The 72,089-nt window shown below is 34.9% G+C and overlaps 3 protein-coding genes across 6 annotated transcripts in view; 1 reads left to right on the top strand and 2 right to left on the bottom strand.

The window, feature by feature from the left end:
• LOC136219307 (3'-5' exonuclease) overlaps window positions 1-794 on the bottom strand; it is a 14,150-nt gene extending 13,356 nt beyond the window's left edge. For all 4 annotated transcript variants that reach the window (XR_010684120.1, XM_066006669.1, XM_066006670.1 and 1 more), the window contains exon 1: window positions 381-794. Coding sequence is in view for 3 of the 4 variants with exons in the window: in XM_066006669.1 (XP_065862741.1) it covers window positions 381-675 (295 nt within the window). In the remaining variant the exon portion in view is untranslated. The remainder of the gene's footprint in view (window positions 1-380) is intronic.
• A 24,025-nt stretch (window positions 795-24,819) lies between these two features.
• On the top strand, window positions 24,820-50,964 carry LOC136219306 (DNA repair protein RAD50). Its single transcript, XM_066006668.1, has 28 exons — window positions 24,820-25,080; window positions 25,211-25,297; window positions 25,605-25,772; window positions 26,287-26,462; window positions 27,480-27,594; window positions 28,905-29,133; window positions 29,348-29,526; window positions 29,614-29,784; window positions 29,988-30,092; window positions 30,212-30,316; window positions 30,471-30,682; window positions 30,809-30,901; window positions 31,835-31,962; window positions 32,995-33,109; window positions 33,226-33,355; window positions 33,478-33,687; window positions 36,907-37,115; window positions 37,423-37,624; window positions 47,522-47,691; window positions 47,770-48,094; window positions 48,397-48,522; window positions 48,604-48,656; window positions 48,806-48,956; window positions 49,327-49,389; window positions 49,568-49,701; window positions 49,773-49,901; window positions 50,408-50,461; window positions 50,657-50,964. Exons 1-27 carry the CDS (start codon window positions 24,958-24,960, stop codon window positions 50,445-50,447), a joined length of 3,948 nt encoding a protein of 1,315 aa, XP_065862740.1. The 5' UTR covers window positions 24,820-24,957; the 3' UTR covers window positions 50,448-50,461; window positions 50,657-50,964.
• Window positions 50,965-52,077: 1,113 nt separating this feature from the next.
• Window positions 52,078-54,963, bottom strand: LOC136219305 (serine hydroxymethyltransferase 4). Its single transcript, XM_066006667.1, has 4 exons — window positions 54,214-54,963; window positions 52,974-53,364; window positions 52,788-52,889; window positions 52,078-52,576 (listed from the first exon to the last, which is right to left on the bottom strand). Exons 1-4 carry the CDS (start codon window positions 54,889-54,891, stop codon window positions 52,332-52,334), a joined length of 1,416 nt encoding a protein of 471 aa, XP_065862739.1. The 5' UTR covers window positions 54,892-54,963; the 3' UTR covers window positions 52,078-52,331.
• Window positions 54,964-72,089: the final 17,126 nt, after the last annotated feature.

The raw sequence follows: 72,089 nt of genomic DNA, 5'->3' as shown, positions 1-72,089 counted from the left end.
AAAAAAAAAGATAAGCATGTATTAAGGACAGAATGAATCGAGGTTCATCTCCAATGATGAAAGATGTTCTCCCAATTTACAACTTGATTATGAACTATACAAGACAAATTAAAAAATTCAAAATTTCCATAAACCAGCTCGACATTGTTGTAATATTGCTATAACTAATGATAAAGAACCAGTAATAGCTCAGTTTGGACACCTGTAGTACCTCATTTAAGCATTCAAAATTAATGTATAGATAAAACATATAACAATTCTACTTCCAGCACTGACTTAAAAAAAACTATCATCAAATTCAAAAAATCCATACTAGAAGCAGCGATTCTATGGAAGAAATTCGATCAAGAAAATTGAAAAGAAATACATAATACAAGTACCTTGACAAGGAGACAGCGAAAACGGTGTAGAGAGACCTCCCAGAACAGAACTGGGCAACTGGCGGCGGGTTTTGCAGAGGGGAATGTCGTTTAGGGGAGATGGAAGTCGTTTCATGGTACCTGAAGAAGAGGTAGACGTGGATTGGAGAAATGTAGCTTCAATAGCATCAATTGCTTGTAGGTCTTCGTCAGTGAGAGGTTGGTCCAAGTCTGGAACTGAAATAGATGGAAAAGAAAATGAAGAAGAAGAAGGTGAAGGAGAAGAGACGGTGTTATAGTTCTGTCGGGTGTGCATAGTCAATTCGATTATCGGGAAGCCAATCGGAAAGGCGAGAGAATTTGATGAAGGTTTCAGCTTTATGAAAGAAAATGGAACTTTGTTTCGGCTATTTCGCGCTTACGATTACTGTGAATATCAATTTTCCAGAATATTAATTCATCTTCATAAAGTCGAATTTATTTATTTATTGGTAAAGGCTTAATACACAAATAACCCCCTGAATTTGTTTAAATATTACAACTGTCCTCTCCAACTTTCAATTGTAACAATTTACCCCTTGAACTTGTCTAATTGTAACAATTTACCCCTTAAACTTGTCCAATTATAAAATATAACCCCAAATTGCTAACATGGACGGCAATTGAAGAAACGCGTGAAATGCAAAATCCGCAACGCTCGTGAAGTGTGATAATAAGATCTTTGGCGTGATACGAATCCGACGAAACGCTTTTACTGTTGCTTCAAGTACGGGGTAAAAAAATTCCCAATTTGGGGTTATGTTTTACAATTGAACAAGTTTAAGGGGTAAGTTGTTAGAATTGAAAGTTGAGGGGGGCAGTTGCAACATTTAGACAAGTTCAGGGGGTTATTTGTGTATTAGGCCATTGGTAAATTATACTTATGGTCGTCCAACTTTGACCTTACTTTTTTTTATGACCCTGAATTTTAAAAGGGTTTTCCTATTTACCACCCTAAATTACTTATCACCGTCCTCATTTGGATAATTTTATCCTTTGCATAAAAAAAAATTCAAAAAAAAAGAGAAAATTTCAAAATTTGGCCTAAACGGATGCGGCATCCGCCCGACCCATGGAGGGAACGGATGACGCATCCGCCCCCACCATGGTTGGGGCGGATGCGACATTCGCCCGTCCTATGGTGGGGGCGGATGCTCCATCCGTTTCCGTCATGGGTCGGGCGGATGCCGCATCCGTTTAGGCCAAATTTTGAAATATGCAAAATCGTAAATTTTTTAGTGACGCAAAATACTAAATCGTTCAATTTTTTGTGATGAAAACTGCAAAAACGTCATGAAAAATATGTATTATTTTCATGAGTACTTTGATAAAAAAAATGTAAATTTTAATGTTTCCGACTCGTAATCATCCATTTTCAGGGTTCGGACTGTCACACATCAATTATTTTCATAATTTTAATTATTGTTGTTCGAGTTTATGATTTTGGAGAGAGAATTTTCAGTTTTTGATCAAAATTATAAGAATGGCAAAAAAGTCCAAATGGGAGCGGTGATAAATAATTTGAGGGCGGTATTTAACAGCTCACAATCAGGTATTAAAGCTCTTTAAATTTTGTATTTTAGTAATATAATACCGTCTTTTATCATTGAACAAATCAAAATCGCTGTTGATAATTCAAAATAAATATATATATATCAAAAATTAAATTTATTATGGAATCACTATTTTTAAAAAAAAAATTGTAAACCTTATTTTGGAGTTTCTTCATTTAACCAAACAATACATAAATCACTCCACATTTAAAAAGTTCAAGAATCAAAATTTATTAAGATATTATGTCTATTGCCTATAGATTACATACCTTAAAGAATATTGCAGGGACATACTTTGGACGTGTGGATTAATGTCACACCTTAATCTAGAGGACACAGTGACTGTTCAATCCAATAATAGAATATTTTTCGATGATGTGAATATTTGGAGTGTAAGTTTAGTGGTGATAGGAGTAGGGAGGCAGGAACAATCACCCTAGATGGAAGAGTTGTTCAGGCCTCGGATTGCTTCCAGTATTTAAAGTTTATTATCCAAACAGATGGAGAAGTAGATGAAGTTAAACCTGGTTGGTCGAAGTAGAAGAGTGATACGGGTTTCCTTTGTGACCCCGGCATGCCTAATAGATTGAAGGGAAAATTCTACCGTACGGCAATCATACCAGCATTGTTATATGGTACGGAGTGTTGGGCAGTGAAACCTTGTCACATTCATGAGATGTCGGTGGCGGAGATGTGTATGTTGAGATGTATGTGTGGTCATACGAGAAATGATCGGGTGAGTAATGAAATAATTAGGACAAAAGTAGGGGTTACATCTATTGAGAATAAAATGAGGGAAAACCGACTAAGGTGGTTTGGCCATGTAAGACGAAGAGCGCTTGATGCGCCAGTTAGGAGAACTGAAGAGTGGCAAAGGGATGTAGTGGTGAGGGGTAGGGGAAGACCCCCTCTCTACCGTTCTGTCCACAACCAGCCAAGACTCATCTTCATCCACTGTCAACTATTTACAGCCGCCCCCCTTCGATAACCCCTAAACGAGTGCCGCCCTCCATACGACCTCCTAACCCAGCGGTTCAGCAATTCAACAAGCCATGGACAATCTACCAGATGCAATTCACCGGATAACCCTAGAAGACGAAGCTACAGCAGGTCTGATCCTACAATCCGAAGACACCATGCCCCCTCCCAGACCAACGTCCTGGAGCTTAGTTGGCACTTTTGTGACTTCAAGAGGTATTAAAACCCAGTTTATGAAAAACGTCCTAGCAGATTTGTGGAGTCCGTCAAGAGGAATTTGTGTAATAGAGCTGGGACCAAATTCCTACCAATTTGAATTCTTCCATCCAGTTGAAAGGGATAGGGTTCTAAAGGGAGGCCCTTAGACCTTTGAGCAGCAATTGCTACTATTAGCCCCCCTGGAGCCAGGTCAGGAACCGAAATCTGTTGAGCTGCACAACACTGATTTCTGGATACAGGTACACAAAATCCCAGTTGGTCTAATGTCAGAAAGGGTAGCAGTTCACATTGGGAATTTCTTAGGAAGCTTCGTGGAATCAGACCCAAACAACTTCACGGGAGTAGGCAGAACCTATCTAAGAATAAGAGTATCAGTTAATGTCTTTCAACCTTTGAAGAGAAAGCTAAGAATAAGCAAAGAAGGTGGTGAATTCTCCTGGGTGTGTTTCTGCTATGAACGACTATCGACCTTCTGTTTTTTCTACGGATGCATTGGACATTCAGATAAATTTTGTGAGTTGTTGCTCGATGTCCCGGATCCAGATAAAGCCGAAAGGGCTTACTCAACCTCATTGTGCGCCTTATCCTGGAGAGCTGCACAACAGGTACAATCTAAATACTTACTCTCATGTCCACCAAAGTTGCAGGAAACCACATTCACTACTTCAAAGACAAGGTATGGCAATTTTAGAGCTACTTCAGTCCAAAAGCAGAACAGTACCCCGGGGATAGATACAAGCTCGGGGGAAATCAACATCTCAGACCCTAAGAAAAGACGCCAGGAGGAACCAGAATCCCAAACTACAAACATGGAGGAGGAATCTCTGCTTCTCTCAAACCCGATAAGTGGAAAGTACCAATCAGCTCAGACAAAGAATGATAAAGAGGTGGGTCCTGGTGTCCAGGCCCGCCCGGGGCAATGAGTTCTCTAAGTTGGAACTGTCGGGGGGCGGGCAATCCTCATACAGTTCGTATGCTGAAGGACCTAGTGTCCAAAACAAAGCCCGAGTTTGTGTTCTTAAGCGAAGTTAAGTGTAGTAGAGAGAAAATTGAAACAATAAAGAAGAAGATCGGATACGAGGGGCTTTTTATGGTAGAAGCAGTCAACTATGGAGGAGGTCTAGCTCTCTTCTGGAAACAGAAAAATTCAGTTAATTTACTACGCTACTCGCGGAACTATATTGATGTGGAAATAAATCTTTCAGGCCAAGAACCATGGAGATTGACGGGTTATTATGGCCACCCAGAAAGATCACGTAGGAAAGATTTTTGGGATCTAATTATGCAGCTATCAACTCTCTCTTCTCTTCCATGGGTTATAATTGGGGATTTTAACGACATCAGGTCACAAGATGAAAAATTCGGAGGTGTTCGTCAGAGCCCAACGTTGATAAGAGGTTTTAATTCAGCCATCGAATCAAGTGGATTATCAGACATTAGTCTGGTAGGTTATCCTTTTACATGGGAAAGGGGGCGAGAATCTGGCAGGTTAGTAGAAAAAAGGATAGACAGAGCTCTTGCTTCTTCAAACTGGCGACTCAGGTTTCCTAAAGCTAGATTAATAAATGAAGAAGTCTCTTGCTCAGATCATACAGCCCTATTTTTATCGTTATGGCAGAACAAAATTCAATTGAAGTAAGGGTTCAGATTTGAGAATGCTTGGTTACATGAAAGTGATTGCAGGGACAGAGTCGTAACAAGTTGGCAGCCCGAGGTTGATACTCTTCTCCCTAATAGGCTAAAGGACTGCGGTTCTTCACTGTTCCAATGGGGCAATGAACTGAGGAATCATTTTAAGCTGAAGGTGGAAAAATGTAAATCAGTAATCCGCAGTACAAAAAGAAGAAACGATGCTGAATCAGTCCAGGCTTATAAGGAAGCGAAAGAAGAACTGGACACATTGCTGAACCAGAAAGAGAGTTATTGGGGGCAGCGGGCCAAACAACAATGGCTAAAAGGGGGTGATTTAAACTCAGGCTTCTTCCATAAAGCAGCAACAGTGCGTCGAAAGAAAAACTTACTTCTCAGGCTAAAAGGGAATGACGGAGAATGGAGGGAATGGGGGACTGGACTTGACGATATCATCACCTCCTACTTCAACAATATATGTACATCTGAGCTATGTGATTCGGACCCTATAATAGCTAACATCTCATGCAAAGTAACCGAAGCAGATAACGAAGATCTTCTCAGGCCGTTTACCCCAGAGGAAGTTAAAAGTGCAGTCTTCTCAATGCATCCTAAAAAGAGTCCTGGACCGGATGGTTTCAACCCATGTTTTTACCAAAAGTTTTGGGGAATGGTGGGTGTGAAAGTAATAGAGGCTTGTCTCCAGTGGCTCAATTCGGGTGAATTACCGGAGGAAATTAACGAAACAACGCCGGTTTTGATTCCAAAGAAATCTGTTCCTGAATATTCCTCTGATCTTCGTCCTATTTCCCTTTGTAATGTAATTTACAAGATAATATCAAAAGTTTTGGCAAATAGGCTCAAGACAGTACTCCCTAGCATCATATCAGAACAACAGAGCGCCTTCATACCAGGAAGATTGATTACGGACAATGTAATGTTAGCTTTTAAAGTAAATCACTATCTCAATAGGAAAACCCAAGGGAAGGTGGGGTTTGCATCGCTGAAATTAGACATGGCTAAAGCGTATGATAGGGTGGAATGGAAATTTCTTGAAAAAATGATGCTCAAACTGGGGTTCTCTTCATCATGGGTTCAACTAATAATGCAATGCGTCACCAAAGCAAAATATAGGATCATCAATGGACCACATGTGCTTGGCCCTATCACTCCACAGAGAGGACTAAGACAGTGTGACCCAATCTCACCATATCTATTCCTAATATGTGCAGAGGGCCTGTCCACTGGATTGTCTGCGCTAGAATCAAGAGGAAGAATTCATGGATGTGCGATAGCATCTCAGGCTCCAGCAATAACCCACCTATTTTTTGCTGACGATAGTTATCTGTTTTTCAGGGCATCTATTGAAGAAAGTGAGGCCATACGACAATGTCTTAAACAATATAAAGAAGCTTCTGGGCAGAAAATTAATCTCAATAAATCCACCCTCCACTTCAGCAAGAATGTGCCAGCAGTTGTAAAGATGAGTATTGGAACCAACCTTGATGTGGAAATATTAACAAGTCCGGGAAAATACTTAGGTCTCCCATCACTGATTGGAAGAAATAAAAGGAAGGTTTTTTAGTACATCAAAACAATGATCAGGAAAAGAATAAACAGCTGGAAGAATAAGTTTCTATCAAAAGTAGGGAAGGAAATATTAATCAAATCAGTCCTACAATCACTCCCATCCTATGTCATGAGCATGTTCCTTATCCCTATTACCCTATGCGAAGACCTTGAAAAACTGATAAACTCTTTCTGGTGGGGCTCGGAGGATGGACAAGGAAGAAAGATACATTGGAGATCGTGGGAAAGGCTATGCAAACCGAAACAACATGGAGGTATGGGTTTCAAGAACTTTCACTGTTTTAATATAGCATTTTTGGCAAAACAGGCATGGAGAATGCTGGTTTACCCAACCTCACTAGTGGCAAGAATCTTCAAAGCACGATACTTCCCTCAGACTTCCATCCTTGATGCCGAAATTAAAATGAATCCAAGCTATATATGGAGGAGCATCTTAGCTGGCCTTCCTCTACTAAAATCACAATGTCGTATCCTTGTTGGGTCCGGTTCAGAAGTTAATATTTGGTCGGACCCCTGGCTACCTGATGATATCAACCCTTTTGTAGACAGCATTGCACCCCCTGGCCGTGAAGCAAAAACGGTAGCATCAATTTGGGTAAGTCCGTAAGGAAATTGGGACTTCACGAAGTTACAAGATTTATTTTCCGTTAGGGACAAAATGCTGATTACAAAAATACAATTGAGCCGAAGAGAAATACGAGATAGGTGGTCATGGAAACTGGAAAGGAATGGAGTCTACTCAGTCAGAAGTGGATACCGACATCTCCAATCCAATCCGTCTGATACTGAGGGGGCAGATCTTAGCGAAATTTAGGGTAAAATCTGGAAGATTCATGCTCCGCCAAAGGTTCGTCATCTGGTGTGGAGGGCAACAGCTCATTGCTTACCTACACGAACTGAACTGGCGAAAAAGCGAATTGATACAACTATTATATGTCCGCGCTGCAACTTTGAAGAGGAAACGGTCTTTGACGCACTGGTATCATGTCCAGAAGCCCGTCAGGTATGGTTATTATCCAATATAGGTGATCTGAGCAGGACGGTAAGCGATTTTAATGATTTCTGGAGATATATTAAAAACAATCTCGATAATAAATCTTTAGAATTGGCGGCCACCTTGTGTTGGGCTATTTGGAATGATCGTAACACAGTTCTCTGGGAAGAAAAACGACAGCCCCCAGCAATAACAATGTGCAGTGCCAAGACGTTTTTAGCCAAGTGGAAACTGGCCCAAAAAGCGTCGGACACGAGAGAGACAGTTCCTACGCGTTCAGCTTGGTCCTTTGTAGAATCAGGAAGTTTAAAAATGAATGTTGACGCAACGCTGTTTCCAGGATCAGGGAGGGCGGGTTTCGGCTTCATTCTTCGGGATCATAGGGGCGAGTTCATCGCAGCTAGAAACGGACCACTAGAACAGTGTCAAGATCTGTTGTTAGCTAAAAGCATGGGCTGCCGGGAAGCCTTAAGTTGGCTAAAGAAGGAAAACGTTGTTGGTGTTCATCTGGAAACGGATTCTCAGCTCTTGGCTTTGGCTATTAACGGAACCACTGAGTTAGTTTCCCCTTTTGACATCATAGTTGATGATTGTAAAGCCATGATTAATGGGCTTAATGTGTTATCCTTTTCATTTGTTAGGAGGTCAGCGAATACGATAGCTCACATGTTAGCTAGAGCTTCGGATTCTGAGACTGACATTAGGATATGGAAACATAATCCCCCAGAGTTTATTTGTAACGCTTTAATATCTGATATTGAATAAGAAGTCACCTTTGTTTTCAAAAATTTTTTTTATCATTTTTGATGGGATGATGGGCATGGGCCTTAAATTATCATTTTTATTAAATTCAAAATTAAAACTCTATGATGTTCTTTTTATTTAATTGTTTCTAATGAGATGATGGGCCTAACATTATCATTTTTATTAAATTTAAATTATCATTTTTATTGTATGTAAATATAATTTGTATTATTCACGAGCTTTTATCTAGCTTTTTTACGAGCTTGTTCATGAACTTGTTCACGAACCTCTAATCGAGTTTGCTCGCAAGTTTTCGAGTCGAGCTTTGATCTGCTCAAACTTTGCTCGTTTACAAACCGAGCTTGAAAATCGTGCTCACGAGCGACTCGTTTACAAATCGAGCTTATCGAGCCAAATGTCGAGCTGCTCATGAGTGGTTTGGCTCGTCTACAGCCCTAGCAACATGGCATGATGCATTGTATGAAGACATCACAAACCGAGCACGGTAGAACCAACTGAAGGCATGCGTCCTTTATGGCACATAGAAAGTTGAACAATTGTCTTTTATGAGCAGCTTGTCTACTTATGCTGCTTTTATCTTTTCCTACAAACTGTTTGTCTTATTCTGCAAGTTGTTCTGTTTCTTACAACAGGCTCTTCTCAGGTGTTAACTTTTTAATTGCTTGTTTCATCAGCTTTATTTTATTATTTTTGGTACTATATATATATGTCTCCTTGCTATAAGTAAGGATATGAGATCCATTTCTTTAGCTATCTTAATCACGTAGACTTTTGCATCTGGTGAATTTTAGTTAGATCCTTTTGTGATCTAACATTTTAATCTACTATCATTACATGTTTTCTTCAAATATCTTTTGTGTTTTGAATATGAGCATGAGTGAGTAGTCACTCTACGGGCTAAAACCAGCCTTAGGCTGATGGATGTAAGTGATTTTTCCCCTAATGTAAATGAAAACATCTTTATATGAATGCTAATTGGATATCCGTAATTCATTATAGGTCTAGCTAGCCTATCTGTTAGTCAAATAATTGCGAGGAGACTCGGGTTAGGAGATGGAAACACCATTTAACATACATTGGTTAAGGATGAAGACATGATTACCAATGTGCTAAGGGTTTTTAGCTTATCGTTAAAATGCTTTCTTGCTCTTAATGCTTAGGAGTTGTGTAAACACAAAGGAAACTAGTTTGCATGCTCTTAAAGGATTTTGGGAATATGGGAGACTTTGCCTTAGTGTAAGTATTGAAACATACATTGGGTCTATGTTTGTAACATCGTTCAGTAGGGATGAATTCGCTTGTTCACTAGTTGTTTGGCTGCGCTTCTAGTATGTTCTCTTTTATCTTGAATCGCCCTAACTTTATCTATTCTGGTTATTTATTTACTGTATATCCCGCATTTAATTTTAGTTATTCTCACCACAACCTTAAGTCACCTACTCACTACTCTAAAAACTTGGCTGGTTCTATAAGAATATCTTTGGATTTTGAATGTCTTATCCTTGTGGAGATGATAATATACTTTCACTTTATTACTTGTACCTAATGCACATACTAGAATCGCATCTTTTGAGGATAACAAGTTTGTGGTGTCGTTGCGGGGGATAGGATATTTAAAGTCATTGTTATTTTGTTTATATACTAGTCGGTTCTCACCTGTTTGCTAAAGTGTGCAATTGTTCAGTTCACATGTTTTTTTGTTTATGTGACGAGCTGGAATCCCTCCTTTGCCCATCGACTTAGAAATCGAAGCAACTCTTAAACGAAAGAATGCAACAAGGAGAGCCAAGCAAAGGAACAGACTGGCTGACCAGAATCGTGATCAGCTTGAACAAGTAGATGAACCTGTAGAGCAAGTAGAGGAACAACAAAGGGTTAACATGGAGGAACCAACTCCATCATTGCAGATGAAAGAGTACTCAAAGCCATCAACTAAAGGTCACTCATCTTGCATAGTAATCCCATATGGGGGTGATAATCTCTTTGAAATAAAAGTCTTCATGATTAAAATGCTTCATGCTGGAGTGCAATTTGGAGGCTTGCCCAATGAAGATCCAAACTCACACATCCAAGATTTTGTCACTGTGCGCAATACTTTCCGATCGAGTAGTGCCTGATGATCTCATTCAACTTAAGCTTTTTCCCTTCTTTCTAAGGGATGAGGCCAAAAGTTGGATGAAAGACTTACAACCAGGGTCAATAACCACATGGGATGATATGGCAAATGCTTTTCTAACCAAATACTTCCCACCTAGACATGCCATTGAACTCAGAAATGTCGTATCCCACTTTTCTCAACACCATGATGAATCCCTTTCAGAAGCTTGGGAAAGATATAAAGATTTATTAAGGAGAATGTCAAACCACAAAATCCCCATGTGGATGCAAATCCAAATTTTTTACAGTGGCCTGACAATGTTTACAAAATCCAACTAGAATCTGTGGCCAACAGAGATCCTAAAGAACTAGCACCAAAGGCATTGTGTGAGCTCATTGAAAAGTTAGTAAGTACAAGCTACAAGTGGCATTCATTGAGAGAAAATGGCCAAAGTGAATCTGACTCACCCGTGGCTAAAGAGGTGTCCAAACTAACTATTCATGTTGAACAACTGAGTAAGAAAATTATAAAGATGAATGCACCACTAGTGAATAGTGTACACGTTGTTCAATGTGATTTTTGTGAAGGGAATCATCGCTCACCTAATTGCACAATAGCCAAATGTCGAACCTAATGGTAGAGTGTTGTGACTATACAGGGAACAACCACAGACCAAGGTCGGATCCCTACTCCACTAGTTACAATGACGGTTTGAGGAACCATCCCAACTTTGGGTGTACACAGCAACCCAGTTCCATCACTAACTCTCTTTACCAAAGACCACATAACAACTATCACCAGAAGCAGAACAATCAGCATCAACCATAGAACAACCAGCAAGCTACTCATAAAATAATCAGCCTATAGAGGAGAAAAATCCTAACATGGAGGAAATGATGATGAAAATGATGCAGCAGATGCAACAACAACATAACTCAATTAAAGGGCTACAGACTCAACTGCATCAACTAACCAACATAGTGGTCCCAAAATGACAAAGGGACATTGTCCAGCAAAACATAATCCAACCTAAGGGAAGAGGTACATGCTAGCATGCTAAGGGGAGGCAAGGAACTCCAAGGACCAAAACATCCTGATGTAACTCATGCTCCAATAGAACAAGCAAAACTAGTAGAACAAGCATAATCGTACACAGCAAGCTCATTAGTAGAACAACCTACCTCATAATCCACTAGTGAAAAGCAAGTTGAATCTGGCTATGTGCCAAAAGTCCCTTATCTAGAACGGTTGAAGCAACAACAAATGGATAAACAATTTGAGAAGTTCCTTGAGGTCTTCAAGAAGCTTCATATCAACATCATGTTTACTGAAGCCCTAGCTCAAATGCCCATGTATGTCAAATTTCTCAAGGATCTGCTGCAAAATAAGAAGAAACTAGAGAATGATGCAATAGTTCAGCTCAACCATGATTGTTCTTCCATCTTACAGAATAAGTAGCCATTGCCCAAAAAATTGAAAGATCCAGGAAGTTTCTCAAGCATGTGCTCCATTTAAGCATCCCAAGGATAATCCAACATTGTTCCAAAATACTCATGTATCCGAAGGCATAAAAGCTAAAGGTGTTTCTCGTAGGGTACTGAACCCTAAAGAGCTCAGGCAATAAATGAATGGGGGCGTATGAGATCCTAGGGAATATTCCATCGAAACATTATAGACATATGGATCAATGTCACCCCTTGATTCAGAGGACACATATTAACTGTTCGATCCAATAAGAGAATATTCCCCAATGATGCAAATGAAACCGTTCGACCATGTAAAAGGATTCCCACCATCCATCCATATAGTCACACGGTCTAAAAGGAGCAACTATTGGATCAAAGAAGACGGTTATGCGAAAGACATGGGACAATGAGCAATACACACCGTCTAAAACACTAGAAGTCCGAAGGTTGTATGTATATGAAATCTAGCTACCTCGTAAAGAATGTACAATATGGCAGGATGCACTACCTAACAATGTCACGTAGGGGTAGAAAAAAATCTGAAAATTTTGAAAAACCAACAAACTAAACAGAAACCGAACTGAAAAACAAGATTAACCAAAACCTATGAACTAGTAACCGCGATTAACCGAAATCAACTGAATGTCACTTAAATATTAGAAAAATACAAAAATACATTTATTTATATTTACAATAATTATATATTATCTAATTATACTAGTTAGTAATTAGTCACCTACTTAGTTGTACTTATCTAATTAAGTAGTTATCTAGATATATACTGATTATCTAAATATATATTGGTTATCTTTTCCAAAATAATATATAAATAATACTATATATATATCTTTTGTATATAAAACAAATTATAAAATCTTACTGCAAAGAATAAAGAATTTTGTTTTTCTTCTCACTAAAAACAAGATTTAGTTTGTGTTAAAATTTATTCATACGAGTTAAAATATAAGTTGAATATCCAATATTGTCTTGATAAATAAAAATAAATACTTTTTATTCATACAATCCATCCACAAATTATTTTTTCATTTTTTTAATTTTCAACCCTATTTTTACTTAATTCATCATGTTCAGTTTATGTTATCCCCTTCTTCATGTCATTCACCCTCTAGTCCATCATCCATACAAACACAATGTACACACATCTCTCTCTTCATTGTTAATCTCTTTAACTTGCCATTGACCCGTCATCCCACTTATAATAAAAATTATAATTCTTTTATTATTTTTATTTTTACTTACTAATAGTTAGAAATCGTATAAAATGTTAACCGACCGAAGTAATTGGTTAGCCGAGTGGTTAATCAAATTTAATGGACTAATGTATGATTAGCGTTTTAAGAAACCGAATAAATGCTTAGCCGACCAAATTAACTTTAATAGGCTGACTAACCAATCACGTGTACCCTTAACGTCACAGACCGAGTACAGTAGAACCAACCGAAAGCTGGCACGTGTCTTGCGACTTATCAGGGTACATCCTTAAAATGGCAAAGAATACACTTGATAACCACTATAAATATGAAAAGTATATGAACTAGACAAGGTATGTGAATTATACAATTAATATCAATATCTGAATATTTTCAACCCTTATATAACTCATGCTAACTTAGGCATCAAAGCGAGTTCGTCGGATGTCGATCCTTCTATAACCGTCTGTTGTTCTTATCTTAAGCGAACGAAAGAAGGATTTAGAATACTACTTGAAAGTAAAATTATCAATTATTATATTAGTAGAGTGTAAGTTAATATACGATTTTAAATTTCAAAGAGCCATAAATAATAATAAAAAAACATAGTTAAAAAGCTACATGTGTGATTTATTAATATTATGATTGTAGTTCCTCAGCTTTCACTATTTATTTTATTATTTTCTTTATGATTTTGAATTTCAATTTTATACCTAAAAGCTTTTAAATTTTACCATTTATTAGTATAAATGATAAAGTTGATGAAAATTATATTAAACTCTTAGTTTTAGAATCATTTATGTATTATATTTGATTAGGATAGAAAAAGTAATTATTTAAATAGAAAAATTCGGTGATATAAAAAAATCGAAAATATAACCTCCTAAAAAATGTAGTTATAAACAATTAATTGTTGCATTTCTTTCTAATTTTGATGTCGCTAATGGTTATTTTAAGGTCTTTTTATTTTTATGGTGGGTTGTATATATCATTTGTCCCTTTGAATTTGTCTAAAAAGTTTGATTGACCATCTCAACTTTTAAAGTGTCTCAATAGCTCTCCGAACTTGCATAAAATGCTCAGTTAGTCCATTGAGCTTGCGTAAAACGTAATAAATTAATCACCTGTTACAAAAAAGTAAGTTAAATATGGAAGATGTGTTGCAAGTGCTTTACAATGTTATTATTACATAATTCACAAAATAGATATAAACATATCAAAAATGAAGTTATTACTTGTTCAACTATAAAAAAAAACATTCTTCTCTAATATTAGAACAACATATCATAACCTTGGTTGTTTTATCTTTTTAAGATGCGTGCAACATATCTTTCGCATTTAACTTACTTTTTCACAATCAAGTGATTAATTGATTACATTTTACGCAAATTCAAGGGGTTAAACAAACATCTTATGTAAGTTCAAGGGAGTATCATAACACTTTGAAAGTTCAGGAGAGCAATTAAACTTTTTGGACAAATTCATGTGACAAATTCACGATGAGTTGTTATAATATTTCTAGTAAACGTAAAAGTTGAGAGAGTTTTATATCTGATTTTGAAAGAAAGCAAGACTAGCATCCATGGACCATATTTATCAATATTTTAAAAATCGGATCGGAAATCGAATCGGATTGACAACTGGATCAGAGGTAAATTAGTTTAACCGGTTGACTTGGATTGGTTGAATCAAATGACCTCATAAATAATATATATTTTTTAATTTAATTTAAATTATAAAATATACTAAGAGTTTTTTTTTTTTTGAAACCTTTTTTTTAAACATCCTAAATTTGATTCTTTAATTCATTCTTAATCGATTTGTTAATCATTTTTTTTCTTATAGAACTCTTCCAACAAGCAATATGCAATTTGTTCTTTTTCGTTACCAAACAAAAAATCCTTTGGAAATGCGATGTTCTCTCCTTCTCCTTCTTCTTCTTCGACCTTAATATTTTTTATGATTAATGGTGGTAATTGTTCTAAATAGTATTTATCCCATGAAAGAATTTGATCGATACTAGTTTGATCAAATTGTAAGGAAGAATTTGGTGTATATGAATCATCATCATTGCTCTCTAATAATTCTAACTTCAAACTTTCACACAAAATTTTGTAGTTGTTCATTAGTAAATCATCAATGTTTGCATTTTTCTCGTCATCCATGCGGTCCAATTTTTCGGAAGTAAAATGAGATGGAAATTGTGCATAGTAACTAGTTAAGTGATTCGTGTAATTTAGGAATCTCTATTATGCATTTTTATATTTCCATTGGGAAGAAAGTTGAACTAGAGTATAAGCTTCGCTTTCTTCTTCCTTCCATTCAGAAAGAAATATCAATGAATGATCATATTCAACTCACGGTGCCCATTCCCCCATACTTAACTGCAAATAGTATATAGTTAATGATTAGTTTATGAAATTATAGTGTAATTAATAATGGAAATATATATTGAAAACATAAATATATAAAATGGCAGAGATTAAAATAAAACAAATAACAGTAACAAATAAGAGCATAAGATGATGAGATTGAAGATGCACATATGTTTATAATAGAAAGTTTCTTGAATTTTTAAATTAAAAGAAAACCAAAACCCAGAAATTAATTAATGAAATTTGGGTCATAACTTAATATTTATTACAGTATTGTATTCTTAAATTTACAAGAAAAATTAACATGTGAATAATATATAGTAACTAAAGATTATGGACACTATTTAGAGAATCTATTAAAAATAAGAGAGAATCTGTGATATACTATGCTATAAATGAGAGATTATGAAAAAACAAAGGATTAAAATCATATTAGCTTTACCTTCAAAAATACTTGTATGTTTCTCTCTTTTTCCTGTGTTACTTTCTCAATCTGAAGTATCTCTCTCTCTCTCTCTCTCTCTCTATATATATATATATATATATATATAGAAAGAGAGAGAGAGAGGTGTAAATGCTATTTGGTTTCCTAATTGAATTAGAATTTTTGTTTTTCCTAATTGTATTCCTACTATACTATGATTATGTTTTTTCTATTCAACGCTTGTTTTATTATATCAATATCTAAAGATAAAAGCATATAAACTAGATCTGTTCACGGGACGGATACCTGTATGTTATGTGTTTAATGGGTCAAGTTTGGACAAAGAAATGACTTTAAACCCAGTTGGTTCAGAGCTACTAAAGCTCGCATATATCTAAAACGCATTTAAGATTTATAAAAAATACCACAAAACCATTAAAAGAATACTGAACCTAACCGAATATCAATGAAAAGTCGATCAATTCAATCGGTTCGGTTTAGTTTTTCAGTTTCAACACATATTTTTAAACAAATTAAAATAAAATTTAGATAAAAGCTTAATGAATTTAATCTAAAACTCTGAAAAAAAATTTATAGAAATAAAATTTATATAAAAGCTTAACAATTATCTTCTGATCACAAGTCTTGATTCACCTGAAAAGGAAGAAAACAGTCAGACAAGAGATCGAAGACCGACAAACCCTCTCCAATGCTTAAGTCATTATAAGGATACGTAAGTTGAGAAGCTATTTAGTGAAAGTATGTAATATGGAATTGTGCACCTGATGTTATTATTTCCATGCTAATTGTTTGTGCCATTGCACACGTGTCAGCTCATCATTGGTTTGGAATCTACATTTTCGCAACGTAGTGATTTGAGCGTGTTTCCTGGAGTCCGAAGCTCCTCTCCTGTGTTAATTTCGGAAAGGCCCCCCTTATTTAGATGGGATGACCGAATATATCAAATAATGGGCCTCAGCTTATTTGCTTAAGCCCATTACATTATTTAATACCATATCACATACTAACATCAATAGTTAATCATAATTTTACATTTCATAACAAAAAACAATAATTTTACCAAACAATAATAATTAATCGGCTAATAACAAATATCTAACAGCAACAACTAACTACTACTACTGCAAAAAAAAAACAACTATTGGCTAGCAGATGAACTAGACAGACCAACAAAGTTCAAAAAAATATTGGTGGTTTACTCAATTTGCAAATAAATGTATGTGGTATGTTTTTTTTACAAAACAAAGTATTTGAAATTACACTGTTAAATTTTAATGACAATCAAAGAGCAATTTTTTTATGGAGCTGTATTTTGTCGATATGTAAGATAAAAATATTATTGGTTATAATCAAAACGTAATAGTGTAATTTGAAATACCTTATTTTGTAAATAAAACATACCACAAAACCTCTATTCACAGACTTTTAAACCATATGTCTTTGTTTACAAACCACATACATTAACTTTTTACTCCCCCCCATACACACACACACACACACATATATATATATTCTCATAAGGGTTAATACATCTCTAACCCCTGTATTTCTCCAAAAAAGTCAACTACCCTATATACTTTTAAAATATCATATTTATTCCTTCAATTTGTTTAAATCAACCTATTAATTCCCTAAAATACACATGATGCGGTAAGGATATATTTTGGAAAAGTTAAAATATGTTAACTTTAAACATGTTTAGGGGAACATAAATCATTTTTAAAAAGTTTAGGAGGGTAATAGATACCTTTGAGAGTCAATAAGTAACTTCAAGCAAGTAAATAGAACTTTTTTTTTTGGAAGAAGTACTGAAAGCTAAATATATATTAAGCTAAATCATAACAACAATTTACATTTCTAAAATACAACAAATAATCGAATTAAATTTTATCTAATTTATCCATAATCTTAATCACAATTCTAGCATGAAAAAAATTATCCAAATTATCTATCAAACTTTTCCACAATTATAATTCATATAATAGGTTCTAAAGAGCTAGCTAGACTAAAACCAAATCATAAGTTGGACTACTAAATAGTCTAATAATATGCAGTCCATATTTTATCATTGGCGAGTTGTGTGTCGTTAGCCTCTTAAATTTGATTAAATTGATATGATAAACTCCACTTCCCCTCCCAAATCCACATGTCAAACCAATAAAACCAATAAAGGATTTGGATAAATTCATATGTATATATTATTATAAGCAAATTCAAGAAGCCAATATGGCAGTGTAACCAAGTTCACAAAAGCGAATAGACCACTTTAAATAAATTCAAATGGTCAATAAATCACTATAGAAAAATTTAGGAGATAATGAATTATTTTGTAAATTAAGACGTTTTTCCAAGTTCGAGAGATCCTAATGTATTAAGCCTTCATCACTCATCAAATTCATTCACCAAGATCAAATTCATTTTTAAGGTTCCGAATCTCATTCTCTTCGTCTTCAAGTTATTCATCTGCAAAGCCCTATTCTTCTTTCTCTCCTCATCTCTATCAACTATCCTAGTTCTTTCTCGAACACTAGAAAATGATGCTTGAGCCTTCTCCTTTAAGTAGAAGTATTTACGATACTTCCTTCAAGTGTAGATAAAAAAGGGTTTCAAACAAGACACTAGGCTCTAGTCATACGAAATGTCAAAAGCCTTTTACATCTGAGGAACGCCTTTAATAACCATGTTAAAAAGTGTTACTTTAATAATTAGCGAAGCTTGCAACACTACAAGAAATTATTGAGTTAATGACCGATTTTAAAGACTCAAATCAAATCAGTCTTTAATTAACTACTGATGTTGGTCATTAACCATTATATTGGTTGTTAACTCCGTGGGAAGCAATTGCCCATGTTGACCCCCACTTTAACCACTAAATCTAGTCTTTTAAAGACCATAATTTAGGTCCTTATTTTTTTTAAATCCTTCAATTATTAATTGTAAAACGTGGTGCTTTTACTTTTTGGCTTCCTATCTGCATAACCCTTCATTCTTTTTTCTTCCTCACTTTAAAACCCTAAATTCGCTTCTCCCATTTTTCTTTCAACTGTAGCCGCCGCCTCATCTTCGTCTGAATCAATAACCGCTGACCTCTGACCCGTCTGCATTCACTGAAAATCCTTATCACCGGCATCTACTCTTTATCTCATTTCTTAGAATCATGGCCGAAACAAAAGAACCACAACAAAGAAGCCAACGCCAGTGAAGGAAATAAGAGTGTCGACTCCTTCAATCACTTCCACCAGATTCATCATAAATCGTGATTTAGGTTTTTCCTTATCTCAATCGACCGCAACTTCCAATCCTGGTTTGCAAAATCCGTCATTATTGCTTAAAGTGAGGACTCTTGTTTCCTAATTTGAGTCGTTTCATATTTAATTAATTTCCCAATTTTTTGATTTTGTACAATATTGGATGGATTGGTTCTTGCATTTCTATGGATTTAAGGTTTATTATATTGTATGAAGTTTGTTGAGGGGATTTTAGGTCATGTCATCTCATATAGTCTGCAGGTGGAAAGTCTTTCTCCTTTTCCATGAGTTTTCCATCAATAGGATGCTGCAATCATAGGCTGGAGATGGGAATACATGCACTTCAACTTTGAAGAATGAAACTGTTAGCAGAAAAGCACTTTCATTGTAAGACAAGGTCCTTTTTGCTATGCGTGTTGTTGACTGGGTAATAGATTGTTTGTACTTCCGTTTAATTATTCTTGCGAATTGCTCTGCCAACAAGACCTTAACTTTAACTAATGATCATTGGGAGTCTAGAAAAGCCTATTTCATTATATAATTTGGTCCTCTGGTGTGCAGTTTACGTTTGTGCTGCTGTGATTAGGAATTTGATGATCATCTAACAAATCCCTGTTTGGAAGAATGCAACTGTTCATAAAATCTCTGGAAGACCTATTTTCATCATTCATGGAGCATGAAACTAGGGAAGCAGTATCTTGGGCATGTGAGATCAAAATCAGATTAATTCAACTATTCTCTCCTTTGCATATCCAAACTCTGTAAGTCCATAAAGTGCTTTTAGTTTCAACTATGAATTTCATTTTTTAATCCAAGTTGCTAGTTGCTTCTTCATGATATAAGTTTTACTTGATTGGATCTAGTAAGTTGTTGATATTTGCTTGATTGCAGTTGATGACAATTTGAGAAGGAATGCTTGAGATTATCAGCGAGAATTCAGGACCTTTGAGATCAAGGTCAGATAAGTTCAATGATGCTTCTCCTCTTCATATCTGAACTCCGTACTTCAACGAAGTGCTTTTAATTTCAATTATGAATTCCATTCAATTCAGGTTGCTAGTTGTTGCTCATAATATAAGTTTTACTTGATTGGATCTAGTAAGCTGTTGATATTTTCTTGACATATGATAACAATTTGAAATTTGAGAAATTCTAGCCTATGTAATGATCTTTCTACGTTATGTTGATATTTAATGTATTGTGTTCGATTATACTTTAGGTACATTTGAGTTGAAAAGTACATATAGAGCTCTAATCTTTGACGTGTTGAATATATGTATTATTTTCTTTGAGATTTACTTCAATCAGCTAGTTAAAACAAGTATTTCATTAGTCATTTTGCCGATGATTTGAATTTAGTTGCAGTAATTTGGTAAAATCATGTATAAGTCGTTAATTAGTATCATGTCCTCTGTTTTTATGTGTTGAAGGTAATTAATAGGACAAATGTACGAATTAGAATCACGGTAGTGGTTGGAGTAGCGTTGGCATGCATTGAAAGGCTTGCTTGTTTTTTTGTCTCATCGATGGAGCACAATTTTCTAAGATGATTTTGGATAGAACTCAAACTAGTTAGATTATGTTGATATGTAAGAGGCTTTTCTAATCGATGAACTCTTGCCTCATTAAATGAACATTGCGAACAAAAATCACAAGTTTTCAAAATTTAGTTGATTATACCCTTGTTGATAAAGCTGCAAGGAACCTAGATTAAGCTTTTCCCTTGAAAGTTGTGTCTAATCAAAAGTTATTGGAATACATGTCCTTAAGGTTTTGGCTATTTGGTAATTGGTCCATATTCTGTCTTTTTATTGTAAATACAAGTGATGATGAAAGATCATTTTGTTAACTATGTCGTTCAGAAAGTACTTCAGACATGTGATGACCAACGATGCGAGTTTATTCTCATTTAAATGCATTGAAGAAGTATACATATGGAAAGCATATTTTTGCACATCTAGAGAATCTGCTTAAACTTGTTTCTAAATGTGCTGCCAGTTATGATCCCCTTACTTGAACAAGTTTTCATTTGGTTCTTACTCGGTGTCCTTCTCTTATGTCATTATGTCCAGAAAACTTCAAATGTTTTACAAGTCCAGCAAGCAAACTTTGCTATTGGTATAGTAGAAATGGGTGGATGTTAGAATGCCTATGGAGGGTGTTTAATCTCAAATGAGTTGAAGCTAAGTGTTGTGTTGAACCTGAGAGTAATCATGAATCAAGTCGGTCTTTATTTTTTCAGTGCAAAATTGTCATCCTGTAGTTTGTTTTGTGTTACTGGTTTTTTTAAAAACATCGAGTTGTTCAGAAAGTTGCAGAGTTGTTTTGTGCTAGAGTTGTTAGATAATGGAAGTTTTATCAAAGCTAACTTGAAATATTCTTATTCCTATATGAAATTGAATTTATGGTGGTTTGAATTGTTTACAGAGAGGAGAAGAAGAATTGCAGCACAATCCATGTATACATCATAGGTGGGAATATGAAAGAATGTTTGTACAACTAATTGAGGCTACTGTGAGCTTCATTTCTTTTTTTTTCTTTCAGTATCTGCATAAATCTTTTAGAGAGGCAAGGGAAGATCTAAAAAACAGGTCAAGGTGTCTCAGTATGAGAATTGTATGACCTTTCATTATTTCATTATTTGTATACATGTTTATACATCTTTTGTGCCATTATGCTGTAGACATTTATGTTTTAGTTACTTATTCAATTGGAAGGAACTCTCTTCAATCCAAATTTAATTTTCTATTTTTGTGCAAATTAATAATTTTCAAAATGAAAAAATACATTCAGCTTAACGACGGAAAGTTCGTCGCAACATATCGTCAATTCCGTCGGTAAGGCTAAGTTTGGATATATTTCCGAAGCAGAGTTAGCGACTATCTTTTATGAGTTTACGACCGAACTTTTGGTCGGTAACTTAACGACAATATTTTACGACAATTTATTTTGGTCGCGAAGTTAGCGACTAAGTAACAAAAATTGTCGTTAACTCATTACCAACCAGCTAGTTACTGACTGAACGTAATTCGTCGTTAAGTCATGAATTTCGGTCAGTAAATGCTTTTAGGGACCGAATTGCGACTGAAATTTCGGTCCCTAACTGCTGATTTTCTTGTAGTGCAAACAAATAAAGAAGAAAAGAAGAAGAAATTGTATTATGCCCTTCATATCAAATTTGAAACTAATAGTTTCATTAATTCAATGGCAGGCCCATTCCAACAAATAGATGATCCAAAATATAATAGAATAACAATTACGAAAATATTCATAACAATTCAAGCATTAAGTAGCAAGATTTTAAGAAATTATCTTGACTTAACTTTAAGCAATTTTGATTCTATCAAGTTTATTTGACGTTGGAAGCATTGGACAAATATTATCAAGCTGACATTTTTCCTTTGCTTCGAAGTTCCTGTAATGTATCACCCGAGCTTCGAAGCAGGGGACAAATCTCAGCTTGATCAACATTATACATAGACCACGAGATAAATGTTTTCAAGTAATAAACCAGGAGGAAAGACCAACATTTTAGATAGATCCGTGAGTAAATAATGCTTTAATCCAAATTAAAATTGGACTTACTGTGCTAGTTTTTGCTATTTCTACACAAATTTAAATTGACATTTAACTTTTTTATCACATGTTGAATTGTATTTTTGTGGCAAAATGGATTCTAAAGTTGACATTCATAATTAAGTTAGCAAAAATACCACATCACTTTCAATCACACAAACTCCGAAGTTTATATCTACAATAGCAAAATATAACTGCAACTACAACAACATAGTTGATATTTTGTTTGTAGTTGACAAAATGATTATAAATAGTTTAGCAGATGTTAACTTCAGAGCAACATAACATTTACCTCTGCTGAATGAAGTATATCTCATAAGGTAAGCAATTCAAAATGAAACTACAGATCCATGTCTTCATAATCGGTCTCCAGTTCCTTAATTTCTTCAACTATACAAATACCTTTCTCCTCTTTGTGCAGCTTCAGCTCTTCGCACATTGACTTGACATTAAGAACATGCACAATATGCCCTGATAAAGCATGTTTGAGTGAAACAAAGGTTGGAATATGAGAAATTGCTTCCACTTTTGATTCCATCCCACGAACCTTCAAATATCTAAATCCAGATTTGCTTAGCTTATCATATATAATAAAAGCATGTTTACGAGAATTAAACATCAATAACACCTCATTATTCAGGTACTTTATAGGTTGATATGAGCCACAAGGCCATCTTTCACCATCCATGTTAAATAGAGAGCATTTTAGACCAACTATTTTCTCCACCAAGATCCTTCATTGCCCAAACATTTATATGATCACAGTCGAAAGTCTCGGTTATGCAAAGTTTCCCACTTAATACTCCCATGCTCCCTCTCTAAACTATATTATATTTCTCCAATGGTGGTGCTCTAATTGACTCAAAGCATTCCTCAAAACGAATTACAGAACACGGTGCTCCATTAGTTTTAAATTTTATTTTATTTATATTTAAAATTTAAATACTAAGAAAATTTTGTTTATATTGCAAAATTGATTAAGTTTTTAATAATATTTATTAAAATATATAAACATAGCTGGGATGTTCGCCGCTTTCCCTTCCTCGCTAACCAATCTTTAATCAAAAAATTAAAATATATAAAAATAAATACTAAATAATATTTTAAATGTTAACTATGTATACATTGTTGTTATTAATCACAAGTTGAAAGCAATCAAAAGTTGAAAGCTAGTTTTGTAGTAAGATATATATATATATATATATATATATAATATGATATGTAATGATTCTAATTTCTATTGAGTTTTGCTATTTACCGTTCTTATTGGACAATTTTGCCCTTGGCATAAATTTGTTTTCAAAATTGGGATTTTTTTGAGAGAAAATTCAAAATGGGTCGGGCGGGATGCCGCATCTGTTCCCGCCATGGGTTGGGCGGTATGCCGCATCCATTTAGGCTAAATTTTGAAATATGCAAAATCGTAAATTTTTTATGACGAAAAATACTAAATCATTTAATTTTTTGGGACGAAAAATAAAAAATTCTCCTATTTTTTGTGACGAAAAATGCAAAATCGTCATGAAAAATATGTATTATTTCCATGAGTTCTTTGATAAAAAGATGTAAATCTTAAGGCTTAATACATATGTACCCCATGAACTTGTCCATTTTTTTCATTTTACCCCCTAAACTTAAGGGACAACCTATTGACCCTCTAAACTTCCAAAAAACTACCCAATTTACCCCTCATCTCCAACGTGACGCTGACATGGTAAAATACAAAGCTGCAATAATCCAAGCGCCACGTCGGAGAGGATGGGTAAATTGGGTGGCTTTTTGGAAGTTTAGGGGGTCAATAGGTTGTCCCTTAAGTTTAGGGGGTAAAATGAAAAAAAAGGACAAGTTCAAGGGGCTGCGTATGTATTAAGCCAAATTTTAATGTTTTCGACTCGTAATCATCCATTTTCGGGGTTCGGATTGTCACACATCAATTATTTTCATAATTTCAATTATTGTTGTCCGGGTTTATGATTTTGGAGAGAGAATTTTGAGTTTTTGATCAAAATTATGAAAAAAGCAAAAAAGTCCAAAAAGAGCGGTGATAAGTCATTTGGAGGCGATATTTAGCAGTTCACTTTCTCTTTCAACACATTTATTTTCTTAATTAAATATAGATGAATGGTTGACTAGATCGAACTGTTCAACTGGATCGAAGCGGCCGGTTTGATCCGGTTTTCATAATATTGATATTTATAAAGGATGAGTTATTAAATTATCCTTATTTATAATTTACCCATTACTATTTCAGCGGGAAAATAAAATAAAGACGTATTTTTTTTTCTTTCTTTCAGTGGCGCTTTCTTTTTCTCTGCTCGAAATAAGAGCAGCGAGCGTCAAGTTTTCAGTGATTTCTTTGTGGAGTGTAGATTTTCATGCCGAGTTTGAGTTTCTTCAACCGAAGCAACAAAAATGAGTACAGTAGATAAGATGTTGATAAAAGGCATCCGGAGTTTCGACCCGGAGAACAAAAATGTTATCACCTTCTTCAAGCCCTTAACCCTAATCGTCGGCCCCAACGGCGCCGGAAAAACAGTAAATCTTTTTCCCTTACATTTGTTATTGTTGTATTAGTTTCTATTTTTTAGAGTGTAGCAGGAGGGTTTTGTTTTTAGCTTTACTTTTTTCTTTTTCATATTTTTTTTGCGTCTCTTTCTACTTCCAGACGATTATAGAATGCTTGAAGCTTTCTTGCACCGGCGAGTTGCCTCCTAATGCGAGGTCTGGCCACAGTTTTATTCATGATCCTAAGGTAACTTTTTCCTTCAGTGTCATCGGTATATTGAGCTATTTTTGTTGTGTAGAAATTTTAGAACCCCGGGTCTTATCTGTTTTATTCTTAGATTTCTCATTTTTCAACTTCTTTTTATGTTTGTGCTGACCAAGTAATCCTATGGAGCTTAACTTTAAACTGATAGAAGTCTAATATTTCAAGTGGCGGTATTTAGAAAATTAGCTGCAGTCGGTTCAATTGGGTTCTCTCGTGCTCCTGACCTGAACAGTTTAATGAAGTTAGAATAGAATTAATCAATTGATTGTTGCTTGCTATTTGATTGTAGGTTGCAGGGGAAACTGAGACTAAAGGGCAAATTAAGTTGAGATTCAAGACTGCAGCAGGGAAGGATGTGGTGTGCATAAGATCGTTCCAGCTGACACAAAAGGCATCAAAGATGGAGTATAAGGCAATTGAGAGCGTGCTTCAAACAATAAATCCACATACTGGAGAGGTTACGATAATACATATTGATCATTAGCATTTTTTTCCTGTTTCATGCATTTCCTTGTTGATGATATAAAAATCCTTGTTACTCGTAGAACATCAGCAGCTCATATGTTGAGATCTATCTATCTATCTATATATATATATATATATATTTTAAATAATCAAGTAAAGAAATTTATTTGTCATATTTGGTGTTGAATAACCGAATTTGCTTTTGATATCTTACTGAAAAAATAAGCTCTTCAATAATCAAGATTGCTAAATGTCTTATGCACTGATATGTATATGAATCAAGACGCCAATCCCATGCCTATTACACGGAAATCCTCTTTATATGTATTCATACGCTATGCTTTTGTTGTGTGATGTATTATCTTATGTAGATTATGTATTCTTGCTTGCTGCTGAAAGTATGTCCTCTAAATATGGAAGCATGGCCCGTATGTCATATATTCTTCCCGACGTTTGTTTCAAATGTGAAACAGAAATCAGTACTCTTGTTTCTTATTGAACTGCAGAAGGTTTGCCTTAGCTATAGATGTGCTGACATGGACCGGGAGATCCCTGCTCTAATGGGGGTGTCAAAGGCCATACTAGAAAATGTTATATTTGTTCACCAAGATGAAGCTAATTGGCCATTGCAAGATCCTTCAACATTAAAGAAGAAGTTTGATGATATCTTCTCTGCTACTCGGTATACTTTGCCTTCCCACTTTAAATCTTATAGTTTTCCCTATTATTGAACATGCTAAAGTTGCATTTTAATACTTGTATCTAAGTAACTCAGCACATTGCTTTAAAATCTTGTTCACAGATTTGTCTAGCCTCTCTGGTGGAGAAGCTACCCGAAAACCTTGATCTTAATTCTTAACTCTCTTTTCCTCTTAACTTCGTTAGGAAACATCGACATTGTTGAACTGTCAATCCAGAAGATTGTGCATGTTATCCTGCTATTGCAGTTACTGCACATTGTGAAAGTATAAGATTTTGTATCATTGATATCCATCATTTTTAAATGTGAGCAGTGACTATGGATGTTATTTCCCCTTCCTTTCAAGTTTTTTCACTGGAAGAATATAGTCTGTCTTGAAAAGAAACTTCTTAGAGCACTTGCATTGCCCAACAGTTTGAAATTGATTAGCTACCTGTATAACCTTTGTAGTTGTACTGATTATAAATGAAAGTGTTATAGACCATGAAAATATAAATACATGGGGGATACCATGTCATCTAAGAGACTACATGGATATATTTTACTTAAGAGCACTACACACAACACACATATATATGCAAGATATACCTAACATCGCTCTTTAAATCAAGGAAACATAGTAGCCTACTAGCCACCTATAGTCAACAAGCATGCTATACATTTATTACATTGACTTGTTATGTAACAGAAAGGAACTCGTTGTTAAAAAAAATTCAATGTTAAGCAGAGTCTTAAGCTTCTGCTGTTATTTCTCTCACCTGTCACTATGCCAGAACTGGAACTGGGACTCATGGCGGTATCCTATCTTGAATCTGGGTTAATCTTTCAATTTATTCTTGGATTAGCCGGAAGAATGCTGCTGTGTCCTCAATCTACTTCTTTGCAATGCTTGTTACTGATTGCAAGGACTTAGTTCTTTTCGTGTGTGGTGCAGATGATTTTATGAAAATTTTCCTTTAGAGGTAAGTTTATTAATCTTTGCATTGTTTAACAAGACAGATATACGAAGGCCTTGGAGGTCATTAAAAAACTTCACAAGGATCAGAATCAAGAAATAAAGACATACAAGCTAAAATTGGAGAATCTTCAAACGCATAAGAACTCTGCTTATAAGGTTCTATTTTTCCCTTTTTCCATTTGAAAAAATTGACGTTGCTTTTTTTTGTTATTTTTGTGCTTCGGTTTTCATATTTAGTATCTTTTAGTTAATCCATGGGACTGTAACATTCATCATCCAGTAGTCACCTAAACTGCTGGACATTGTTTACTCGGTAATCAATCATTTTGAATTGAAATGGCAGACAAGAATGTTTTTGAATGTTTGATGGTTACTCAGAACTGTTTCTATCTTGTCAAACATGAACATCTATCTATTTTCATTATCCTTGAGTTGTCGATTTGTCCTTTTGTTCTTAGATGGACGTACCCAGAATTCGTGTTAGCGAGGACACTTATTAGTTGGTTCTAATATGGATAACTTACTATAAAAATTATGCTTGCTTACCATACTTTTGGCATGTTTTCTCTGTTCCCTCATCTCTTGCCATTGGTTGACTTGTAGGATCGAATTTTCTACTTCTATCCTTGGCAATTAAAAGCAATATGCTTGTTTTTACATTGTTGCTCCTAAAACTGTCAACAGTGTTGAATTGCCTGTGTTATTTAACTGAAAAGCATCATTTTTTCAAACTCAATTCTATAATATCAGATAGTAATGAAAATGGGTTGAAGTTGTGAATGTCTTGTGATTGATTTTAAGTTCCGCTCAAGCCTGGGTTCTGTTGATTTGTTCACTCATAATTGTCACTTAGCTTGTTTTTTAATTGTCAACTCACTTGTTTTTAGGCTTCTAACTTCTCTAGCTACATGGGCGTCGGGCCTGTGGCCAATAATGACAAACTTAACAAGCATTAAGTAGCTGGAACTTATTTAATTCTTTGGCCACAGCTATAGTATTTTTTTTTTCATTTGTTGATTCAATTGAGGGGGAGCCTTGGCGCAACGGTAAACGTTGTTGTCGTGTGGCCAAGAGGTCACGGGTTCGAGTCTTAGGAGCGGCCTCTTGCCAAATAAATTGGCAGGGGAAGGCTTGCCCCAGTACACCCTTGTGGTGGGACCCCTCCCCGGACCCTCGCTCAGCGGGGACGCGTAGTGCACCGGGCCGCCCTTTATTTGTTGATTCAATTATTCCAGCTCTTTGCTTATCATCCATCTTTACATATTACCTGCATTATTTATCCATGTTGGTTAAGTTTCTAAATGCATTATGTTGGTGCCAAATTTTCTAGTTTTTGTTTGCTTTATTGCAATGAAATTGTCCATCCCTATTCTGAGTATGTGGTTATATGAAAAATTTGAACTCAATCATTAAAATTTATTATTTGGAAGAGGTTGGTTGTAATGGGATTAAGATGTGTTTTACAGCTTCGAGAAAGTATTGTTCAAGATGAAGAAAGGATAGAATCCCTAAAAGTCCAAATTCAGGATTTAGAAAATAAAGTTCAGAATGTTGATGTGAAAATTGATCAAGCTGATACTATGCTGAAAGATTTGAGAAAACTTCAAGAGAAGATTTCAACTAAAACTGCAGAGAGGAGAACTTTGAAAAAGGAGCAACAGAGGCAGTATGAAGCGCTTGAGGAGGAAATTGAAGGTTTGCTATGACTATGAGATGCATGATGCTGTCTGCATAAGTTATTGATTGTCATTTTCTGCTTATCTTACCTCAAAATATATTTGCCAGTGTTACACACATTAGATGCCCTTGTAACGTGATGTTATCCATTGGATATCTTTCCATGAGGTGATGCTGCAGTTTCATGCCATTTTCTGTTATTTTAATGCATGTTGCTCTTTTCCTTGTTTAGACCCTGATGAAGACCTGGTGGAGTGGAAAACAAAGTTTGACAAAACGGTTGCAGAATTGGAATTTAAAATTAGCAAGCTGGAGAGGGAAAAGAATGACACTGAAACTGATTCTTTTACACTTAAGGAGAACGTTACTAAGTATCTCCAAGACATTGGCATGCTTCGGGCTGAAGCTGAAGTAATTTCAATGAAACTATTCTTATCAGTTGGAAGTTGGTTACTCGTAGGTGCAATTTGTAATTGACTTTTTTTTTTTTTGAATTAGCTTCAAAATTCCAAGAAGAAGGAAAGAGATTCCATCATTGAGAAACTTTGCGCTAGACATAATTTACAGCCACTTCCATGTGCTCCTTTTAGTGATGATGTTGCTTTGAACCTCACTTATAGATTTGAATCACGGTTGTCAAGTCTTGAGAAGGATTTACAAGAGAAAAAGGTGGCTGCCAAACTCTTCTCTATTTTGTATGTGTACGTGCTAAATTTCATGCAGTTACATGTCTGTATGCACATGTAAAAGCACTCACAAGTCATAAATTTATTGTCATCTATGGTATATATGTAATTCACCTGTCCAAAAAGTTTCTATATATGACTAAAGTTTACAGGTATTATTTATGAAAACTTTCAATTTTATTTTAGACATCAAATGATGCTGAAGTTACGAAAGCTGAAGGTCACTCCCGGGACCTGTGCTACCGTTGGAAAGATATGGATGCTGAAAAGCAGGCCAAAGTAAAGTCAAAGGTGCATAGACATCCCTCCACAATTCAAGTGCTTTTTCCTCCAGTTCTCTATGGATGCATGAGATATGTCCTATTGTCTTTTTGCCTCATATGCATCATTGATATTGTAATTTTGTGCAGAATGACATACTTGAGGACATTAGACGCATAGAACAGGATTGTGCTTTACTTGAAGAAATTTCACCTGTTGATATTTCTCGCATTGAAGAAAAAGAAGGTAACATGGTGAGGATTGCTCCTTTTTGACAAAAGTTTCTGGCCTAGGATTAAAACCGTATCTTATTGAACAAAGTGAAGCTGCAAAATAAATAACAAATATTTTGAGACAAAGACAGCAATAGTTATAGTTTGCATACAAAATTCCTTATTATTTATGCAGGAAACTGAATTTAAAAGAAAGAAACACAAGCTTAATGAACAAAACTTTGAATCACACATCCGTCAAAAGCAAAGTGAGCTACGCTGTATAGATCAAAAGATTAGGGATCTCAATCGGGAGAAAGACACCTTGACTAGTAATTCTGAAGCTAGAATAGAACTGCATCTGAAGGAGACAGAGTTGGAAAAATACAAAAGGAATCACAAGAAAATGTAAATGAGATTCCTCTTTCTTTCTTTCTATTTCTTCTTCCCTTTTATAAGTATGCTTTAACATGTTCATACATTCTTCTCATCTTACTCATAGAGCTAATCCTTCTCATTTATTTTGTCCCCTAGAATTGATGAATACAGGGATAGAATCAGGGGTGTGCTAAAAGGGAGGCTTCCTCCTGATAAGGAATGGAAGAAGGAAATTACTCAAGCTTTAAGGTTTTGTGAAATCTTTAATTTTGGATATTATATAAAGAATTCCATGCGGTGGTGTTTCTATTGGCTAGTTAATTCATATATGATACAGGTTTTAAAGCAAGAAAATGTTTAATATGATTGTTATCTTATATTTCTTAATCAGTATGAACTTTTCCTTCATTTGTAAGTGTCATTTGCAAAACTGCACCTTATTGATAGGTGCCACTTCTTTAGGCCCCCAGCTCAGCCACTCCCACTACACCCAGTACTCTAGACGATGATGTATCATAAACTTTTCTCCTTTGTATCCTCAGTACTGTTACAAGTGATTTATATCTTTGAGCCTCTTAAACATAATCGTTTCTTAACTATTTCTTTGCTTAACTTTTTTAACCATAAGCATGTTACTGCATCTTGTCTATATGTTTACATGGACTTCCACGAGTTACTCAAGTTGATTTGAGCATGTTACCAACATGGGGTTTTCTTTGGATCTAATTGGGTTAGCATGAAATTTTAGGACAGCTTTTTTTTGTCGCTTTATGTCCCCTCATTACTCCCATAAAAAGCATTCCTGTCTAATGGGTCTGCTGCAGCATTACAATTCAGATAAATTGCCAGTATACAGTTAATTGGGTCTTCTTTTCAACCATACATGTGTTGAATTTTTAATTTAAATGCAGAAAAATAAATTTCATGTAAAAAATTAATCTTGTATTTGCATTGGACTGCTAAACACACTGTATTATTTGTACATTTTTTAGTCAACTCAGCACGTTGTCTAACAACATGGGGAAGCATCTAAAATTCTTTTTATTCATTTGTCCCTCCATATATCTGGTCCTTAAAATCTGTTTTCGTTATTGGTATTTTCTTCACAATTGTCTAAAGAATTCTTAGGGAGTTTTTAAATTTACTTTAGTTGGTCTGAAAAGCTCATCGTTCCTGACACAGTGCTCTTGGAGTCGAATTTGATGACCTAAACTCAAAATCCCGTGAAGCTGAGAAGGAAGTAAATGTCTTGCAAATGAAAATACAAGAAGCTAATAATAATTTGCCCAAACTTCGCAGGGATCTGGACTGTGAGTATTTTTTTTCATAGTTCAAATGATCTTCGTTTTGATTAGTAGGTTGTTTAAAACTAATAGAATACTTATTCGTGTTTTCAGTTATTTCCATTATCTCAGCTTTTCATGGGATTTGTTAATTATCTTAAGCATTTGAAGAATTTCTTCATAAGTTTTGGTTGACAGTTAGATTTTTATGTTTAAAATTATATCTTGTTCAAAATTATTTTACACTAATTTATCCGCAATGGAACCTGTAGGAGTAAATTACACCCATGGCCCTCCAACTTTAGTGTGTTTAACTTTTTGGTACCTGAACTTCATTTTTACACTTATAAATGCTTGAACTTAGTTGTGACCTAATATTAAAGTCTATATGACTTGCTATCAAAGGTTAACTATTGAAAATTGCAATGCATTTAGATAAAGGCAAATGAAGAGAGAGATTGAAGAGAGAGGTTTGTGAAATGGGAAAGTAAAGGGAAAAGGATAATGTAGGGATTTTCAAGATTGTGGACCTAGAAAAACTTAAAAGACTTGGTCACACTATACCACGTCAACAAATTTAGTTAACCTTTGATAACATGTCATATGGACTTTAGTGTTAGGCCACCACTAAGTTTTGCAAAAATGAAGTTCGAGTACTAAAGTGTCAAACATACTAAATTTGGAGGGCCATAAGTCTAATATACCCACACCTTGAATCGTGTTATGTCAAATCAAAGTAGCATTACCATGAAAGTTACCCATTACCTACTTTAGATATGTGCTCTCATGGTGTATAATTCTGTTTCGTCCAATAAATAATGAGGAGTTACTCTTTGCATTTTAAGATTAAATGAACAGTTTGGTTTGCATGATGCAGCACCTGTCCCCATTAAGGAATATGGGCTTTGGAATAACAACAAAGTACAAGCGCATCTATTTTATTTGAAAAAGAACATTCTAGCAATTGACATTTTTGTGTGGATTTTAGGTTATTATTATTCTTGTCCTCATCTGCATGATATTTTGTTGTCATTTATATATATCCTTACTTTGATGCAGCGAGGAAGAGATTTATCGAATCCAAACTCCAGTCCTTGGATCAACAATATAGTACTATTGATTCTTACCTCAAAGTTTTGGAATCAGCTAAGGATAAAAGAGATGACCAGACAAGGTCCCTTGAATTGATTTCCATTTTCACATAATTACATTCTGCATGTGGTTATTTGACTTGTGGGCTTTCATTTCTGTGTCTATAATGGCATTGATGTGGTGTCTTTGAAACTGCAGCAAGTACAACATTGCAGCTGGCATGAAGCAGATGTTTGATCCTTTTGAAAGAGTAGCTCGTGCTCATCATATATGCCCTTGCTGTGAGCGCCCTTTTTCTGCTGAAGAAGAAGACGAGTTTGTAAAAAAGGTCTGTGCATTTACACCTATTATCTAGCTGCTTACCTGAAGAACTGATATTTTTGTTTGTATAATTTGCTCTAGCTCTTTTAGTTCATTCTGTTTATGCTGTCATCTTCATGTAAAATACAGCAAAGATTGAAGGCTGCAAGTTCTTCTGAGCACATGAAAGTGCTGGCTATGGAGTCCTCAAATGCAGACTCGTATTTTCAGAAGCTGGATAAACTCCGTCTGTTATACGAGGAATATCTAAAAATTGGCAAGGAGACAGTACCTCTTACAGAAAAAAATTTGCATGAACTCACTGAAGAGCTGGATCAGAAGTCACAAGCCCTTGATGATGTATGTATTGATTTTGTCTCTTTTGATCTTTAGACAAAATGGATCTGTTATGCTAAAGAAAACTTTATAGTAGAAACATACTATTTATGAAATCCCAAAGTACTTGTTCTGATTTCCTGCAATGCAGGTGATAATTACATGCTGTGGAAATGAGAAAAGATACAGTTGTAAATTTGAGCTCTGTTATCTTGTATTGGTAATTACGTACTGACGATAACAAAAATGTCATATGAAATATTTTTTCAATGGGAGTCCAAAAGTATCTTAATCCCTTTATATAAGAACAAAGGCGATGTCTAAGATTGTGCCAACTATCGAGGAATCAAATTAATGAGTCACACAATGAAACTTTGGGAGCGAGTGATCGAACAAAGGCTAAGGAGGATGGTGAAGATCTCGGAAAACCAGTTTGGCTTTATGTCGGGAAGATCAACTATGGAAGCCATCCATCTAATGAGACAATTAATGGAGCACTATCGAAATAAGAAGAAAGACTTGCATATGGTTTTCATTGACTTGGAGAAAGCATATGATAAGATACCAAGGGAAGTACTTTGGTGGGCCTTGATAAGGAAAGGCATTTCGTGGAAATATATTGACATCATAAAGGACATGTATCAGGGAGCATGCACGAGTGTACGTACTAGTGTTGGGAAGACGGAAGAGTTCCCTATTACGATTGGAGTGCATCAAGGTTCCGCACTAAGCCCATTTCTTTTTGCCATCGTTATGGATGAACTAACAAGTTCACTTCAAGATGGTATACCATGGTTCATGTTGTTTGCAGATGATATTGTGTTGGTTGATGAGACGAAGGAAGGAGTGGAGAGGAAGTTGGAACTATGGAGACAAACTCTAGAATCTAAAGGCTTTAAGTTGAGCTGAAGTAAGACAGAATATTTGGAGTGTAAGTTCAGCGGCCATAGGAGTAGGGAGGCAGGGACAATCACCCTAGATGGGAGAGTTGTTCAGGCCTCAGATTGCTTCCGGTATTCAGGATCTATTATCCAAACGGATGGAGAAGTAGATGGAGATGTTGCTCATAGGATAAAATCTGGTTGGTCGAAGTGGACGAGTGCTATGCCTACTAGATTGAAGGGAAAATTCTACGGCAATCAGACCAGCATTGTTATATGGTACGGAGTGTTGGGCAGTGAAACACTGTCACATCCATAAGATGTCGGTGGCGGAGATGCGTATGTTGAGATGGATGTGTGGTCATACGAGAAAGGATCGGGTGAGTAATGAAATAATTAGGACAAAAGTAGGGGTTACATCTATTGAGAATAAAATGAGAGAAAACCGACTAAGGTGGTTTGGCCATGTGAGACGTAGAGCGCTTGATGCGCCGGTTAGGAGGACCGAAGAGTGGCAAAGGGATGTAGCGGTGAGGGGTAGGGGAAGACCTAAGCAAACTTGGAGGAGGGTGATCGAGAGTGATATGAGTTTACTGGGAATTGAGGAAAATATGGTAGTGGATAGGACGGAGTGGAGGGAGCGAATTTATGTCGCTGACACGACTTGATTTCACGGTTTTATATGATGGTTCATGTTAGCCGACCCCGAATCATTTTGGGACTAAGGCTTTGTTGTTGTTGTTGTTGTTTGGGAGTCCAAAAGGAATAAAAGTAATATTGTTGAAGTAGGATCACTGTAAGCATAAAAAGACTGTCTGCTCTATTGATTTGGGTGGTTCACCTAGAGCATTGCCTTGGTCAAGATGATAGTACACGGGCATGAGATATGAACTTGTTACTTGACAAGTTTGAGCTTGGAAAAATGTTGTACATAAGGGAGTGAGAGAGAGTATCACATTGTTTCTCAAAGATAGGATGAGATTTTCCTCATTTGTTTGACATTGAGTGAGGGAGTAGATCAATTGTTATTGTATGTTTGTCCAAATAATAGTGCGATGTCCCTTGACCATATTCAATTATTTGGCACAAATTGTCTACCCTGAGTTTCTATCTTTTATTATAGTGGACTTATTGGCCATTACCCTGATTACGAATAGCCAATGAACCATTTAGCATGCTGGAACTCAAAGAATGTTGAAACTCTGAAAGTACAATTCTGTAGAAGGCATTAATTTGCATTTTGTATATTTTGTGTTAGGACATTTGAGTCCTCATACTCATTCTTCCATTTCATGGATTCGCAAGTACTTTTCCTTATCACCAGTTAGTCTGTCTAAAAGTTCATAAATTTAATTCGCAATATTTGATATTAGGATTTTGGATAGGTTAGTGAAAGAATACATCAGTGTTTGAATAGTGTGTTGTTTGACATGATCACATCAGTTGAGTATCCATAGAGTTCGATAAATCTCTGAAAATGAAGGATTTGAAACCCCATAGGATGTCCACTTTTAGGACACTTCTCATATTAGAAGTGAAACTTTTTATTCCAAAATTACCCTTTCAATTTCCATGATTTTGGATGTTTACCAAAGACATTAATTTGTCTAATGCTTGAGCTTTTGGACTATGCTTTGTGCAAACCCATGGATTTTGAATTGCCTTCATCCAGAAGTAACAAGTTCTCGAGGAAGATGACTTAATAAGGATTATGAAGTTATGCAGGTGTAAGGTTTAGATGCATTGACAAGGATAAGGATTTCTGAGGTTCATCCTCCTTCTCTTCCTCCTCTTTCTCCTCCTTCTTATGGCTCTAATAGGTCTCTGTTGTTTCTTTCCAGAGTACTCAGTTCTTTTTCATTTTCTGTTAAAAAAATAAAAAATAAAAGCTCTTGTTTTGTTTTGCTTTGGGGGATTCTCCTTGAGTCCTTGTAGTTATATACTTATATTTCTTTCTCATAAATTTGTGAACTCTCTTGTTATAAACCATAAAGGAGAAATAGAAAAGCATGGTTCTAGTGGTTATGCAAGGAGTTTGCTCCTTATTGGGGAAGTTTGTCATATGTAGCCATCAGTAGATGTATAGAATAAGACTTTCTGAATTGACTTGAATAGAATGTTGGTGAGCTATGATAATTGGTTTTGGAATAGCCAGTTTACTCTTATATATTGGATTGACAATTTATCTAGACTTTTTGTATCAGTATTAATTTGTTAGTTTTGCCAGTTTGTTAGCTAATAGCGGTATTGAAACTTTTATCAGTTATGAATTTGTATCTTATTAGTTCTTAAAGTTAAGAAGTTGCTCTTGATGATGCTTGGTTACGAATTTACATAATATATTAAATGGTTTTGCTCGTAGTTGTTGGGTGTTTTAGCTCAAATAAAGGCCGACAAGGATATGGTTGAGAAACTGGTGCAACCTGTTGAAACTGCTGATAGGTTTTATCAAGAAATTCAGGCTCTGCAAGAGCGAGTTAATTTTTTGGAGGATCAGGGTAGACTTTCTGGACAAGGTTTTAAATCTATGGAAGAAATCCAGTCAGAGCTAAGTGGTTTGCAAAGCACGAGGTACGGACTCTCAATTTGTCCCAATTTTGCATTTTGATTTTCTAAACCTTATTGAACTACTTTGTTTAATAAGTATGCTTATTTTGCAAATTATGCTTTCTAGTTTGTTTTTGGTTTCTGACTAGTCAGAAACCAAAAACAAAGTAGAAAGCATAATTTGCAAAATAAGCATACTTAAGTTCTTGAGTTTGTTTTTGTTTTCTTACTTTAGTTCTTAAGTTTGTTATCATCTTTCTTGAGTTTCTATATATTAACTCTTTTGCTGCCTGTCTCTCTTCTTAAATTTCTTCTTTCTCTTTATGACTAGGGAGGCTTTGTCTAATGATGTGGAGAAATTAAGGGATGATCAAACTTACATGGTAAATGATTTGCATAACTGTCAGCTACGCCGGCAGGCTTTAAAAGAGGAGAAGCTCAAAGCAGACAACAAATTGTCTAATCTCAAAAGGATTGAAGAAGAGTTGGAACGCTTGGTTGAAAAAAAGAATCAAGTCGAGCTTGAAGAGAAGGTATAGTATAAATATCTCTTATCTTGATTGTGAAATGTTTGTGAATTCATTCACTTTCTATGTGCATTTTACGTGTGAAACCGAACTTACTGTGATAATTATATACAGTGTATTGTTCAATTAAAAAATATGTTATATGTATACACATTAAGGGTCGTATATAAGGTACTAACTGTTTACAACTAGTTTATCCACTAATTACAACTAATTAACCAGTTGTTTATTACAACTGGTTTATCCATTAATTGTAGCTTGTACTAATTACAGTTGTTTATTTCTTTTGAATGATATGTGTAGTTGTGATTGTACCATCTTCTAACTTTTTCTGTGTAAAATGATTGCAATATAGATGGCTCCTTCATTATCACACCGTAACTTTATAGGGCTTGTGTGTACAAACCCAAGTTCTTCAAGGAGACACCTCACATGTAGTTTGTGCCATAGCTCGATATTCAAATTCGGTACTGGATCAAGACATTACCCTTTGTTTCTTGCTCTTCCAAAAAAACAAGATTTCCTCCAACAAAGACAATAGCCCTTCGTAGAGTGTCTATCTCAAAGATCCTCAACATAGTCTGGATTTGTGAACCCTTTCGCAATATGGTGAAACCATTTCGATAAAACAAGCCTCGTCTAGGAGTCCCCTTCAAATATTTCAGAATATGAACAACATCATCCCAATACGATGTCTTTGATGAGGACATGAATTGACTTCCAATACTCGCCATAAAAGCAATACTAGGATGAGTGATTGTTAGATAATTCAATTTCCTAACAACTTTATTTCTCAGGACTCAAGCAAATCACCTTCACTACCTTTTAACTTCACCTTTGGTATCATAGGAGCATCACAAGTCTTTGTTTTAATTAGTCCTGCATCTTCTAACACGTCTAGACAATACTTTCTCTAAGTGAAACAAATTCCTTTACTATTGCGGGATACTTCTATTCCCAAGAAGTACTTTAGAGATCCAAGATCCTTTGTTTGGAAACAAGTACCAAGGGACTCTTTCAATTTTGTGATTCGAGTACCATCATTCCCAGTGATCACAATGCCATCAACATATACAACCAGTAAAATACAACCAGAGATGGAAGTGGAAAAGAAAACAGAAGAATAATATGCACTTCATTGTAAATCGAATTCCATTCCTACAGTACTAAATCGCCAAACCAGGCACGGGGAGATTGCTTCAAACCATATAGTGACTTCCTTAGCTTGCAGATAAAGTGGCCAATTATAAGTAGCAACTAAAGAGATGAATAGCTGAACATAAGTGAGTTTGGCAACATGAGAGAAGGTATCAAAATAATCAATGCCATATGTCTGAGCATAGCCTTTAGCAACCGATCGAGCTTTCAACTAAGAAACGGTACCATCAGGATGCGTCTTAACAATGAACACCCATCTGCTTCTAATAGCTTTCTTATGAGGTGGAAGAGCAACAAGATCCCAAGTATGGTTATGTTCCAGAGCCTTCATTTCTTCTTTCATAGCTTCTACCCTACCAACTAAGGTAGCCTATATCTTCAGAAAGGGATGAGGGAACAACAATAGAGTCCAAAGAGGCTGTAAAGGACTTTGATGAGGGTGTTAAGACATTATATGAAACAAATGAAGAAACTAGATGGGTGCAAGTACGTTTACCTCTCCGAGAGCTATGGGGAGATCAAGATGGGGTTCAGAGGAAGGTCGAGGATCTGGAGCCGAAACAAACGAGGGACTACTGATGTTTGTACTTGGAGCGGATGTGGTAAAAGCTGGCTGCACACGATGAGAAAAAACCTGACGAACAACAGGCCGAGAAGGAGAAGCAACATGTTCACTTATAGTATATATCATAAGGTCATCATGAGTGTTAGCAGAGGACAAGGATGAGGATGAAGGACCAAAGAAAGATGTATTTTCAAAGAAAGTGACATCAGCAGAGATAAGATAGCGCCCCAATGTTGGAGAATAACAACGATACCCATTCTGAAACTGAGAGTATCCCAAGAAAATACACTTAAGAGATCTAGGATCAAGTTTTGATATTTGAGGGCGCACATTTTGAACAAAATAAGTACATCCAAAAATGTGAGGGATTAGAGAAGGAAACAAAATAATGTACGAGATTTGCCACTTAAGAACAACAGAGGACATACGATTGATAAGATAACGGGTAGTGGAAACATCTTCCTAGAAGGCCTTAGGAACATGCATTTGAAACATTATGGCTCGGGTGACTTCTAACAAATCTTGATTCTTTTGTTCAGCTACACCATTTTGTTGAGGAGTGACGACATAAGATGTCTGATGAATAATGTCATGCTGTGAAAGAAACGACGAGAAGGTGCTCGATAAATACTCTTTCACATTGTCAAATATTCTTGTTAAATTGAGTTTTAATCTCAACATGAAACGCACAAAATACAGTAAATAAATCGGATACATCAAAGGATAAAGGCATGTTACTCTAGAAAAATCATCTACAAAAGTCACAAAATATCGACAACCAAGTTTGGACACAACAGGATATGAACCCCATACATCCATGTGAACCCCATACTCTGATGTTTAGCAAATTGACAAGCTTCACATTCCAAAGTAGATTCTGCTGAAAACTAGGACACATCTTATGCAACACATGAAGAGATGGATGACCAAACTGATAATGAAGCTGCAACAAAGAGGAGCTTGTACATGCAATTGGCACCGTTTCAGGGGAGTTAAGAACATACAAACTGTTCACAAGTATTCCCTTACCACTAATCTATTTCGTTCCAAGATCCTGAAAAAGGCAATAAGTAAGAAAGGAAACAACACAACAAAAGTTAAAGGGTTTTGGTGAGTTGGCTAACAGATAGGAGATTAAAAGGAAATTGAGATAGACATAGAACAAATGACTGGAGATGTAGCCCATTGGCTAAAGTAACTGAAGTTAAATTGGCAGAAACATGAGGAGAAGAAGGAATACATGTGTTGTCGGTCATATGATCGGTAGCACCTGAATCAATAACCCAACTACGAGATGATGTGGAGAGGCAAGCAACATGATTACTTGTATCGGCTAATGCAATGGTGGATGGTTGGGGTATGCTCTGATCAAGCGAGAGCTGCTTAAATTGAGCATATTCATCTGCCGAAATCATGAATGTTGGAGTATAGGATTGGGGAGATGGCAAAATACCATCATGAGCAGCTGCATTAGCAAATCTTCTTACCCTCAGTGTTGCGAGGGCCTATCGTGGGCTGTAATCGAGCCGAGTCGAGTTTTGTCCTGCTCAGGCTCGGCTCGTCAGAAAATTGATGAGCTCGAGTCCGAGCTCAACATTCTGTTAGTGAGCTGCTAACGAGCTTGTTCACGAGTTTTGCTCGCGATCAGCTCGATAATTCAGTTCTGAAATTCGCTCGTAAACAACTCATTATATGTTCGTTAATTATATTGATTTGAAATTTCTTTAACACAAAACTACATAGTTTTAAAACCTATAAAACTAAATTTTACACAAACCAACGTTGTTTTACATTTCTTCCTTTATTGAAATGTTATTATTAAAAAAAAAACCAAGCTTGCTCACGAGCATGTTCATAAACATTATAATTGAGCTTGCTCATGAGCTTATTCATGAACCTATAATTGAGCATGCTCACGAGCTTCTGGTCCGAGCTTCACTGTGCTCAAGCTCCGCCCATTTACAAATCGAGCCGAATACGGTCGATCTTTATCAAGCCGAACATTGGGCCGCTCATGAGCAACTCGGCTCTTTTACACCCTTAGTTTTCTGTCACATACACAAGAAAGAAGAGGGACCAGAAATGATAATTACCAGTTCTTATTCTATTAATAGCTATTGCACTTTTCTATTTTACTTTTACTGTCATTCCTTTATGTAATTCCTTATGGTTATTTCCTTTGTTATCATTGTCTTTTGGACTGTAGCTAAGTTTGTTAGGCCAGCTGTCATTCTACAACTGTTTTGTACCTCACCTGTCCTTGCAGATATAAGGTCATGCCATTGTGTATGGCAAGCTATCAATGAAGAAATATCAAATTAATTCTTATTCTCACTCTTATTCTCTCGGCTCTCTCTTCTTCTCTTTTCTGTTCTAAATTCTAACTCTTGAAAATTCTCATCAGAACCCTAGTTCTGACATTGGTATCAGAGAATCTCCTTCCTCTTGCCATTTAAACAAAATCAATCAGCCATGGAAGCCTTGGAGCAACAACTTAAAGATTTCTATACACATTTTGATAACAGATCTGAATCTACTGCAGAAAAGTTAGAGAAATTGCTGGATATTCAAGCTGTTCAACAGAAAAGGATGGATTCCTTAACCATCGAGCAGAACCAAATGAGAAAAGAGCAGATCAATTCGCATCATCAGCTCGAAGAACTTTTCCATCAATCCATATCCACTCTAGCCAAACTCATACAAGCCAACCCTGACCCAAACAACCCTGGCTCTTCTTCTATCACACCTGAAAAACATGCACCAATTAATACAGATCGAGGAATACTGGGTAGTGGCCCTGGTTCTAAGTCAGGAGAGACTAACCAGCCCAGAAATCTTCCTTTTAACAAAATGTTACCCAAATGTGATCTTCCATCTTTCGATGGAACTGAAGTAGAACTTTGGGTTAGTAAGTGTGATAAATATTTTCAACTTTTCGAAGTTGATGTGCATAGGAAGGTACAGTTAGCTGGACTGTATTTCCATGGGAAGGCAGAGAAATGGTATAGAAATTGGATTCCTCACCATCCAAACATCTCCTGGAATGAATTTTCTGAAGAAGTGGAGAAGCGATTCAGGGAAACTGATGTGGAAGATGTGGTGCAGCAGATTGAACAGCTCAAGCAGGAAACCACAGTAACTGCTTACCAGGATCAGTTTGAATCTATCAAACTAAAGGTGGAAAAGGTATATCCTACCATAATTGAATCATATTTTATCTCTAGTTTCCTCACTGGTTTGAAACCAGAGATCAGATCTGCTGTGAGGAAATTTGAACCTGACACATTGTATTCAGCTATTAAGCAAGCTAAATATCAAGAGTCACATCTCAAGGATATCTTGGAGATGATCAAACCCAAACCTACATTCCGATCCCCAATTCCCCAGAAACCATGACAATCCATTCCAACCTCTATTACTAAAACTCCAAACACTTATCCTGGAAACTCTAATGTCACTAAACCACCTGACCAAAAATTACCTAGCTACAACACCAATCCAAAACGAATCCCAGGTGCATGTTGGAAATGTAATGAGAAATACTTTCCTGGACATCAGTGCACCACTAAGAAGTTGAATGCCATTAATGGTGAGGACATGCCAGAGGAAGACTCTGAGGCAGTTCATGGTGAAATCCATGAAGAAGAACAGGAGCAGGAATTCACCGATCCTGAGCAGATGACCTTATCCATCAATGCATTGGATGGAGGATTATCTAATGGAACCCTAAAGCTCAAAGGAACCCTGCAACAAAAGCCTATCATGATACTCATTGATAGTGGCAGTACTCATAGTTTCTTAGATGAGAAATTGGCCAAAGAAGCAAAACTTCCCTTAACAAAGGTACAACCAGCAGCAGTTTCAGTAGCTGATGGAAGGCAATTGCTGGTAAAGTATAAATGCAATCAGTGCCAATGGTCTATGCACCATAACAGGTTCTCCTTTAATCTCAGGCTCTTAGATTTAGGAGATTATGATATGATCTTGGGGGTTGACGGGATGAGAAGATATTCTCCCATTACTTTTGATTTTGATCAAAATAGACTATTATTGATGAAGGATAATAAACAGGTAGAACTTAAGGGCGTATCTGAAACTGGTACCCTTAAGCTGATGTCTCTTAAGTCAGTCACTAGGTTGGCTGCAAAGGGGTGGAAGGGAGTCACCTCTAGTCTTTTTGTGATGTATGTGCAGGAAATTACATCTGATAGTGAAGTGGATACAGAACAATTCCACCTACCTGACACTGACCTACCAAAAACACCACCTACATTCATGCCCTTGATCCAAAAATTCAAACACATATTCCAAACACCAACCACCCTACCTCCTAACAGATCACATGATCATGCCATTCCATTAAAACCCACCACTGAACCAGTCAATGTGAGATCATACAGGTACTCTCATCACCAGAAAAATGAAATTGAACGGTTAATTGGGGAGATGCTATCCACAGGGGTTATCCAACCAAGCCAAAGCCCATATGCTTCACCAGTCTTGTTAGTTAAAAAGAAAGAGGGTACATGGAGGTTTTGTGTAGATTACAGGGAACTTAACAAGGCTTGCTCAATATGGAGACATTACTTGGAGCATTCTCCTTTTGTGATCAAGACTGATCATGAAAGCATCAAACATCTACTGGATCAGAAGCTACACACTTACTTGCAACAGAAAGGAGTTTCTAAGTTGCTGGGATTGGATTATAGCATCCAATACAAAAAAGGGGTGGACAACAAGGTGGCTGATGCTCTCTCAAGACAACATGAAAATAACACTTCTCAACTTCTGGCAATCTCCTCTATTCTACCTACTTGGCTAGAAGAAGTCCAGGAGTCCTATAATAATGATCCTGCAGCCACACAGCTGATACAACAGCTTACTATCCAACCTACTTCTGTTCCCAAGTTTACCCTGCAGAATGGATTACTTAAATGGGGAAGCAGAATCTACATTGGAATGTCTACAGGCTTGAAACAGAAGATATTATCTGCTTGTCACAATTCAGCCTTTGGGGGGCATTCAGGCATTAAGGGCACACTGACAAGAGTTCACCACTCTTTCTACTGGCCAAAGTTGCATCAGGATGTCATCAAATGGGTAGCTGCTTGTGATACATGCCAACGATGCAAGGCAGAACATGTAGCTTATCCAGGGTTGTTACAACCACTACCAATACCAAGAGGGGCATGGCAGGATATCGCTATGGATTTCGTGGAAAAATTACCATGTTCTAAAGGGTTTGACACTATTTTGGTGGTAGTAGATCGATTTTCCAAAGGGTGTCACTTCATTCCTCTCTCTCACCCTTTCACTGCTTCCACAGTAGCTAAAGCCTTCCTAGATAACATTTTTAAATTACACGGGGTTCCCATTTCCATTGTGTCTGATCGAGATAAGATCTTTACAATCAATTTCTGGAAGGAGTTCATGAAATTGCTAGGCACTTCCTTGCACTATACCAGTGCTTATCACCCTCAATCTGATGGTCAATCTGAGAGATTGAACCAATGCCTAGAAAACTATTTGCGTTGCATGTGTTTCCTACAACCTAAACAATGGTCCAACTGGCTAAGTCTTGCTGAATACTGGTATAATACCAGCCATCAGACTTCTCTTAATATGAGCCCTTTTCAAGCTTTGTATGGTACAGCTCCTACCTTACCAATTCTGCCTATAGCCACATCACATGTTGCAGCTGTTGAGGATATGTTATCCAAGAGGGAACAGATGAACAAAATTATACAGGATTGTCTTTCTAAAGCACAAAATAGAATGAAGCAGTACGCAGACAAGAAACGCACTGACAGAGAATTTAAAGTTGGTGATATGGTTTACCTGAAGTTACAACCTTACAGACAATCTACCATAGCAGTAAGAACTTCTCTCAAGCTCTCTACTCGCTACTATGGCCCTTACCTAGTTCTAGAACGAGTGGGTAAAGTAGCTTACAAACTCCAATTGCCCCCTGGTACCCGTATCCATCCAGTTTTTCATGTCTCTCTGCTTAAGAGACAACTCAGTTCCACTACACCAACAATGACTACATTGCCCCCTATTGTTGATGAAGAATGGGTGATTCTTCCAGCCAAGGTTTTGAACACACGCACTGTGCTTTTGAATGAGGTTCCTGTGAAGCAATTACTTATTGCTTGGACAGGTATGTCTAACGTTGATGCCACTTGGGAATCCGAGACCGCTATCAGTCATCAGTTCCCTGCGTTTTATCATTCTTGGGGACAAGAATGTGCTCATGGGGGAGGTATTGTCACATACACAAGAAAGAAGAGGGACCAGAAATGATAATTACCAGTTCTTATTCTATTAATAGCTATTGCAGTTATTCTATTTCACTTTTCTATTTTACTTTTACTGTCATTCCTTTATGTAATTCCTTATGGTTATTTCCTTTGTTATCATTGTCTTTTGGACTGTAGCTAAGTTTGTTAGGCCAGCTGTCATTCTACCGCTGTTTTGTACCTCAGCTGTCCTTGCAGATATAAGGTCATGCCATTGTGTATGGCAAGCTATCAATGAAGAAATATCAAATTAATTCTTATTCTCACTCTTATTCTCTCGGCTCTCTCTTCTTCTCTTTTCTGTTCTAAATTCTAACTCTTGAAAATTCTCATCAGAACCCTAGTTCTGACATTTTCACCTCTACAATGATGACAAACTCAAGATGAATTCTGGTTACCAGCATGATTTTGGGAATTACCCTTGACCCAACGAGGAACATTGCCGAATAGGGCTATGGATTCCTGAGAGACTGCACTTGAGGCAGATTAATTATCCTTGTCCACATGAAGAAATCGGCCATAAAGTTCAGAAAAGGATGGAAAGCTCGCACTAGTAAGTATATGACTGCGAGCTATGTCAAATGAAGGATTAAGTCCAGCCATAAAGCACTGAACATGGGCTTAATCTTTTTCCTCTTGCATACGCTAAAACATTAGGAAGTATAGGAAATCTGGTCCACTTTTCCTCAAGCCTGTTTTGATTCACATATCCTGCTTAGTAGCATACCTTGATTCCAAATACTCCCATTGTTCTTTGACAGTATCACAGTCGGTGACAATGTCATCAATAGTGAGATCTGAAGTGTTTTGAATGACATTAAACAGTTTACAACCATCAACCATTTCTTTTTCAGCACTATCTTTAGGTGGTGGATCGTTATTCAAATGATCCCACGAATCAGCACTTATAACAAACCTTTCAATGGTTCGTTTCACTGTGGATAATCCTTAATCCCAGTTAACTTTCTATCTGTAATTTTGGAATTGCCGAACATAATTCGTGGTAATTTGCTTCTCTATACCATCGTTCACTTTAATCTTATCAGTCATCTTATCAAACTAGTACAATTCAGAAGTCAAGAAAATCCAATTCTATCACAGCTGTACAAATAAATAACCGACAGAGAAAATCAACCCAACTTTCTACTGCAAGAACACAATCTGTGAAACCAAGGCTCTTCACGGAAAGGTTCGAATCTGATAAAACTAACCGTACAGATGGAGAAGATGAAGCTGGAACTGGAAATGCCGCCGGATTACAGTGAACCACGTGCAAGGATTCTGACCACCGGAAAGTGCAGAAATGCTAATTGGAGGTAGACGGAGAGACTGAGGGGGGCGGTGAGAATATTAGGAAATTGTAACTCAGAAGGATAATTTAAGCATGGGACATGAGGTCTGAGAATCGCAGCTCAAAAGAAAAATTCAAAAAGCCAGTCGCAATGCTCTGATACCATGAAACTGAACTTACTATGATAATTATATTCAGTATATTGTTCAATTAAAAAATCTATCATATACTATGAAGCACGGACTCTTCTCCGGGGTCGGCGTGGTGGTGCCGGACTCGCTGGGGACACAGCTGGACACGTGTCCAACACGGCAAAAACGTGTCCCCTGCGTTTTTTTTTTTTTGTGACTTGGGACACGGCTGCAGGGAAAAAATTGTAAAAGTTTAGGGCTTTTTCTTAATTTTTTTAAAAGAGATGGTTTAATTATAAAATTTTGACACGGCTGTATGCTTATAAGTGGTATTGCTGGAATTTGTAAATTCATTAGATATTAAATTACTCTGAACATTTAATTAATGTAATGTCATGAAAAGCAATCATATTATTTCATCATTATACATCAACAAATTGATTTTCTTGTTATTTTCAGCATTTGGCAGAGGCCCTTGGCCCTTTAGCTAAGGAGAGAGAAAAAGCAGAGACTTACCATAGTGAATTGAAAGACAAACTTGAGCATGAATACGAGGAGCAGAAAAAACAATTCGACAATTATAAGCAGGAAGTTGACACACTGCGAAATTGTAACTTAAAAATTAAGGAGTGAGTTTCATGATGCTGAGGAGTGTTCTTATTACTATTAACAAATCAGTATCTGGGTCTTAAATTTATCTCTTCCAGGTATAATGATCTGAAAAAAGGGGAGAGACTGCAAGACATCCAAGAAAAGCTATCTCTATCAAAATCTAAACTCCAAAGCTGTGAAGATAAGAAACAGGAGATTTCAGTAAAAATAAGCGACAATAAAGAAATTATACAGTCACAAGCTATGATCAAAAGAAATATTGAAGATAACTTAAATTACAGGAAAACAAAGGCTGATGTGGATAAGCTTACCCATGAGATTGAGTCATTGGAAGATCAAATACTAAAAATTGGTGGGATATCCACCTTTGAAGCCGAACTAGCAAGATACTCACAAGAAAGAGAGAGACTTCTTTCAGAGGTATGTTTGAAATTCATAACCATCCTGTACTTGCCTTTTTATATATTTTGTGCCTTTTTCTTCATGGCATTCTTTCTAACATCTTATTGTGGAAACTTTGCTGTTGATGCGTTTCCATTTGTCGGAAACTTTTCTGAAACGGAAACTCGTAGGAAACATTTCAGGTCACAGTTCTGTAATTTAAAAAAATTGGAAACTCATTTCTTATAATAAAATACTGTTCCAGCAGATTTATGTTACAGCTTGAAAAAAAAAACTAATCCCATTTCTCACTTTTTTTTCTCTCTTCAAATTCTAAACAGTTGAATAGGTGTCGTGGTACTATCTCAGTTTACCAGACCAGTGTTACGAAGAACAAAACTGATCTTAAACAAGCCCAGTACAAGGATATTGACAAGCGGTTCTTTGACCAGCTAATTCAGCTAAAGGTAGACATATCTATGATCACTCAAACATTTATTTTTGGTTCTTTCCAAGTAATCACCTAAGCATTTTGTGAGTTGTGACAGACAACTGAAATGGCAAACAAAGACCTGGACAGATACTACAATGCGCTTGACAAGTGAGCTTTTCCTTAATCTATATCTCTTCTTGTGGTTGTGTGATTACATTTTTAATTCTTGTGAAAAGTTGATTGAATTTTTTTCCTGCGTGAGAATGCATGCATGTGGCATGGATTGCTTCACTTATTTTATTCCTTTTCATGTTTAGGGCACTGATGCGCTTTCATTCAATGAAAATGGAGGAGATAAATAAAATCATAAGGGAATTATGGCAACAAACATACAGAGGACAGGATATAGATTACATTAGTATTCATTCGGATTCTGAAGGTGCTGGAACTCGTTCTTATAGCTACAGGGTATGCGCTACTGAGCCTACTATTTTTTCCTTGAGATCACTATTTACTAGTTTCAACTTCCCGGAAATGCAACTAAACTGCGTCAGAGAGTTAATAATTAAAGCTACTATTATTGGGCCTTACCTATCAGCTTAAGCGTTTAGGCCATTTGGTTCCTTGACAAGGCTTAATCTAAATTTCTATTTTATCCAAATGCTAGCGAAACACTTTCTTCGTTTGGCGGATCATGTTGAATCCCTTTCGATCAACTTTAATAATGTTGGACATTGCATTTCTCTTTTTCAACTATCGTTTCTTTTATTTTGATGCATTGTTGAACCATCATCTCCTAGAATTCGTGATCAATTTTTTTCCACTGCATTGAGGACAGGTTCTAATGCAGACTGGAGATGCAGAGCTTGAAATGAGAGGAAGGTGCAGTGCTGGACAAAAGGTGAGTACACTCTAAACCTATGTTAAACAGACATCCGCTTTATAGTGTTTCTGCCTTTCGTGTCTGTTTCAGTTTGAAGGCTATGTTTTAGAAATGACGTTTCAGAGTTTCGGTGTCCGTGCAACATAGTAAGATAAGAAAATGTGGGGAGAGAAAGGAACTTATGCTTTGCTTTCAGGTGCTTGCTTCGCTTATCATTAGGCTGGCATTAGCTGAGACATTTTGCCTAAACTGCGGAATACTAGCTTTGGATGAACCCACCACAAACTTGGATGGCCCAAATGCCGAGTCTCTTGCTGGAGCTCTCCATAGGTATGAATGATCATGTTTTTTACAGGATAATGAAGTTTCGTTGGGCTAAGGCATTCCTTCTGTTTCTCCAGAATTATGGAGGATAGAAAAGGGCAAGAGAATTTTCAACTTATTGTGATTACCCATGATGAGCGTTTCGCGCAGTTGATTGGTCAGAGGCAACATGCAGAAAGATACTATAGAGTCGCGAAGGATGATCAGTGAGGCTTTTTTCTCCTGTATAAAAAATATATGAAAGTAGGGGTGACAATTTTGGGTTATTGTGTGTTAATACTCCTTCTGTTCCACAATAGATGTCTTGTTAAAGGCACAAGAATTAAGAAATGTAATTAATTTTTATTTATTCCCAAAATAAAAAAGCAACTTAAATAGGGGTATATTTGGTATGCATGGATTGAATCAAAGCGTCCTTTATTATGGAACAAAAAAATATTCCTTGTAGACATCTATTGTGGAACGGAGGAAGTATTATCTATATGTTCCATATGATTATATATGATATACATGAAAAGAAAATTGATAAATCATATCAATCATGTTGTGTTAGTTTGGTTGTCTATATAAATCGTGTACGACCCTTATATGGAAGTATACTTGGTGTAAACTTGCATTCGTTTAAGACTCCAACTTGCTTTTTTATTTTTTCTTAGTTTTGATATTATTATGTGCTAACTAACTTGTTTCTTTTTTTTTTTTTTAAATCCAGTCAGCATAGCATAATTGAAGCCCAAGAGATATTTGATTAAGCGTCCAAAATGAGGTACACGCATCCATCCTTGTTTAGTTAGAAAAAGCACATGGCATGGCATGGCATTTCAGTTAGAAGTTGGTTTTTTTCTTATGTAATTTGAGATCATGTGCAAGTAAATTAATAATCATATTCTATCATGGGCAATATATTTTTATTATTATAAAATCAAAGTTCTTATATGAAAACCTTGTTCATTGCTTGTAGGGGAGTGGGAGAGGCCACTTGTATATGTATATATACTCTCCCCACACTGTTTAATCCTGAGTTGGCTCGAGTTATGGATGAATTGTCCAGCAAAAACGAGTGGGGATTTTCATTTTCTTAAGAAAGGGTTAGGTTAGGTATTTTTAGATACGTTTATACTTGAAACAAACATGTGGATGTCAAGCTTAAGAATATGATAGGATAGGAGGCTTTTTCGACTACTTTTTCTGGGCTTGTCTAGCTTATCTTTGATTATTTATAATTATAACTTTAAAATTTACTCCTTATTGATTTGTGCTTATTTCTTACTCCCTCTATTTCAAGATTTAGTTTTCTAAGGCTAATTTTTTCCAATTATTCCATCATTGTGTTGATTAATGAAATTAATGAGAGGATGGTATTTTAGTCCATTTCCTATAGATATAGATTTAAGACAAAACAATCATTCCGTGTGGTGTGGTAATTTGTTTCCGTTTATTTAAAATTATTGTTGTGAAAATTCCAGCTCATTGGAATCTATAGCAAATTTATTTTTTTGCAGTATCCTTTTGAATGCCAAAAAGACTTCGAATATTTTCTATCCTAAAATTTCATTTTTAATTTCCATACTAGATTATCATGAAATATTGTTTCTTTTAAGCAAATTAGATATAAGACAGTTCAAATGGACAGAAATACTTGAATGTATATATCAAAGATACAGTCGCTCAATACTTGAATGTATATATCTTTTAGAAGCATGTACAGTCGCTCAATATTTTAATAGGTCAATGTAAATTTATGTCAATAAAGTAAAATGATAATTCTGTTCTGTTCCAATAAAATTACTTTTAACTTTTCTAAATTGTATTTTAAATTAATGTTTAGTGGAATCAATCGTTCAAAGTGGCCAAAATAAGAGCCAAGTAATTTCATTAGATTGACCAAACTCTCCAAAGTGAAACAAAAAGTTTTTTTTTCTTTTTTTCCGATGGCAATACTAACAATACTAACAGGACGTAAAAATATGATAGTAGAGAATTATTATTCAATGTTTGGTATGTGGGATAAAGATATGGGTAAAATAATACATTTTACTATTTTAACCTTATTTAAACTACATGAAGTTAATTTGAGAGATAAGATGGACTTTTTTATTCTATTAAAATCGGAGGAGCTTATCCCACTTCCTTATACCACCTCTCTCTTGAATATAGAATTTGAGAGATACGACTCATATCCCGCTCTTATCTCTTTAACCTATCTCTAAAACAAACATGGGATAATTGTCTCAGCTTTTTTTATCCCTATCCCTGCATTTTTATCCCCTCTAACAAAAACCCCGCAATAGAAATTAACAAAAAGAGCACAAGTAATTCGAAAGTTGCATACATGTACAGGAAGAGAGAGAATAAATTTTTCTCAGAATTGGCAAAATCGAATGTATAAACTCGTTAATGTTTTATTGTTTAAAAATGAAACACGTGATCAAACAAATATCATATGAAACAAGTAATACATCCTTAAGTCAATTGAGAGACGACCCCAAACGACCAAACATTAAATGAAAAATTGATAGCTAACCTACAAACAAGACCAAAACCAAAAATACAGATAAAGGCCCCTTTCTCTTCCTGGCCGTGTTGAAGTAAATTTCCAACTATCAAGAAGCTAAACAATTGCAAGTATTCAGGCCCTATACCTTATACTTCATGTCAGACTTTTGGAAACCAGGCATGTCGAAGGCAGATGAGAACTTCTCAACATCGGCCTTTAGAGCCTCTATCTCCTTGTTGTCCACCAAACCCTTGTTGAAGTCCTTCAATAGCTTTCCATGTTCCTTCTGGATGCTCAAGGTGAGGCTCACAGCCCGGTGCAGGAATTCTCCTATCTGCTCGAAATCCTTCTCCACCAAACCTCTTGAAGTCATGGCAGGGGCACCTGCACCAAATCAATGATCCAATTGTTAAAATCTTTACAACTCAAAGCAATTTGTATAAATTTAATTATCATCTACTTCCTCATCCAAGAGAAACTTAAAACACAGTTGCAAGCAGTATCATGCAGTTTAAAATTCTAGTATTCATGCTCGTTGAATAAATAATCTGAAGACATGAATGAAACTGATTGTTGAACAAGTTGAATATCATACCAACTCTTACACCTCCAGGAGCCAAAGCACTGCTGTCACCGAACACAGCATTCTTGTTTACGGTGATGTTGCAAAGGTCACACAGCTTTTCAACCTTGTTGCCTGTAAGAACAGTATAAATTGTAAAACCAAAAGAGAAATGTGTACAAAATTACTGAAAATCCCAATCCAAGTCGAGTTCTTTACCTGTCAATCCAAGAGGACGGAGATCCCAAAGAACAAGATGGTTCTCAGTTCCTCCAGTGACCATCTTATATCCCTTGCTCGTCAAGTAGTTTCCAATTGCAACTGCATTGGCCTTAACTTGTTTGGCATAAGCCTTGAACCCAGGGGTCATGACTTGTTTCAAAGCAACAGCCAAAGCACCAATCTGGTGATTGTGAGGACCACCTTGAAGAGAGGGGAAAACTGAGAAGTTGATCTTGTCTTCAAAGTCATAGACGGCACCCTCTGGTTGACCCTTCTTGGGTGGTTTAGGTCCCTTCCTGTAGAAAATCATACCAGCCCTTGGACCCCTCAAACTTTTGTGGGTAGTGGTTGTCACAATATCACAGAATTCAAATGGGTTGTTTGCTTCCTAAAGATTAAAGGAACAGCATAATTCAGATAAAATAACAACATAAGATATTTTAACAAGTGCACAATGATGACCTATCCAATAATGCAGAGTCATTTATCGGAATATCAGTTGAGAAGTTGATATCCATAACTTATTTCAATCTAAAATCAATGAACATTAGAATTCAGATCCATTCTGAATTCATAAACTAGATGAATATACCTGTCCCATTCTCAACTTCTCATCACCAGCCCTTACAATAGCATGTGAAAAGCACATCTTATTGAGTTATTTCACCAAAACATAAAACAATAGCATTGAAGAATTGGATATGGCTATATATATATATAAGCCAAATTAATTCCTAGCCTATTTTGGAGCTCAAGCAACACAATAAATATTGCATTTTCCCCAAAGATGTGCCAAATCCAACATCAAAATCTACGGCATAGCATTTTTTCCCAAGTCAAATGCTCAATACTCACATTCTTTTATTCAACCCTATAAAGACAAACCAGTACAAGAATCAGAGAATACACATAAGCAAAAGCTCAATTTTTAAAAATCCACTACTTAGCAATGGCAACAAAGAAAAGAACGGCAAGACTCAGGAGGATTAAATCATTCAAAGGCCAGATCTAGAGTTCCTGAATAGAGTGGAACTCCCCTATCAATTCTATTAGAATAGAACCCAGATCTATCATTTCGGAATTAGAGCGAATTGCACAAAACCAAGATCCAATCTTCCAAAGACGAAAGAACAAAATCAGATCTAGTAAAACAATTCAGTCACATGCAAGTAAAAAACAGAGATCCAAAAAGAGAAACCATTAAACACACACACACAAAAAAAATATATGTATATACCTGAGCAGCAACAAGACCACTAATGTGAGCCATATCACAAAGCAAGAGAGCACCGCATTTGTCTGCAACAGACTTAAACCTAGCATAATCCCAATCCCTTGGATAAGCACTACCACCGCAGATAATCAATTTAGGTCTGAAGTCCAATGCCTTCTCCTCCAACTTATCATAATCAATGTATCCAGTTTCTGAATTGACCTTATAAGGCAAGCTCTCGAAGTAAATCGAGGTAGCAGAGATCTTCTTTCCACCAGAAGTGTAATAACCATGAGTCAAATGACCACCGGAAGGAAGGTCCAACCCCATAATCCTATCATGAGGCTGGAGAACCGCCGTATAAGCGGCGAAATTGGCCGGAGAACCGGAGTAAGGCTGAACATTAACGCCCCACTTAGTAGGATCGCAATGGAAAGCCTGGAGAGCGCGGGAACGGCAGAGATTCTCGATCTCGTCAATGAACTCATTACCACCGTAATAACGGTTGCCGGGCATGCCCTCGGAGTATTTATTAGTGAGGGCGCTGCCGAGAGCCTCAATGACGGCGAAGGAGGTGAAATTCTCGGAGGCAATGAGCTCGATTCCGGAGCATTGTCGGCGCTTCTCCTTCTCGATCAAATCGTGGATCTCAGAATCCACCGATTCAAGAGAAGTGTTGCCCCAATCGTTAACTGGATCCATTTCGATCTAACGAGAGGGAAAAAAGAGAAAGTGAAGAGAGAAAATGGAGGAGAGGGTGAGAGTGAGGAGGTGGAGGAGAAATGTTGAGATGTTTATAACATAAATGGGTTAGATCAGAAAATTACGTTTATGGCCTTTGTTATTTTCTTTTTTATTTAATTTAATACTTGTTTTGTTGGAGGTTGGTGAGTAAACTAGTGGCCCTTTTTCCATTTTAATTAAAAGAAAGAAAAGGAAAAAAATTACTACTTATAATTGTTTTTTTTATTATAGAAACTTATAAATTATAATTGTATTAATCAGTCTACAATTGCGGATTTATTAATCATTGTTGAACGACCAAAAATATGAATTGCTTAAACAAAACAAAAAAAGATTTTTTTTTTCGAAATAAAAAAAAAAAAGATTTTTTTTGGTAACCAAAAAAAGATAAACTAATTACAAATAATACAAATCGTTATTACAATAATCATATAATTTAATCACACATGCTGATTGTTCCATCTATTATTATGAAAATTTTAAGCTAAAACATCTAAAAGTTAAGTAAGGTCTTGTTTGATAACACAATTTATCACTTAAATTAAAATGTTAAGCATTTATTTAATTTAGGTATGTTTGATAAGGGTTATTTCTCCACCACTTAAATTAGTCAATTAAGTTAAAATTCACTTATTTTGATAAGTAAAAATATTTAACTTAACATTTTAAGTTAAACATTATAACTAATATTTTTATATTAAATAAGTATTTATCAAACAGTTGCATCATTAATACTTTCAGCACTTATAATATTAATTACTTAAAATTCAGTACTTATTTTTTCAGCACTTAATTTTCAGTTTTATCAAACAACACCTAACTCAAAGATTTTTCGGTTTATGGTTTACGAGAGTTCTTCCTAATCAAAGCTCTCATACACCAAAAGAAAAGAAATGGAAGGAAAAAGACATTTGCTGGTTGCAAAAAGAACTCGGCAATAACTCCAAGAGAACTGAGATTTGGGAGAAAAAACAATGAAGATATGATAGAAAAGTGAGAAGGAAAATCCCCCCTTTATATAGGTTTCGGACCTTGGAAATTAAAATGAGGTTTAATAGGCATCATTACAAACACGTTGCTCGAAGAACCCCTGTTAACGAGGCCACTCAAGTGTGTGAATCCATTTCACTTCCTTTCTTTTCAAAATGATAGCACACCTCCCAACACATGGTTACCCCCTAGTAGGAGAATAGATTGATTAGAAAAGGCTTATGTAGTGACCCACATGACCTGTTAATTAATATCGCTACCATCACGCTTGATACTCTTCCTAACTACTAACGGAGATAAGTGAAAACCTCATGTTGAACGTTCCAATTACATCCAGCCACAAGACAAAATGTCAATTAACTCGCTAGTTTACTCTTTAGTATATGTCAGACTGCATATCTTTGAAGAATCCTTCGACTTTCTGAACCGCTTATCAGACGCTTTCAGATCGAGCCGTAAAGAACTTTGGCATATCGAAAATGGGACATTTGATAACAAGCAAATAAAGTTACATGCCACATAGACCAATCCAAATGTTCATATCAATGGCAATGGTGAGAGATAACCGCCTCTCACATGTGGACAAATAGGGAATGCGCACTAATCCATCAAAATTGTCATCTGGAGATATACGAGATATATTTGGTAACGCCTCTTGGTGGTCCCACCATAGGATATACCTCCCTCTACTTCCTTATACGTGTTTGTTGCATTGGCTAGAACATATAAACCAGTTTCTCCCCAAACTACCCCCTAGTATCTTAAAATTAAACAAGATGATTGGGCAGGTAAGATATATCTCACCATAAAATCCTAGAATTCTATTATTCATCATCTTCCTTCTCTTAAAAGGCGGGTTTGACATTACTTTCTCAGACCCTCAAAGCAGTTTCCAAACTTTCCCGGCTAAAAGCATTGTTAGTAAATGCAAAATTGCATTCCTTAAAAATTGAGAAAATTGCTTTTAGGAAATTGTAGTTTCGGGGAAAGTAACTATCGCAATTTATTAAGAAAACTGATATTAAAAAAAATCCGAACAAAAATAGCCATAACTTTCAATATAACCTAATATTATAATTTTTTAATTTTTATTTTAAATTTTTTTATTGTGTTTTTTTTATCAAACACTCATCCGTTTTTTCTCACAACACTTTCTCCGAGAAGAGGTTTTATTGATCACAACAAATACTAAACTGCCCTGGATTGAAACAAAGCGCGCGCGCGCACACACACACATATATATATATACATACATACGAAGGGATAATAAGATATATACAGTTTTTCGGTTCAGAAAATCGGATCCGGAATCAGTTTTCGATTTTGAGCAAAATTAATCAATTTCTTTGAGGTTTGATCTAATCGTCTTAGTGGACTGACTAGAGGCTTAACCACTAGAGAAGCTTTAATATCCGATTGGAGTCTACAGGATGTATTTATTCCAATCTCGTAGTATAAATATCAATTTGATTATTAAAGAACTTAGAAATCCTGGTTAAGGATTTGGTGTCAAACATCGAATGTTTGACCGTTTATCAGAGTGATTAGATCACACTGATTGTTTGTTTAGGGAAAAATTTTGAAATTCGTTTCCTAAATACCAACATGCTTCCGCTTCAAATCCTTTAAGTGGTTAAATATTGAAGTAAAGTCGCGGGTTTCTAACGCTCCTTTTAATCATTTATCTATGATATTTCAAGATAATTTTCAGATATTGATTGAAAAAAAAAAAGAACAACCATTTAAGAGTTCCTACTCAGGTTACTTCACATTAGAGATGTTACCTTTTTTAAAAAAAATAAAATCAACACGAGTTGAATTAAATTATCTCTTACTCAACGTGTCTGCTGAAGCTACATTCGATTAATCTGAGGACAACAATCTATTAACGTAGTACATACTATTAACGTTGGGGTTTTCTGAACATGTATTTATTCAAGTAGTTAAGTACATGAACACACCGACAGCAACCGACACAATCCATATATTTGAAGGGTTTATTAAGGTTATTGTCATAAACTACAACTACTAATTTATTATCAGTATTTTTATAGGGTAAATTACACCCATGTCTACTCAATTTTACTCATTTTAACATTATACATTATGATCATCAAGGCCGGTCCTGACAATTTAGGGGTTCTAAGCAAAATCAGCAGTAAGGGTCCTTTAATATAAAATAAAATTGATTAATTAAAGTGTAAAGATTGAGTATGTCTTTTAATTTTTTTTTTATCAATGAGCTTTCAAAAAGAATTCGACCATTTTGTATAATTTTATCACTGTCTATATTAATTTAAGGTAATAAAATGAAACTAAGGTAATAAAATGAATTTTTTGTTAATTTTTAAATTTAATCAAATTAAAAATAGTTATTCTAAAATGAGGTAATAAAATAAAACTTACCTTCTTACCTTTGATCCTGTTCAAATATAATCAATTTAAGGTAATAAAATGAAACTTACATTTTTGCCATTGACTACCCATATCATTTATATATTAAAATATTACAAAAATGAGAATTAAACTCATACCCTCTTTAGTTGGAGGACAAGGTAATACCATTCTGCTACTTTGAACTTATTTATTATACTTAAAAATAAGCAATTTATTTATAAAGCTAAATTTTTTTGGGCCCCCCTCCAGCCTTGGGCCCTAGACCGGCCCACCCCGGGTCTAGGCTCAGGGTCGGCCCTGATGGTCACTGAATTTCAATTCTTAACGTATGGTTACTGAATTTTACACTTTTTTACACTTTTTAATATCAGTGACCATTCAATGCCTCAAAACGACCATTGACGGCCTCAAAAAAATTATAAGAATTAGTAATATTCTAAGGAACTTTAATTCTTGAAAATTTTCGTTTTGAGGTCATCTAGGTGTTGTTTGGTTAGGAGAGATAGTGGATTTTTAGAGAGAGAAAGCTCCACAAACAGATGATCTTGGAAAAAATATGGTTTCATGGTAAATGTTGTTCTGAACAACTTTAATTCTTGAATATTTTCATTTTGAGATCGTTAACGGTCATTTTGATGAGTTAGTTAAAGTTGAGTAGCCACTAGTGATAAAAAAAAAGCATAAAGTCCAGTGGCCAACCGTTAACTATTGAAATTCAGTAGCCACCGGTGTTAAAAAGCGTAAAGTTTAGTGGTCGTAAATGTAAGTTACTCTATTTCTATATTAAAAAAAAACTAGGGTTAATTACAAATAACTACCATGTGGTTTGGCCGATTTGCGATGTGGTACTTGTGGTATTTTTTTTTTTGCAAACACCTCCCTGTGATTGTCACCGTTAGCAAAATCAAGACAGCGGTAAAAATTCTGTTAAATCAAAGGGGCATTTTCGGGAGAAAAAAAATTTAACTTGTTTTTTTGACTTTTTTAGTTGACCTCCTTCTTCCTTCTTTCTCTCCTCCTCATTTCTTCCATTGTTTGTTGTTCTTCCTTCTTCCTCTTCTTCTTCTTCCTCTCTTCTCCTTTATTCTTCTTCTTCTTTTTTTTTTTAAAAAATTATGAAATTCGCAATGAACATTTGGAAATTACAGACATTGAAGAACGTCTGGAATTTCCAGACGTGATATCGCGTCTGGAAATTCCAAACGTTCTTCAACGTCTGGAATTCCAGACGTTAGTGTTTGGAAAATTTCCAGCCATCTGGAAAATTTTCAGAATTCTGGAAATTTTCCAGATGGCTGGAAATTTCTAGAATTTAAAAAAAATAGAAAAAGAAAAAAGAAAAAAAAAGGAAGAAGAAGAGATAGAGGAGGAGGAAGAAGAAGAAAAGAGAGGAGGAGGAGGAGGAGGAGGAGGAGGAAGAAGAAGAAGATGGAAGAAGGAGAGAAGAGAGGGAGAAAGAAAAATAATTAAAAATAAAATAAAATTCGTTTTTTCCAAATTACCCCTCTGCCACGTCATCATTTTAACAGTTTCCATCAATTTGCCTTGATTTTGCTAACGGTGACAACCATAGGGAGGTGTTTGCAAAAAAAAAAATATCACATGTACCACATCACAAATCGGCCAAACCACAGGGTAGTTATTTGTAATTAACCCAAAAAACTATTATCAATACAAACTTGGGTAAATTCAAAAAAAACCATGTGGTTTCATGGATTTCAAAAAAAAAAAACTATTGTGTTTTGTTTTTACAAAAAAAAAGGACCGTGGTATACGCCGTTACAAAAAAAATGGAAAATGGCTTAACACCGTTTAAAATAATGACATGGCAAAGGGTAAAATTGTCCGAATTTATTCTTCTTCTTCTTCTGAGTTCTGTTACCGTTACGATTCTTCTTCTTCTTCTTCTTCTTAAATTGATGAATTATACTCGCTGAATCAGTTGAATAGCAGCAACAACCAACTGATTAACGCCATTGATGATGAACAACAACCATTTTCACCCGCAACCATTGATGACGAACAGCAACCATTGATGAACAATTGAGGAAGTTTTTTAGGCGAAGGCGTTGATGAACACCAGCCGTTGGTGATGAAGACGAACAACAACCATTCTAGATTCTCTTAGGTGAAGGAAAAGTAAAACATTTAGTGGAAGTTTTTTTAAGAAATCAGTTTAACGTCGTTCTAATTTGTGAATTTTCACCCGCTCAGCTTAAGACATTGGGGTTTTTATTGAAATTTGGTAAAAAAAACTTACAGTAGCCATTGATGAAAAAAATTTGGAATTTCTTAAATTGGGTAAAAGAAAAAATTACAGTAGCCATTGCTGATGAAGACGAAGAAGAAGATATTATAATTTCTGATTCCTTCGATTTCTCTCTCACTCTCTTCGATTTTAATTTCTGATTCGATAATATTATAATCGATTAATTTCAGAAGAAAAAGAAGATTTCAGAAGAAGAAGAAGAAGAAGAATTATTTTTGTTTTTTGTTATTTTTATTTTTTTATTTTAATTCGGACAATTTTACCCTTTGCCACGTCATCATTTTAAACGGTGTTAAGCCATTTTTCGTTTTTTTTGTAACGGCGTATACCACAATCCTCTTTTTTTTGTAAAAATAAACCACACGAGTTTTTTTTGAAATCCATGAAACCACAGGGGTTTTTTTTTGGAATTTACCCTACAGACTTTAGATAAAGAAAATAAACTACTATCTGATATGGTAAATAATATCGAATGGGCCTCCGGAAAGCCCATAAATTACTCTTTGTGCCGGCTCATTTAGGGTCCCCAAAAGGGTCCAGTTACGAAATAAGATTTCGGACCTCATAAACACGCTAAGCTCAATTAGAGAGGGAATTTAGGTTCCGGACTAATATGATGTTGACACGTGTACATGAGTTGAAGCCCGAATTACTATAAATAGAGGCTTAGCACAAAGAGAAAGGTACACATTATTTCTATACTCTATAATTAATAGTTTACATCTTAAGTCCTTTATTCACATATTGACTTAAGCTTCGGAGAGGGTTTGCCGATCACCGGCTCCCTATCTGATTGTGTGTTGTTTTACAGGTCTTAAGGCATGATAATTCGATATTACGACATCATTTGGTACGGTGAAGGCGGACCGCTACTCGTTTCAAAATGGTTTATGTTCAATCTTCTATAATCCATCCAGTGGTGGAGCCTTTACTTCAACCAGCAAACGTCCAGGTTGTTCAACCTGCCGTCAGTCAAAGAGTAGAGGATATCCCAAGTTCTTCTGTTGTTCTTCCTAGGGGTTTGATGGATGCTAGTAATCATCTGATTACACCTTTGTTTGCAACGCCAACTTTGGATCAGCAAATAGAGGCATGTTTGGGATCTATGGATCCTCAACAGAGGAGTTTTATGAATGGACTCACGAAGCAGCTCATATATAATATGAGCTCAGTTCAAGAGTCGATGAATATATTGAGAGCTGAGCATGCTTCACAAATGGAGGCAATGCGGTTGGAGTTGTTGGAAGTAAGAAGAGCAGGAAAGAACGAGGGAGATGGAAGCTATGTTGCGTACACTACGGGACATCATGACATGAGAACATGTCTAAGGAAGCGAGAGCTTTCAGTAGAGCATTAGCGTGAAGGGAGAAGAGGTCGATCTAAGGACAAGTCAATCAGTCCTTATCATCGGAGATATAGTTCTCCTTCGCCGATCAGAGTGACAAGTGAAGAGCGAGGTTCGAGGTCTCCAAAGAAACAATGATATTCTCGTAAAGATTCTCCCGAAGAAAGAAGGCAGGGCAATCCTCGAAGAAGAGATCGAGAAGAATCTAAATCTCCTGGTAACCGAAGGCCTGCCGTGCCGAAGCAGGCTTCAGGAGAGCTACCATTAAAAGAGGAAATGTTAAATCTATTGAGAGGAGAATTGAAGCAGGCAATGAAGGATGAGGGTTTAGTGTCCAAAGGAGTGGTGGCAATTGAAACAGAGACTCCTTTGAGCGCAGATATCATGGGCCAACCCATGCCTAGGGGATTTAAATATCCGATTTTGAAGGATTACAACGGGATGACAAATCCTACTTTGCATGTAAAGAACTTTCAGAGAGCACTTCAGACTACTACGGCTACAGACGATGTAATGTGTAGACTCTTTTCTACAACTCTTCGAGATTCAGCAGCTTACTGGTATGATCAGCTTTTACTAGGATCTATTCGGTCTTTTAAGCAAATGTCTGAAGAATTTTGTAATCACTTTATCACATTCATTCCTAAGAGCAAAACCATGCAAGATTTGAATTATTTGGTTCAACAGCCGAATGATTCATTGAAGGAATGAGAGGAAGAAATAGTTAATTTTTGGTAAAATTAATAGTTAATTAATATTTAGTTTGATCTGTGTTCATATTGAACTTGTCAGTTGTTATTGACATGCGTTGGGGTGACTTCTCTAAATACATTATGATATAAAAATTACTATCCAATCAGAGTGAGAAAATGGAGAAATATAATAACGATGAGAAATAAAACAATGACTACCTATTTAGGAATGTACAGTCGTGTAAAAGTGTCATTTTTATCATGGTCCTACAATGGGACGGGTTCGGATTTGGGCCTTCTTTTTGTATTAGATCCTAGGAAGTGAGATGGGCTTCCAATCGAGTTTAATCCGAAATATATATATTTAACTGTTATACGGTCCTTTTAAAATTACCATCCAAACTCCATCATTGCTAGGGAAGGCTTATATTACTCCACATATGAGTAGAGGTGGCAAAAGTACATACGATTCGATTACACGATCCAAAATCGATTCGTAATTTTAGTGTTTGTGTTTAATTTAGTAGGTAATGTGTCATTTTTGGGTTGATACGAAACTGATATGTAATTTTTTTAGAAATGTATCTAACCCAAAAACTTCACAAAATTACACGAATATTTAAAATTATTCTTATATTTTCTCGTGTTCTTATATGTCACTTTAATACAATTATAATTATTATCTGCAAATATGATTCGAATCTCCTAAATTGTAATAAACATATTACATGACCCCCTGATATGATATTAACGGACTTTCTATGGTTAATGTTAACATACTAATTAAAAAATGAAAAAGTATTTAAGTATAGTACTATATCTTTTTATATTTTTAAAAGTTATAATTAATTTATATACATAATAAAATTACATGTAATCCGAAAACACGATACAAAATCGATATTAACTTGAATATATTAACACAATTATAACACACATAAAATTTGAATTGAATTTAAGTTTACTCTTTTTAACACAAATCTGAAAATAACACGAGAGCGATAAAAAGAGTCACTCTCATACCATTTAACCGCCACTAATAATAGATAAATGAAGTCAATTATTTTCTTTGACAAAATTTAATTAATTAAGTAGAGAAGATATGAGATATGGAGTTGTTGGGGAATTGTGGGTAGGTCGAAGGGCAATATTGGGATATTTGGAGTACACCAACCGTGAAATTGATGCGGACACTTTCTTCCACTTGACCCTTTACTAATACAAAAGGGATGGTGGTGTTGGTGAGTTCACTTTCCTCTTCTAAACTCCTTCACCAAACCTCTTTAATTAGTTTATATTATTTTTTAGAATCAATCTATATTACATTACATAATGTTAAGCAAATCACTTCAAAATCATCACATTAATATAGTCTACTTTTCACGTTTTGGCCACCTACTTCTATGCAATTTTCTCTTTTGTTGATTTTCATTTTGTATTTACATTCTTTATTTATTTCTTGAAGATATAAAAAATATAAAAATATGATGCGAGCATTAAATCAACGACATGTGAGAGGACGAGTGATGGGCGAGATCGGATCAAAGGGACATCATACAAAACAAAAAAAAAACTTTTTTATTTTTTTTTGTTGAAAAACATGTCCACACGATGTATGAATTAATGAAATGAACATCAGATGTTCAACATTAATCTCACACGCCACATGGATTTCAAAAACAGCAGCTACATTTTGGACATAAAACCCACACGTCGTGCATACATTTAAAATGCCAAAAAAGACCATACTTGGCCCTCACTCTAGCTCCCTTTTAATCACAACTTTATCATTCCTTAATTACTCATATCACTTCTTATCTACAACTCATGACACTCTTTTATCCTTACTCTATTTTACTTTAATCTTATCCTTTTAATTAGTTGTGTAATTTAGCTTTTATGTAATTTGTCATTTATGTTTTGAGATGATAGAAATTCATCTCTTTCTTTGTAAGAGTTGATTTTTAGTAATCAAATTATATATTTCTTTTTGAGAGTTTTGTTTAGAGTCCATCCCTTTAACAATGGGGATTTAAAAATTCCTATGCGTTTAGCTCGTGAAATACTGAGATTAACTCTTTCTAGTTTAACTAAACAAGAACCTCTTTGTTAGTTTACGATTAAAACTAACTCACTCATTATTACTCTGTATCAAAATATCTCTATTGTCAGTTTTTAATAACAATTTTATTTTTAATATCATAAATACTAATGTTATTCAAAACACAAATGTTCTATTCTCATATTATGGATCAATTGGAAACAACATAATTAATTTGGATTGATTTTAGTCTTTTATCAATGTATTCGAGTAATAAATAATTGAGTCGAATCTATCTTAGGTTAAACGCCTTTTAAGACCTTACTACTTATTCTCGATGTCCTTAGTTCTCTTTTCCCCACTGTACAATTTCTTTCTTCTACAGATCTCACCGATCTTCTTTGAGGATGAGGAAGAAGAAAAATTATCTTCCTTCTTTCGCCTCCCATTTATCTTGTTTTTCTTCATATTCTAACTTTTTTTTGTTGGTAATTTCATTTTGATTAGACTCCATATATTTCTTCGAATCTCTTTTTCCGTCTCAATTGCATCTGTTATGTATATTTTTTTCGGGTTTAGCAAGAGCGGAAATGTTTTATCTTATACGTAGATCACTAGATCTACATGGTTGCAGCAGAAATGACTCAGAACCGAAGATCCTAAATAATAAAGACTAAATTGCAGCTATTTTTATGTGGATTCGAATTTACAATAATTATGTGATTTATTTTTTTTTAAATGTTCCTTTTATGGCTCTATTTTTGCAAGTTTAGATGAGTTACTTCGTTCGTCCAGACATGCCATCATCAATCATCTATTCAAGGACACATTTTAAATCTCATCAATCATATCTTTGTATCCTTAACAAGTGGAAATTTTTCATAATGTTATCATTAGTGTGATGAGTGTGGATCTAAGAATCTTTATCGGAGTTCCGGAGGTCTATTTCGGTAGAAACAAACATGGTTTTCATCAAGAATGATAGATCAACCTAACTTACGTGATCAATGTATCAAGAAAATGCAAGCATGATATTGTTCACACCATTATCATGGGTCCATAATTTGCTTCCCTAGCCAAGAAGACCGAACTGTCAAAAGGTAAAAAGATTTCATTATAAAGGCATGACTTTATTGGTGTCTCCTCTTATGGTGAGTAAACGCTCTCACATAAATGTTTTAGTCATCACAGCCCATATAGAAAATTACACTATGAATATGGTACTGATAGATACTAACAATACTGTTAACCTAATCATTAGGAACGTGGTACACCAGTTGTACATAGCTCTCATTAAATTTAATATTATCTAGAAAGTGTTCAACAAAAATGATTGCCTAGACCCTTTAGACATTTGAAATCGAAAAATCGTTTTGATTTTGCACGATTAACCTCCTTGGGTGTTTTTTGGCCACCTAAGTGGCATTTTCGACACCTATACCGCAATCAGAATAAAAAATATATATTTTTTTCGGATGTTTTTATTTAATTTCGTTATTTACTTTTTTACATTATATGATTAAGATTTTAAGAATATTATTTCATAGTTTTTGGTGAAATATATTACTTTACAAATATTTTTATATTTTAAGTTATTTCAATGATATTGTTGTTGGTATTTTTTTTTAGTATATATATTATAAATATACCTATTTTTCTATAAATAATTTTAAATTATTATACTATAATACATATTTAGTTACATTTATATAATAACTTTCTTATTAATAATTAAGAAAATATAAAAATACAAATTCAATTAATTTCTGATGGCTCTATCCGCTCAACCACCGTTTAAAGTTGTTTTTTTTTTACAACCTTGTGTGCAGATACTCATGATAAGTTTGATTGGGCACAGTATCTCCATGAACGGTTATATCACCATAAAATGTGAGTTTGGAGACAAAAAGTATAGATGTCCGGTGGAATGTGAGTTCATTCTAGCAAATATTAGTTTTGCCTATAACATTGTCATAAAGAGGCTCTTATTGTTTGAGGCAGAGACCCTCATGTTGATACGGGAGCGATCCTTATGCATTCTGGTGGAGGATGGAATGACGATGTCTGTGATCTTCCATAAAAATCTCTAGAATCATTAGTGGTTCTCCATAGGAAGATGACCTAGAGATCGATGAGAAACAACCTCAAAGTACTGAATAAGATGGGGAGATTGAAACCTTCAACTTGAGAGAAGGTCGAACCCTCTAGAGTGCCAATAACATGAAAAAACAATGTGTTACTTCTCGGGAGAATGATGAACATTCTTAAAAATAACGGTTCTTTTTGAGAATTGCAAACGGAACGTAAATAATTTATTTTAAAGGAATTCAACTCCACTACTTAAATTAAAATAAAATAAAAGAGAAAGCATGTTATTCAAATTGAGCTAAAATCCTTATGTGTAGCATGCCACACGAGAGTAAGGTTAATGAATTAGTTTTGGCATGATTTATGAATTAAAGTAAACAAGAATGTCACCAACCTCATATATGCTGGATTTAATTTTCAACTTTACTTTTCATATGTATATTCTATTTTGGCAATATATTGTTACAGTATTTTTTTTTTATCACACATGAAAAACACAATAAATTTACATTTAATCACCTTTTTTATATAAAATTAAGTTTTGTTCTTATATAAAAACAGTGAAAATATAAAGTAAGCATAGCCTTTATCTATATTCGGATATTCAGGGAAGGAAAAAAACAGTAAAAAATTACATTTTAGACATAAAATTTTGTCTTTAAACACGTGCACAACAAAAAAATTCTCTTAATTATAGAATTTATTATTGCTAAATTTTTATCTGTTTTTTTTTATAATTTATTCGATTCCTCGGATCGAAATTCATCGGATATGTTTTAAGTGAATAATATTCCAATTAAAATTTTCTCTATATATTAAAATTCAAAATTCAAAATCTAATAACAACTTGATATTTAATCACTCAAATCGTCCTTGAATGGTAAATTTTTACCTTTTTACTCAAGGTTTTCAATATCCAATTATAATACTGGTATTTTATAAGTACATATTATTAACAATTCCCTAAAATTGACGGGGCGTTTGGTATCTATTGGAATAGGGATAAGGATAAAGGTTGGGATATGGACAAGGATAAATAGTTGAGATAAGGATAAAAATATAATTCGAGAATTATTATTCAATGTTTGGTACGTGGGATAGAGATAGGGATAAAATAATACATTTTACTATTTTAACCTTATTTAAACTACATAACATTAATTTGAGGGATAAGATGGACTTTTCCATCCTATTAAAATCGGAGGAGCTTATCCCACCTCCTTATACCACCCCCTCCTGGGTATAGGATTTGAGGGATAAGAGACTTATCCCCCACCTGTCTCATTCTTCTATCTCACAAACAAACGCGGGATAACTTATCTCATGTTTTTTATCCCTATTCCACCTTATATATCCCTCCTAACAAACACGTCGTGAGTACAAAAGAAAATTTAAAAAGAGAAACATTCACGTAACATAGCGTAGAGTTGTCCCCTGTGATAAGCAGGCAATACGGTGCCTTTCTGTCATTAAAATTGGATGTACTACCATATCGAATATAGGTACAAACGCCTCAAATTAATTACCATATAGTAGATCTTACTAAGAAGAGATGTAATTAAGTTAACCTTTAAAAAAATGCAATTAAATTATCAAGCACAAATAAGAGATTAAGTTCTATTTAAATGGATGGTATGTGATTATAATAAAATTGGTATGAGGTAAAAAAAAACTCACATTGGTACCTGACATCGGTATAATTATATTTATAGGTCCCGTTTGGCGCGTTGTAATAGGGGTTGTAATGGAATGCACGTTACAATAGAGGTTCATTACCATGTTTCGTTAGTAATATCATTTTTGTTGTAATTGAATTACATATACATCACTCATTTTTTTTATAAATTTATGTAATGGGCATTACAAATATGAATCTTCATTACGATTGACCCTTATACGTTTATTACTAATGGTGAAATGCGGGAAAACATGAAAACATAAAAAAACTGAAATAATGCAAAAAAACGTGAAAACCCCAAAAACGAAAAAAAAATGTAAAAATTTGAAAAAATGAAAACTGGTAAACAAGAAAAGGCAAAAACATGAACATGAGAAAAAATGTGAAAAACACGAAAAATGCAAAAATTAGAAAAATGGAAAAGACAAAAAATGAGAAAGACAACAAAAAAACAGGAAAATGAAAAAATGGGGAAAACATAAAAACACGGCATGAAACTTGCATTTAATTAATATAAACATACGACCGATAATTTCATTTTATCAAATTTGTTAAAATTTGGGGTCAATTACATACGTGGTGTATAACTTTTGTTATACTTCACACTTTAATGTACAACCTTCAATTTTGCACATAAAAATGTAGAACCTTTTTGTGACATCTCATTAAAGTGTACAACCGGTAATTATGACCGATCAATGCGAAATCAATGCACCACGTCAGTAAATTGACATCCATAAAAGTCAAAATTGCTGGCGTGATTCGTTGACTGGTCAACTTTTGATTTTTATGGAGATCAAATTGCTGATGTGGCACATTGACTTCACGTTGATCGGTCATAATTACCGGTTATACACTTTAGTGGGGGGTCACCAAAAAGTTATACACTTTTATGTGTAAAATTGAATGTTGTACAACAAAGTGTGCAATAAGACAAATATTGTACACAAGTATGTAATTTACCCTTAAAATTTATCAACGAAACGTGGTAATGAAATCATTATTTCGTTTTATTTGATTACATTACTTTGCATTACAATGTACCAAACAGATTCATAATGTTTGAAAGCTGAATCGATTTTCAGTCATTATTAATGAAATATTTTAAGAAATTATAATCTTATTATCTTTACTCCACCTAGACGTCATATCACTCGTCTATAACAAATTAGAGACACGTATTTACATGTAAAAAAAGTTACAAAAAATCATCTCGTATTTTACACGAGATTAATTATTAAAGCTACACATGCATATGATATTTTTTAAAACTTTTAAAAATTATGAAGATATACGTAGATCTGTTGCTAATTGGGGATAACATGATGTACCTGCATAGTGAATATAAAAAAAAATTATAACATGATGAAGTATAATTCTAGTTAGGGATAGGGCGTCAGAACTATAACTACCTTAATATTTTATGTTTAGCTTAGTGCGGGTTCGAATCCAGCGCTAGAAAATAACTTTTCTTTAGGCTTCAAGGTAATAAATAAAATAATTCCCCTGAATCCTATTTGATAAGCGAGTAAGAACTTTTAAATGGTATCATTCAGAGCCGATTAACCATGTTCTTTCTTGATTAAGGATGTAATTTTATAATTACGATATCAAAAGTAAAATTAATGTTGACCTTCATTTTTTTTTTTTTTGTACAGTATCTCAATACAATTGGATTGAATGGAATTTGTTTTGGAAAAAGTAAAAAAGAAAAAGTTCTATAGTTTGCTTTACAAAAAAAAAAGGTTTATAGCTTAAAAGTTTTTATTAATAAAATATAATATTTTAAATTAAGTTCTCATAACATCTAATGATATTTTTATTTTTGAAAGAAATTACATTATATATTGATAAAACAAATCTTTTCAAATCAATTGCATCTGTGTAAAATAAATTTAAATATCGATTTAGTTTATCAATTGTCAAATTAGTAAAAAAATATGAAATATCCACCATATGATTTATAGTTTCGATTTAGAAGGTCGTGTTTTGAGAATATATAAATATAATCTTTTAAAACAAAAATGATCTTACTGGTCCATTATACATGTTATCGTAACTTAGTTGTATAATTTAAATATTGTGTTTGTTAACAAAATTTAAACTATGGAGTGTTTGTTTCTAATTTTCGGAGCAACATTTGATGTTTCACTCCAAACCACGGAAAATATAATGTTTGGTTATTTTTATGTAACAACAATGTTTAGAATTTTAGATAGAAATAGTAGCGTTTTGAAGCTTTTCACAAAAAGTTTATCTTTATGATTTTTAGAAACATCGTTTGTATTTATTTGATTTTGATAAAATTATTGTTTTTATTCCAACAAAACATATTTATTTTTAACGTTATTTTCATTTCTATGATATTATTATCGAAATAATAAGGTTTTACTTTGCTAAATAAATTACTATTTTTTATTATTGTTTAGTTATTTAGATTGTTTTATTAATTTGTGTATTACAATTTTATTTTTATAATTTATTTATTGACTAATTTAAAACATGTCCATATTAGATTTTTTTTTACAGATTATCAATAACTAATTTTAGATTTACTAAATATTAATTAATTAGATAAGTTTTTTTAAATAAAAAAAAATAATTAATTATCTAATAAAAAACAACTAACCCCAATAATAAATGTCTACCAATATAGCTATTAACTAACCGCTGAACCAAATTAACATATAAACGATGTTTGTAAATTGGAATAATTACATGTATTTAATTATTTTTATTTTTTATATATATTTGGGTAATTAATTTATTAGTCCCTATATTTTGACAAAACACACTGTTTAGTCCCTGTATTTCTAAAAACACACGGTAAAGTTTCTAACCTTTTTCTCGATGAACTGTTTAGTCCCTAACGTTTTTCTTGGTGAACTGTTTAGTCCCTGCCGTTAGACTCTCATGAAAATTATGTCAGTCAATTTGGATTTGCGTTCTTCTTTTCCGTTATTTTCCATTCCTTTAAAATCTACTGCATCTGAAATCAACTTTGCGTGTTCTTTTTCTTAATTTTCTTCTTAATCGTTCAAATTCAAAAGCATTGGGCCTGTTCTTTTTCTTGTTCTCCATACAAAAAACTTCTTCTAAATTGGATCTCCTTTTCTGAAATTTGAAGGTAAATAGTAAATGGTAATTTAATCATTTCCGAATTCATAAACGCTAAAAAATCTAACAAACAGACGGAAATACTAAACAGTTCACTGAGAAAAAAGTTAAGGACTTTACCATGTATTTTAAAAATACAGGGACTAAACAATATATTTTGTCAAAATATAAGGACTAATAAATTAATTACCCTATATATTTTCTAAATTAAGAATGTAGATAGAAAATAAAAAGAAAATTAAATCCCAATACATGGATGGATAGGAGTATAAAATAAAAAGAAAATGGATATTTTGCAGTTACCGACCGACGGTGATCGTGGCATCCAGTCTTCGCAAATCTCGATGCGCATGGTAATATTCCCGTGGCGGTGGGACCTTCTCTTTGTATGAAAGAGTGGGACCACCCATGTTAGGCCAAGCAAGCTTCTTCATTTAATTTCAACCTTTTTTTTTTGTATCTATAAATTACATCAAGCTTAATATATCATTTGTCAAAAAAAAAAAAAAAAAATGCTCATATTTTTATACTCTAAACTA

The sequence above is a fragment of the Euphorbia lathyris genome, chromosome 2 (genome assembly GCF_963576675.1).
Source record: "Euphorbia lathyris chromosome 2, ddEupLath1.1, whole genome shotgun sequence".
Lineage (NCBI taxonomy): Eukaryota > Viridiplantae > Streptophyta > Magnoliopsida > Malpighiales > Euphorbiaceae > Euphorbia > Euphorbia lathyris.
Note: the sequence above shows the minus strand (reverse complement) of the source record. Positions and strands in the feature narration are given on the sequence as shown.

Bases quoted from the DNA above. Each gene is read 5' to 3' on its own strand.
- LOC136219305 (XM_066006667.1), bottom strand. From the start codon at position 54,891: ATGGATCCAGTTAACGATTGGGGCAACACTTCTCTTGAATCGGTGGAT. The intron at 52,890-52,973 runs GTAAAGAACTCG...CTGTTCTTACAG, and splicing joins CCGTCCTCTTGGATTGACAG to GCAACAAGGTTGAAAAGCTG. The intron at 52,577-52,787 runs GTATGATATTCA...GATTTGGTGCAG, and splicing joins TCCTGGAGGTGTAAGAGTTG to GTGCCCCTGCCATGACTTCA.
- LOC136219306 (XM_066006668.1), top strand. From the start codon at position 24,958: ATGAGTACAGTAGATAAGATGTTGATAAAAGGCATCCGGAGTTTCGAC. The intron at 29,134-29,347 runs GTTTGCTATGAC...TTCCTTGTTTAG, and splicing joins GCTTGAGGAGGAAATTGAAG to ACCCTGATGAAGACCTGGTG. The intron at 29,785-29,987 runs GTGGCTGCCAAA...ATTTTATTTTAG, and splicing joins AGGATTTACAAGAGAAAAAG to ACATCAAATGATGCTGAAGT.